This window comes from Miscanthus floridulus, chromosome 19 (assembly GCF_019320115.1).
Source record: "Miscanthus floridulus cultivar M001 chromosome 19, ASM1932011v1, whole genome shotgun sequence".
NCBI lineage: Eukaryota > Viridiplantae > Streptophyta > Magnoliopsida > Poales > Poaceae > Miscanthus > Miscanthus floridulus.
The window spans coordinates 42,045,731-42,117,819 of record NC_089598.1 but is presented as its reverse complement, the minus strand read 5'-3'; the positions used below and the strand labels follow the sequence as shown (position 1 = coordinate 42,117,819).

At 45.2% G+C, this 72,089-nt stretch overlaps 1 protein-coding gene and 2 pseudogenes across 1 annotated transcript; 2 read left to right on the top strand and 1 right to left on the bottom strand.

Annotated features, from left to right (window-relative positions):
* The first annotated feature begins 22,528 nt into the window (after positions 1 to 22,528).
* On the top strand, positions 22,529 to 47,710 carry LOC136525933 (3-ketoacyl-CoA synthase 6-like; annotated as a pseudogene).
* LOC136528247 (uncharacterized) lies at positions 44,446 to 45,442 on the bottom strand (annotated as a pseudogene).
* A 6,388-nt stretch (positions 47,711 to 54,098) lies between the features above and the next one.
* Positions 54,099 to 55,637, top strand: LOC136528872 (3-ketoacyl-CoA synthase 6-like). Its single transcript, XM_066521869.1, has one exon. It carries the CDS (start codon positions 54,120 to 54,122, stop codon positions 55,563 to 55,565), a length of 1,446 nt encoding a protein of 481 aa, XP_066377966.1. The 5' UTR covers positions 54,099 to 54,119; the 3' UTR covers positions 55,566 to 55,637.
* Positions 55,638 to 72,089: the final 16,452 nt, after the last annotated feature.

Genomic DNA, 72,089 nt, shown 5'->3' with positions numbered 1-72,089 from the left:
GCAACCTTGCCACCTCAGTGTACTCACTGATGCGGGAGTGGACACTCGGGTTCGTGTATGCCTCGGGTGGGTCCTATAGGTTGAAGGAGACGTCGGACGTCGCCTTGCCCTTGTGGGCCATACACCATGCCTGGAAGTCCGAGCAAGCCTGGCCACTATGTGACGCCGACTGGGAGAAAGACAGCACGATGATTAGAAATAGGCAGAACTGAGCGTCACAATGGATAAATGAATTCGCGTACCCATGCTTGTTTGTATCCGGCGAGGTTGCGGCTACCTTGATGGCATGCTAGACCTTGCATCTACAAATGACGGTCCTAGGGCATCCCTGTGCATCTTGAGGTACTCCTCCGTGAACCACCTGTCCACCATCATCGCCTATCACTCGGGATACGCTTGGCACCACCAGGGAATCATCTACACGTCATCAAGTATTGGACATATAAGAAGATCAAATTAAAGCAACTTAATCTCAAAACGAATCAATATTGATGTTCTTCATTTACCTCAAGGTACTGCTCCTGGGTTAGCTGCATCTCTCTTGCGTCTTTCTTGGTTTTCCTCTCTCTAAGCTTCGGCCCGTAGTAGGTTACGATGGCCTGGATGCGCACCTCGTGATGCATGTCGGAGACAAGTTTTTTACAGGCTTTGGTAGTCACCTGCTCCGCCCTGGCCTCAAATCCCTCCTCGCATCTGTAATAAGTCTGCATACAAAAGCAATGTATCCATTCATTATTTCAAGAAATGTCTGCAAATGTTGTGCGAGGGAGACTTACCCAAAGCTTTGCCTTCACCCGCGCCTCCTTGTTGGGGTACTCTGCATCGGTGGCGACGGCGTAGTGGTCAAACAAGTAGGCCAGCTCCATCTTCGATGCATACGTGACAATGCCGAGGAAGTGTTGCCTGCACAGAAGACCTAGGATGCTGTTGACTAGCCGTGCGTTACCACCCGACACAACCACCTAGTTCCTGCACAAGTGATTAAGAAAAATTATTAGTTTTTTTTCATCATATCATATGAAGTAGTGGTGATAACATATAAAGTTACTTACTTTTGCCCTTCGGGGCGAATCACTGGGCGTTGGTGAGGAAGCGGAACATGTGGAAGGCTCGTAGGACCTCGCAAGTAGACACTCGAAGAGGAGTCGAAGGAAGCGGAACCCTGTGCCTGCCTGCCTCCAACTCAGTCGTCCTCATGCGGCCCCTCCTCCTCATCCGTCTGCCGAACCAGCTCATCGTCCGACTCGTCCACGAGCGCCACCTCCTCCTCCGGCTCCTCCTCACGCGGCGTGGGAGGAGATGGCCCCCTCCTGCATCTGGCAGTCCTCCTCCTCCTCCTGTCCGATCCCTCCACCGCCCCCTCTGCCTCCTCCTGTTAGCCGGCGTTGTCTTTGGTATATCGAGTTCACGGACCTATGACGGTCGCCCGCCATCTTTGTTCAATCACCTGCAACAAAAAAGAAAAACAAGACGTAATTAGAAATAGGTGAAAAAATGAACAAAACATAATTACAAAAAACATAGTAATACATGTATTAGAAATATTTGCAAAAATGAACAAAACATAATTACAAAAAACATAGTATTACATGTATTAGAAATAATCTTCATGATTGAGATTAGTTGGATCATAGGTCTCGTCATCACTATCAACATTGTCCAACTCATCAACACTATCCGAAGGAGGAATGTTGTCTTCATTGTCATTGCCTAAACGTAATCGCTCAAGCATTTGTATGTCCCTCAGATTTCGCACCTCTCTCCAGCGTCCTTGTCATCATCCCTTTCATTGTCTACTTCCATTCCTATCTCTTCAGTTAAGTCTATGTCAAACCTTCCTTGTAGTACCTCTTCTTGATAGAACTCTCCATCATATGTGTTTGGGTTGAAGTTGTAATCTTCATCGTTTGTGACAGGTAGTTTTTCGTGTGGTGATACCTTGTGCACAATAGACCAACCCTTAAGATGCTCGGCATCTTTGTACGCGTATGATGTATAATAAACCTGGATGGCCTGTTGAGCCACAATGTAGATATCTTTTCCTAGATAGACGGAATCCTGTTGAATCTCGACTAGCCCAAGCTTAGGGGTCCATCTCGTTACTCCAGGATGAAACCAGTGGCATTTGAATATGACAGGAGTAAGAGGTTTGGAACCATAGAATGATAGTTCATAGATTTCTTCAATTCTTCCATAATAGTCGAGTCCATCAGTGCCGGACGTAACAACTCCGTTGTTTGTGGTTTTTCGATTACACCGACTCTGCTCATAGCTTGCTGTGTGAAAACAATATCCATTCACGTCATAACCAGTAAATGACTTAACCCTAATGGCATAGCCATTTGCAACCTGTCTTAGCTCGTCACTTATAGACGCATCAGTTTGGGCTTTCTGTTTGAACCAACAAATGAAATCGGGGCTCCCCTGGTCCCGCACCCCATGAAAGAAGGGTATCATTTTCTTGCGGGGTAGGTTGCCTTGATCCATGCCAGGATTGACGAAGAAATTCCCTGTACCAATGAGAAACAAGGGGGTTGGACAAAGAAACAAGGACATACGCGAAATGAAACAAGTTCGTTCAGAACTTACCCAATGAACGGTTGCACCTCGACAAGGTTGGTCAACACATATAGCATGATACTACGCCACTCTTCATTTTTCAATGGCTTAGTGGTCGATGCACTTGCGCTTCCGAGTTGCCCTTGGAAAAGGCTGAGGTTCGATTCATTTTTGCCAGCATTGTAACGAGGGGGTGGATTATAAACGCTAGGAAGTTTCTCAGTGTAGTATTTCTCTGTGAAGTTCAACGCCTTTTCTAGAATGTATGCCTCTACAATGGAAGCCTCAATTTTGGCTTTATTTCTACATTTTTTGCAAAGAGTCTTCAGACATCTCTCGATTGGATAGCACCAACGGTTCTGCATGGGCCCCCCCATCCGTCCCTCATATGGGAGGTGCACAATCAAATGCTGCATCGGCAAGAAGAAGCCGGGTGGAAAGATCTTCTCCAACTTACAAAGCAACACGGGTGCCACTTTTTCCAAGTCATCAATGACGGTCCGAGAGAGCTCCTTGGCACAAAGCTAGCGGAATAAGTAGCTCAACTCTGCCAGCACTTGCCAGACATGCTCCGGGACATAGCCTCAAACCATCGCCGGAAGAAGCCGCTCAATCCATATGTGGTAGTCATGACTCTTCATCCCATTTACTCGCAGAGTGCCTAAGTTCACTCCCCTCTTTAGATTCGCTGCATACCCATCAGGGAACATTAGTGTCTTGATCCATTCAAGTACTTCCCTCCTTTGGTCCCTTTTCAAGACGAAATCGGCCTTATGCCTTCTCTAGGTCTTACCATGACTAGGAGGCTGCATCTCTTGATTTGGTCTATCGCATAATGTTGCCAGGTCCACTCTAGCCTTAGGGTTGTCCTTAGACTTTTTAGTGTCCATGAGTGTTGCCCAAAGTGCCTCGGCGACATTCTTTTCAGTGTGCATTACATCAATGTTATGTGGCAGAAGAAGATCATCGAAATAGGGGAGCCTCGTCATGCCTGAGATATGAGTCCACATATGTTGCTCACTGTCGACGAAATATGGTTGGCAGTCCACCTAGGGGTATGCCCAAGGTAGTAGATTGTCGGCAGACAGATGCGCAAGCCCCAAACAAGACGGTGACGCAAGACAGACACGAGGTTTTATCTAGGTTCGGCCGCCAAGAAGGCGTAATACCTACGTCCTGCGTCTGATTTGTATTGCTGTATGTCAATGAGAGATGTTTTTAGAGGGGTCCCCTGCCCGCCTTATATAGTCCGGGGGGCAGGGTTACAGATCTAGAAACTAATCCTAGCCAGTTACAATTGCCATATGTGGCCGGATAAGGATTCCTATTCTAACCGACCAGGATCTTGCTTGATCGCCTAATCCGCCTTGACTCCTTGCGCGGGACTCCGATCAGGTTGGCCGGGCCACACGTCGTCTTTTAGTGGACCGGACCCACCGATCTGGGCCGGCCCAAGCTTAGCCATAAGGGTATAGGTGTTAATACCCCCACAGCTAGTCCCCGAGCACCATGTATTATGCTGCGACACGCCATTTTAACCTTCTCCGACAAGTAAGGCTTGAGTCCTCGACATCTCTGACCACCGTTGTCGCCGGAGAAGTAGGTTGTCCGAAGAATGTATGGTGCTCTTAAGAAAAAAGAAAAAGATTTCCGTCCTGGGAAGTGTGCCCACTTGGGTTTCTGTGAAGAAACGTAAGGGTGTCTTGAAGCGTAGCGTCTTTGATCATCAGAGGTGTAGTGGTCGAAAAACAAGCACATTCACCGCAAGGTGAAGTGTGCCCACTTAGTCCCCGAGCCTGGTAGTAGGTGACGTAGGCACGTGGTGCTAGGGTCTAAAAAGAATTCCCAGTTAAGTTGAGAATCCAATCGTCATACAGGTGATACGAGATGCACCGACAGGTGCATCGTACCAATATAGTCCCCGAGCTTGCTGGAAGGCGAGGTATGAGCCTTGTAGCAAGGTCTAAGTGAGAAAAAATATCCCAACTGTATGCGAGTCGCCAGTCGCATGTAGTCGAGACGCAAAGTCCCCGAGCCGTGGTCGGAGAGTGGTCGAGGCAGTCCCCGAGCACAGGTCGAGGAGCGAGCGATGAAGTCTCCGAGCTATGGTCGGAGAGTGATCAAGGCAGTCCCCGAGAGTAGGTCGAGAAGCGAGCAACGAAGTCCCCGAGCTGTGGTCGGAGAGTGATCGAGGCAGTCCCTAGGCGTAGGTCGAGAAGCGAGCGACGAAGACCCCGAGCATAGCTTAAAATTCCTGTAGTATAAATATGTAGAATGGTAGTACATGATGTACAAAATAATAAATTATGGAGAAAAAATCAGCGGTGAAGAAATAGCGCTCAGCAGTCACTTGTAAATGAGCATGATGTGATAAAGCAGTTGGTGCTTTGTAAACATCAGTGTTAATGTGAAGTTTGTGTTTATACTTAATATAAACTGCCCGACCAGTTAGTATGTAGCTGAGTCTCCAGCCCTAGCTAGCCCATTAATCATAACGCGGGGCGCAGAGCCCGTGCACGTGTAGGAAGAACAAAGCGTCGCTAAGGAGCCGCTGCCGACCACCCATAACGCAGAGGGCAGACGCTCGTGCACGTGTAGGGAGGAGCCTGAGACAGGGCCTTTTCTGGAGACAATGAGCGTCAACATGACCGGTCGAGGATTTGCATTAAGTATAGTTGTATGTTATCTTTAAGATGGTATACATGGACAAACGTTATTTGAAGAATAATCATGACGAGGACGTTTGTGGAGAAACGTCGTAATGAAAAATTATATTAAGTATAAATATTAGAAGTGTACTTATCTTTGGATAGAAATCTGGTCGGCGGTGATGAAGTTGTCCGGTCCTCGAGCTTTCCGACCTGTCGTCATGACGGTGGTTGATGAGTACAGGCCCGATCTTCCGAGAGGTAGCCGGTAAGTTCAATTTGTGGAGATCTCGACGTTGGCGATCCGGCTTCAAATCAGACACGATTCGAACCCTGCAACCGTTACACCACTGCTCCGTTGGTTATCAACCAAGCACAACTTGATTGACCTCGCCAAGAAGGCTTTTCCTGCAAGCGAATCGAAGAGCACAAGCAAGAAGGTAAAACACGCAATCTGAAATTGCAAATATGAATGACGCAGATATCAATAGAGGATTCAAGAACTCGGTTCCAAAGGACTAATCGACACAGTGGAGGAGATCAAGAATGGGGGCCCTGGATCACTGTAAAAGGATTTGTCACCACAGTTACAATGAACGATTCAGTTTCTTGATGGAAAACTAAACTCTAAACAAAACCCAATTGTGTAGCAGCGGTGGCGGCTGTGTTTATAGTCTAAGACTCGACCTAGGGTTGGGGACGGCCAGGGGTTGGACGCCCACAACTTGGGCTTAAGGCCCGACACGATACATGGCCAAGTTGGCCCAAATAGGTGATGCAACACCTTGCCATGGTCACACAGAATGATCCACGGACCTTTTGGAGCTGGGACCAGATCCAAAATGACGGCGTCGTCGTCCCCTTTCCAACGCATCTAAGAACGGCCCATTTCGATGTCGTATGAGGAAGTTATGACCAAAACAGTGACGACGTGTCTGCTGAATCCGAGGGTGACGTGGCAGCTGAGTTGGGAACGAATTGGAACTTGGGGAAGACCATGGCGTTGGTGTGTCCAGCGTTGCGATGTCCTCATCAGTGGTCACGGTTGTCGTAGCGCCGTTCTTCGCGGCGATCATCATTGCGATGTGGTCTGGTGGTCAACGTGGTCGGAGCTCGGCAGAGCCGCTCGGGACGTGGTCGACGTGGTCCGTGGTTGATGTGGTCGGAGCTCAGCAGAGCCGCTTGGGACGTGGTCGGCGTGAGCTCGGATGGCTTTCATGTGGCTCGCTTGACGATGTAGCTCGCATGATGACTCGGACGGTTCGCTTAGCGGCTGGAAAGTGCCGCTCGGCTCACTCGGCGACTGTACCACGGGCACGGTACTCGGCCTTATGCTCCTGTGTCCATGCACTACTTCCTTAAAGCTCCGGCGGCGGGCGTGTGTCTAGGGTGCATGCATCTTCCTGTCCATGTACGCAATTAGCTTGCTGATGATGTAGCACAACAAAAGATCCTCATCGTGATCTTGCATCTTGCATGTTGCTGTACGTAGATCTTCCTATTTGCCAAAATTCCAAAGCGTCCTTGTTTTTTATACGTCGAGACGAGTGCTTGATTTTGGTAGTTGTACGTTGCTGCCGGATTTGGTTTCGTCGTAGTCGCGATAGCAGCCCTGTCTCCCGGGTTGATTCATGTGCACAACAAATCGATCGATTCTGCTCAGCAGTGCAACATGTGGCTTCATGTGGGCTTAACGCCGAGTAGCCAATCCGATCCAATCTGATCAGAACTTGACTCTGCTTTCGACTTAACGCCAAGTAGCCGATTATTCACCACGGAACAGGAAAACACATGGGAGAGAAGACTCCGTGCCGTAGATTGATCCCAGCGGGAATACGATGTTGATTTTGATGAAGGGTGCTGCCACGGTCAGCCGATAGCAGGTCGGGTTGACAAAGGGTGCTGCCACGGTCGTCAGCGAACGCTGTCATAGATGGATTCCACCGCGAGCAGGTTTCTCAGGATGAGGTCACGATAAACACGTCGGCCCTCGATGGAGGTCGCCTAGTTGCTGCCGTAGCAGATTGATTTCATCGCCCAGAAGAATCTCGATAAAATAAATTCCATCGGGGGAGTACACACATCTGGCTCGCTAGAGAATCAGCATGCACAACCCCTAAAAGGGGACCCCTACCTGGCGCGCCACTGTCGACGAAATATGGTCGGTAGTCTACCTAGGGGTATGCCCAAGGTAGTAGATTGTCGGCAGACAGATGCGCAAGCCCCAAACAAGACGGTGACGCAAGACAGACATGAGGTTTTATCTAGGTTCGGCCGCCAAGAAGGCGTAATACCTACGTCCTGCGTCTGATTTGTATTGTTGTATGTCAATGAGAGATGTTTTTAGAGGGGTCCCCTGCCCACCTTATATAGTCCGGGGGGCAAGGTTACAGATCTGGAAACTAATCCTAGCCAGTTACAATTGCCATATGTGGCTGGATAAGGATTCCTATTCTAACCGACCAGGATCTTGCTTGATCGCCAAATCCGCCTTGACTCCTTACGCGGGACTCCGATCAGGTTGGCCGGTCCGCACGTCGTCTTTTGGTGGACCGAACCCACCGATCCAGGCCGGCCCAAGCTTAGCCGTAAGGGTATAGGGGTTAATACCCCCACACTCACCATATCCCACAAAACCACATTCATTAGGCACGAGAGCATCTATCTAAGCATGAACCGCAGCACCAGTCATCATCCGTGGTGCAGGGTTTGTCACTTTGACACCTTTCGTAAAGTTCTTGATGTCTTGTCTGAATGGATGGTCACGAGGTAGGAATTGACGATGTCTATCGAACGACGAATACTTGCCACCCATCTGCAACCAAATGAACCTCACACCTTCCTTGCATATTGGGCATGGGGACTTCCTGTGAACACACCAGGCGTAGAATATCCCATATGCCAGGAAGTCATGCAGGGAGTAGTGGTACCAAACGTGCATTTTGAAGGTTGTCTTTGTAGCTCGATCGTATGTCCATACCCCTTCGTCCCAAGCACGGACCAATTCATCAAACACAGGCTCCATGAACACACCCATATTACTCCCTAGGTGTCCAAGAATTATCAACGACAAGAATACGTTATGTCGTTGAAAGGACACACCGGGGGGAGATTAAGGGGGATAACGAAGATGGGCCAACATGTGTATGGGACAGCCATCATTCCATAAGGATTGAAGCCATCTATTGCCAGTGTGACTCGTACATTACGAGCCTCATCTGTTTTGTCACGATGTTTGTCATTAAAGCGGATCTAAGCTTCACCATCGGATGGATGTACCATCTTGTCAGGATTGTATCGTTTGCCATTTTTGTGCCATGTCATCTGTTTCATGGATTCCTCGGTCATGTATAGCCGTTGGATCCTCGGTAGGAACAGAAGGTACCGTAGGATTTTCACGGGGATCGTAAGTTGCCTCTTCTAGCCATCATCAGAGTCTACCTCTAGGTACCTAGAGGATTTACACTTGGGACAGAACTTTGCATGCTCATGTTCTTTCCTAAATAGGACGCACCCCTTCGGACAAGCATGTATCTGCTCATACGGCATCTTAAGTGCTCGAAGGAGTTTCTGTGACTCGTACATGCTCTTTGGCAGAATGTGGCCCTCCGGAAGTAGGGTGCCAATCATGGCCAACATCTTATCGAAGCAAGGTCGACTCAAGTTTAACTCAGACTTCAACCCCGTTAAGCGTCCAATGGCATCTAGTTGAGACACCGTTGACCGATCGTGAAGGGGTTTCTATGCCGAGTCCATCATGTCGTAGAACACCTATGCCACTGCCTCCATCTCCTCCTTCTCATGTCCCTCATCGAACTGTCCTTGGTGAAAGTCATCTAACATGTCTGGTACCCCGGCATCAGCATCAAAAGCCTCCACTCGTGGTCTCACCACCTCCTCTCTCATACGATGGGCTTCACCATGGTGGACCCACCAGGTGTAGTCCGGTGTAAATCCATTCTTCACAAGATGTTTACCCATTTCCACCTTGTTTACTCTCCTCCTGTTTCCACATTTGCTGCAGGGACACAAAACTAGGCAATGTCCTTTAGCAACCTTGCCAAATGCATTATTCAAGAAAGCAATGGTCTTGTTCATCCATTCCGTGGTGTAATCACTCTGACTTCTCTAGCCTGTGTACATCCACTCACGGTCATCCATCCTCTAACATATGTATCAATGAGTAATGTAACCATCAATTGCATCTACATGGTGTTCCTACTATCTAATAGGTGAGGATAGGTCCTAATCCCACCCGCGGATGCGTAGATGAGGTTAGTTTCCATGCTCTACTCCTATCCGAGACAGAATTTTGGTAGCACCTCCCCGCTGTTCTCCAGATACACATCCTGCCAAAGAAGAGTCTATATCCGGAGAACCATAGGGAGGTGATGCCGAAACTCTATCTCAGACCAGAGCAGACCATGGAAACTAACCCATCTACGCATCCGCGGGCTGTCCAAAAAACATGGACAATCCGAAACATATACGGTCATAGATATGCAAAGATCTGCATACCTCCAACCGTATCTCTTTCGAACAGGAGACGCCTAACTAGGTTATGCGATCTACAACCATGATACGGAAAGAGGGGTTATACCTAGGGTGGCGGCGGAGTCAGGCTAGCGGGGCCATGGCGGGTCAGTGCAGTGGCGAGGCGGCGCGGTGCAGGCAGACCGGCATGGCGACGGGAACTCCAACTCGGCTTCCGACGGGCTCTTCTCTACAAAAATGGAACAAAATACTGTCATTTAAAAAAAATTCGGCAGAACCTCCCCTGCACGGTGAGGTTTCGAAAACCTACAAAAAATAGCGGCACGATGGCCGACAAGCACATATGTCTCAAGAGAAGCCATGTAATTTGGATATCAATCCATGCAGAAGAATATATTCAAGTAGTACCACTACTTCTACTACTACTTCCACTATTGCTACTACTACTACCACTATTTCTACTACTACAACAACTAATTTCTACTACTACTACTACCACTAGTTGTACTACTACTACCACTACTTCTAATACTACTACTACCACTAGCACTACTAGTACAACTAATACTACTACAACTATCACTACCACGACAACAACAAGAGAGAAGGCATACCTGACGGGCGTCGGGGGTAGGGGTGGGCGGCGTCGGGGTTGGAGTCGGGGAGTCGGGTCGGGAACGGGGCCGGGGGTAGGGCCGGCTGGGGGGTAGGGCCGGGCTGGGGCGGCCGGGGGCAGGGCGTGGTCAGGGACAGGGCGTGGGCGGCACGGGCGAGCGGGTGGCGCGGGTGGCGCGGGCGTGCGGGCGGTGGCGGTCTACGTGACAACGTGCACGAAATCTTCTGAAATTTTTATCATAGCCTCCACATATGATATCACGACATCTCAACAAGTTTCATGATTTCTGGACTTCGTTTGTTTTTTATAGAATTTAAAAACACTTCGCACGCAAGTTCGCGGTCATGTTTCATGAACAAGATGTCCGAAATTTCTGGGTCCGTTCTTGGATGCGGCCTCACACTACACTCAGTAACATGACTATCATTTTTTGAATCATTAAATTCCATTATTCGTACCACGTGCAGTTCAAAATTATATTTTTCGAAAAAAATCAAGTAAATGAAATAAAGTAACTAAATATATCAAAAAAACATAAAAAATCCCCAAATTCTAACTAGGAGTTCCTGGTGCTTTAAAAGGTCTGCAGAAAAAAATTGAAGGCAAAAAACAAAAAAAAAACTTTGCCGAGTGTCGTGCCAGGGGCACTCGGCAAAGTATTTTTCAAAAAAAAAATTTGCCGAGTGCCAGATCTGGGACACTCGGCAAAGAAATTTAAAAAAAATAAATCATTGCCGAGTGCCTGATCTGGGACACTCGGCAAAGAAATTTTTTAAAAATAAATAAAAATATTTGTCGAGTGCCTAACAGTAGGCACTCGGCAAAGAAGGATGTGGCCGAACACCGTTACGTGGGTCATCCTATGCCGAGTGCCGCGCTTTTGCCGAGAGTCTGGCACTCGACAAAGAAGTCCTTTGCCGAGTGCATTTTTTGCCGAGTACAATTCTTTGCCGAGTGCAGCACTCGGCAAAGAAGGTCTTTGTCGAGTGCCGGATTTTTGACACTCGGCAAAGAATTTTGCACTCGGCAAAGTCTCTGTTTCCAGTAGTGCAAGGTCAGATCAGGAACAAGGGCATTGGAACTCATGAATTGGAGCTTTGCTCGCCGGTCACGGAAACAACAGAGGCAGCCAGTACACCAAGATTATCAGCTCAACGAGACAACGGAGGCAGAGTGGTAAGGCATAGCATGGCCGTCAGTTGTGCACCCTGCGCGTGCATAGAACATGAACAGACACGGCGAGGACAGGGGGAAAGAACCACGTGCTACAAAGAAAAATTCGAACCAGATCGCCAGCTTCGCAAGAAAAAGATGAGCAGTCGATCAACTTGTACAGAGACGACAGAGACTAGGCATTGCAGTAGCTAAACGTTGGATGTCCGTACAGCTAAGCCTGAAGAGTGGTAAACGTCGCATGCACACACTGAAAACTTCACGTGAGCCACTGCGCTTTTGTACGGCGGACGACACGTCAATTATCGCAGCAGCAAGACGACAGACGGAGCAAGGCAAAACGTGGCCAGCGCAGTACGTAGCGTGGCATTGCGTGTGTTTTGCCATTTACTTGCTAGAATCGTTATCGGATACTCCTAAAATATTTCTATGCCCTGCGTAAAGTAACTTGAGTATTTATTTACTCCACAAAACTAAGTCACACAGGATTCGCTTATCGCCTCAAGTGCGTTTAGATTAAAAATTCTGAGAAACTCGTTACATAAATTTTTCTTAGGCCTAAATCACGGTGCTAAATAAGATCGTAACACCGGGGTGTTACACAGACCCCACCCTAGAGCAGCCCCATTTCGAACACCATGGGCTGGCAGAGGTTCCAAAACCACCATGGTGAGCTTCGCCTCGTCGGACGACATGCACCGTACCAGCCCATGCTACTAGGGAGCCCATAGGCTGGCCAAACACTGTTCGTGTCACCGACATGGCCGCGCACCATGGCGCCGCCATGCTAGAGGCGTTCCTCCAATTCTGGCTGCCTCACGAGGCAAGGAAGGGCCAACGACATCTGCTGCACCTTTACGAGCAAGCCGTGTAGCTGGTTTGCCCTAGGACCTACCCTACCCTTGTAATCGCCGGAGCGGTGAGCTCGTCGGAGCTCCGCCGCATCTGCCACCATGGTGCTGACTCCGTTGTGGACTTTGGTCACCGGTGCCTGCCCTAGTGACCCACCCGTGACCTTAATTGCATGAAAGGAAGCCGCATTCAGCTTCGTGCATGCAGGCTGGTGTGCCACGCGTCCATCATCACTATAGCTAGCCATGATGAGCCAAAAGGCCCACCTATGTGCCTCGCCATGGATGCCTAGTCTCAAGGAAGCCCTAGAAGGCCATAGCAGCCCCGTCAAGTAACCATAGAAGCGCCACTAGGTCAGCCATGACACCAGCGATCCACGCAGTGCACGCACCCCACCTAGGTGCTGCTCCATGCGCGCTGTCCACCGTGAGCCGAAGGGAGAAGAGGAGAGGGTGCGCGCTGTCCACCGTAGATTAGCCTATGGTCCATAGATCCAAGCGTGCAGTCCACCATGAGCCGTAGCCCATGGACAAAGGCTTGTTAGAAGCCAAATAGCACCACGTGGGTAGCCTGTGCATAGCTGACATGTGTCTAGGCCAGGTCCATATCCGGCCCATGACCTGACCTGCCAACCCTAGTCTAGGCCCGATCAACGTTGACCATTGACAAGAGATCAGTTGCCCATTGACTGGCCCCACCTGTTAGCCACTGCGAGCCTATGACCCATCTGTCAGTGACTATAGACGCCTCATCCAACCAGAATCGCCACGTGTCAAGCCCAGGATTAATCTGTCCTTTTCTTTTTTAGAAAATAGGTTAAACTTAGGAAATTCATAGAAAATTCATCTGACCTCAGAAAATATGAAACCAATGTCCAAATTTTTCTAAAATTAAGCTCTACGTCATAGGCTTATGTTTGAGTGCTTTTGGATCTTTTAGTTTTCCATTTCTTCTTTATGAATGTCTATGGGAGTCACTTATCGTGGCTATATGTCTTGTTTGGAGACCCGAAGGACCTTCAGGCTGAGGAGGACGACCTCGACTACACTAAGGAGCTTGGAGATGATCTGATCATAGGTGCCACATCCCACCCAACCTCATAGAATCCCACTAGACATGCAATGATGTAGCTACTAGTGCTTTACTTTCAAACAAATGTTGTGAAATTGGTTGCAAGGTAGAATTGCTTGAAGACATTACCTTGACGCAACCTTTACCCCTGCACACCCGCTAATAGGCTAGACACTCGCTTACTGCTTACTTCAACTATGCATTACATCTATGATGTTATGCTTGGTGGAGGACTGTTTGTGAGTGGCTAAGGCACATGGTGCCGATAATGTGGTAAGAACTTGGGGATATCTTGGCTTGTGTTTTGGTTGAGAGTTGAGTCGACTGGAAAAGATTCTATGATGAGTCTTTGGACGAGTCTTGCCACAGGGGTGTGACCTAAGCATCCCCTATGTGAGGTACTTTTGGCAGGTACATGTGAGAGGAGTATGTCCTGAGGAGGTGACTCTTCATGGGGCAAGTCCTCGAGATGGAGGTGCCATTGAAGCACGGGGTGTTGGTTATTCCCACTGAGAAGATGTGTTGTCTGGTCCCCCTAAGGACTAGTATGTCAAGAGAACCAGATCATAGGATGGTATGTAAAGAGAACCGTATCATAGGACCCTTCATGCACGCCACTCGTCCCTAATGGGTGAGGAACGGATGTTAACCTGCTAAGGTGGTACCACTACTACTAGGTTGATAGCGGATAGTGTAGGGATGTACATGCATATGGCTCACACCCTCCTAAGATAGCCTAGTGACCTTGAGGGCCTGGTATTGTGTCTCATAGTCTCAGCGTGCCGATGGACTCTGAGGTGACTCAGGGATGAGTGGTAGGGTGGCATCACACTGGTTTGGAAGGTAGCCTAGCATCAGCCTAGATGATGATTAGCATCGATGATGGTTATCTTGTGGTTCTAGGTGTACACGCTCTACAGAGTTGATCAAACTATACGTATAGCCTTGTCCATGCATATGAACATTCCTATGACCTATGCTTCCCTTGATTAGTGAGAGGAGTCCTTTCTTCTCCTTTCCCCTGGGTATGTTGTTGGATTATGGCTGTGGCCATTGAGGCAAGGCACTGAGAGGGAGTTGTCCTTGCTGTCTAGAGAGTGACAGTGTGGTGAGATTTGTGTGATGGGATGGGTGAATGTGTGGATGAGATGGGTTAAAACTTGATGAATTATTATAAAACTTTGATTACACTCGCATAGGAAACTACATCCATAAATAGGTCTTTTGCTCTACCCTTGCATTCCACTTTCCACAAAGCAAACACAAAGCATAGGGTGGGAGCCACTGACCAGTACAAATCATACTGATAATTGTTTGGTAGGTCACGAGTGTGAGTATGACTTCTAGAGAGATGATTGGGAGAATTAGAGGTCTTGTCCTTCGCTCAAGTTTGGTTGAGAAGATGAAGTCTGCACTTGTTGTCGTTCTCTCTGATGCTATTCCAGATGATGTGTGCTCTATGTGATTCATCTAAGTGGTGATGTAATAGTTAGTAAACCTTTCTATTGTACTATGTAAGACATGTATTCGATGTTTGACTACGATATCGACTGTTATTCGATAATGTGATAGAATGATCTTCTAGGACTTTCACATTATGGTTCAAATCTCTAGATTTCCCTTCGCGAAAATCAGGATCATTTCATAGAGACACCCGCCACATCGCTGGAGCAGGCGGTGATACCCTAGAAGGCAGCGTCTGCTTTTCTAGTAAGGTCATCGTTGTCGCTGGCACCTTCATCCCTTGCCAAGTACTCAAGTTTGGGAGCTTGGCCTACATCGCTGACTGCTATAGCGAGCTTTGTCACCTCAAGGAGACCGCGCCAGTGGACAACGAGTCCCCAACATCATGTCCCCTGATAGGACTTCTAGGAGCAGACCTCGAAGTCCTCACCCGATAGATCTAGCTCGGGCTAGGGCCGAACCCCTACCATGTCAGAACGCCGCCAAATGTTCTACATGCTAGTGAACATCCACTACCAAATCGCCACATGTGACGCTCGACCGCATCTAGTACTACCTACTAGACCTGTTGTATGGAATCCAGAATGTGGCGATGTTGTTCTAGCTTGAATTGGCACACCTCGTCAGTCAGGAGGCATCGCATGGTGTCATCCTCTCTAGCACAACAGGGACTGATGTCTCCTCTCTACACAACTTACTCGAGGTCCTCTTGGCGTATGGCCTAGAGTATGCCTCCAATGATGCCAGCTACTTCTCCCCCCCCCACGTGTGCTTCTTCGTTGGTGATGGGGCCACCAACAATGATGCCCTAGAGCTCACGCCTCTAGGATCTGAGCCCCACAAGCCATTCAGCCTACCTCAAGGAGAAGGCTATGCGCCTCTAGTCCTAGCAAATGAATCTCGACACTACCAAAGCTAAGCTCGAGAGGTGGGAGGAGATGGACCAATAGCAAGCCACTCTTTGTGACAACAACAACTGTATGGGGGCACCAAGCACGCTATGCTTCGCTCATGCAGCCTACAACATGGCATTAGCAACCCACTCTTCATGACAATGACAATCGCATGGGGGCACCAAGCTCGCTATGCTTCATTCCTACAGTGTACAACATGGCAGCCGCCGTTGTCTCCTTAGAGACATCTCCAACATGTTGGATCCGAAGGCCAACAAGAAGCTCCATGAGGAAAGGCAACTCCTTCACATCGCCATCGAGTAGCAGGCGGAGAGCTCGACATCCCACCGCCATGATGATGCTTCCATGCCATCCTAGTCGATGCCAACCTTAGATAAGGGTCGCTCTGATGCATGTGCCCTACCAACGGGAGGCAACAATAGTGACACCTCCATCGATAGCTCTGATCGCCCAAGAACTAGAGGTGCCAAGCCCTGACAAGAGTGGAGGGTCAAGCCCTCCGCCCATAGACCTCCCATGCCCAACTAGATTAGAGAAGAAATGGGATGTGTGTGACAAAGTATGGCCCCTAGGCATTCAGGGACAAAAGTGCTTGGGCTCAGAGGCCACCTAGATCTGAGCCACATCATCAAGTACAACGGGGAAACCAACCCCGACCACTGGCTCGAAGACTATCGGCTCACGATGAGGGCTGGAGGGTCAGGTGATGACTTCATGGTCCAGTACCTCCCCCTATGATGAGGACATCATGCCATCAAGTGCACGCCGAGAGGAGGACCAGTGTGGGTGTCCAACTCGTCTGCACCATGGCGGAGGCCTAGTCCAACTTGAGTTGGGGTCCATCTAGGGTTCTAGAAGCTATCCTAGGTAAAATCAATGCCTAGGGTGCATACGGACTCTGTTTTTGACGATCTAGATATGCTTGGAAAGATAACTTGATAATCTATCCAATTGCTTTGGTTTCACGTCAAAATTCTTCTTGAGTCAACAAGAATCATCAAAACAAATCAGCATCCAGAATCTGTCAGGGTGTTGCGACACTATCTTTTGGTCCATTGGACCGTGTATCACGTTTGAGCCCATTAGGGGGCGCGTCTAGGGGGGTTGACGCCCAAGATTCTATATTATGCTACTATCACTCTCATTAGGGTTGGGTTTTGTTGCGTTCTTGTTTTCCATGTGAAACAAATATTGTTTGCTGCAACTGTATCGCCAAGATCATTTGCTATGAAACTAGGGCCCCTCTTCTTGATCTTTCTCGCCTATGGTGATTAGTCCTTTCAAATAAAGACTTGAACTCCTTACAAGATTCATAAGCCCCATATTTATTTGCAATTTTAGATTGTATTTATCTGTTCTTGCTTGTGTTCTCGATTCGCTTGCAGGCAAGCCTTCTCGACGAGGTCAATCATGTTGCGCATGGTTGATAACCAACAGAGCAGTGGTATAATGGTTGCCTAGGGTTCGAATCAAACTTGGTTCGAAGCCTAGATCATGAACGTTGAGTCTCCACCAATCGATGCTATCAAACGTATCGAAAGATCTTGCAGGGGTCCGAATCAAACTTGGTTCGAAGCCTAGATCATGAACGTCGAGTCTCCACCAATCAACGCTATCAAACCTATCAAACGAACATGCCTAGTCTACATCACCCTGCTCCTATCAAGCTCGGCGAGGGCTTGGCTCGAACAGCTTGGCACTGGCAGCATTCGAAGCAGGGCCAACCTCCACTCAATCTTCATCAGACATTTCCAGGGAAGGTACACTCGAACCGATAACTCATGGGACCTACGTAACTACAGGCAAAGGTCGAATGAGACCCTCTGAGAGTACATTCAGCACTTCTCCAAGAAGGAAAATGAGCATCCCAATGTCATGAACACCGATGTCATCAACGCCTTCACCTGTGGCACTACTTACGAGGTGCTCGTCCATGCGCTTAGACGCGAGGCCCCACGAACAACATGGGAGCTTTTGGATGTCGCCACCAAGTATGCCATAGGGGAGGAAGGCTATCTTGGCCAAGTTTAGCGGCAAAGGTAAGGATAGAACCCAAATTTAGGTGCTCCTAAACATGAAGAACACATCACTATTGGATGTAGGGCCTCGATAGCTCGAGCCAGGATAAACCATCTTGCCTCTCTTGTGTTTTTGAGCGTGGCCGAGCCACCGGAGACCCAAACTTCTAACATCCAATGAACAACCATGATGCTTGTCATGGTTACTAACCCACGACAGCCAATTTCATCGGGGTGGGGTGCAGCAGCCCAGCAGGGCGTGACTAGCAGTGTAGGAACTGGCCTAGAAGGTTACGGAGGCCGGCTAGGCCGGTTTGGCAGAGAAGGGCGCCATCTCCTCTCCCTTTGCTTCTTGAAGCCCAATGTGATGATCCAAAATATCTTCTAGGATCCTCTCTTTGTTTTTAACATATTTGGAAAGCTCTTGAGCCATTTTTTATCGTCAACATATACCCCTATTTTTAGGTAAAGCTTTAGATGAACCTGGAACTATAAACAACAAAATAGCAATGATGTCCAACTCATTGGCTATCTAGTTACTAAGGGCGATGTATACATCAGCCATATTTGTTCTAAGGGCAATACATGTATCATCCATTGTTTGGACAACACTTTAGGATTCTTCCCAAACACTTGGAAAGTATTTTTTTTCAAATACCTTCCATTAATTGCTCTAGGGAGACGCTCACCTTGCAACGTCTCTAGCATATATGAATTTCCAAACACCACTTTGATCACTTTCAATGGACCTTCCCAGCTAGAAAACCACTTGCCAAACTTGTTGCTCTTCGTCCCAAGAGGTAGGATAGTATTCCACACTAAATATCCAACTTGGGAAGATTTGGTTTTCACTTTCTTGTTATAGGCCCTTGCAACTCTAGCTTTATCCTTCTCAATCTCCTTTAAAGCATGTAATCTCTTATTAGTCACCTCAATGATATCATCCATCATGATAGCATGATACATAACAATGGATAAATCATTTTACTTTGCAAGTCTACATGCATCCAAATTTACTTCAACGGGTAACACGGCCTCTTGACCATAAACAAGCTCAAAGGGAGTAATTTTACTAGCACCATGCCTAGAGATACGATGAGCCCACAAAGCCTTAGACAAGACCTCATGCCATCTCCTAGGATTGTCCTCAATCTTTTTCTTAATTAACTTGATCAAAGTCTTATTGCTTGATTCAGCTTGAGCATAATATAGAGATGAACTGAGCAACTTAATCTTATATAATTTGGCAGAATCCTTCACTTCCTTTGACATAAAAGACGAGGCGGTTCACATTCCCTGACACATTCATCCTTATCTTTAACAAGATTTAATGAAGCGCAATGACCGGTGGACCAAAGGTCATGCACGTGTGCTTAGATACCTAAAGAGTCAGCATACCTTCACAGAGATTCAATCAAGGGAATACCCTTGGTACCTAAGAGGTGTTCAACACATGAAGGAATCGACTGCCTGGAGACCCTCGGTACCAGAGGAGTAATCGTCGTGAGAGGAACAAGCTACTCGAGTGCCCTAGGCACCCAAAGGATGTTCACCTTCAAATTTCCTACAAACCTCTGTACCTGAGGGATGCTAATCGGGAGCCCCTGGCACTCGAGGACTACATAAGATTGTAGTACCTGAAGGATGAGAGTCAATCGACTGGCTCGTCACTAAGTCCTACGGGGGCTATAATCGAATATATGGGATTGAGATATCTCACCGCCTATATTTCGGCCCAAGCCCTGATGACAGGGCCAAAGACGACGAGGAATGAGGGCCCACATGCACCAGGCGAAGCAACAAATGTGATGATCAAGTTATCAAGCGTAGATAGCTGGCATTCCAATATCCATGGGATATGATCGAATGATCTGTTGTACTTTTCATGTAATGAACTGGGAAACACATCTGTTAACCGACCGGATCCTCTGTAACCCTACCCCAAAACTATATAAGGAGGGGTAGGGACCCCCGGATCAGCACCCCTATAACCGAGCATAGCTCACATCAGCACCCCTATAACCGAGCATACGAACAAAGGAGACATCTACTTCCAAACCGGACGTAGGATACCATGTACCTGAACCAGTGTAGAGTATGTGTCTCGTGTGCTACCCATCTGAATCCCTGTGCATGAATACGCTGGTCCGTATTACCGGAGTAAATACTTCCGATACATAGCCTACTATCTATATGTGCTTTTAAGACACTGCTTCCCATGGTCGCTGGTTTCAGAAATAATTTTTCTGTTATCACTTATAAGTTCCATTTCACTTTGTAGTGATCAATCTTGCCCCTATAAATATTGATTGAACATCACTGTTCTTATTTCAATAAAATTATTGCCAAGCAAATTGTTTGCCAACCCGTTGATAAGTGTCCTAATTTGCATTTATACCATACAAGTTGCTTTTTTCAGCTAGGATAGCTCTGTTAAGCCCACGGCAACGCGGGGGTTCAGCTAGTTTCTAAGATTGTTCTAGCCCGTGTAAAAGCAGGAGCACAGGTTGCTCTACTAGTTGTCCCAACTAAAGTGAACAAGAAAACTCATTTTGTTAACGTAATAGTAAAGTACAACTAGGTGATTACCTCGCAGGCTCTAAGAATTTGGAAGTAATTTCAAATGATTTCTTTCGTCATGAAGTCACAAGATGTAGAAGCGATCTAATTTGCATTGTGTGGTGTAGTGATTTCAACTAGTCGGTTGTACATCCATCCATTTCCCATAGAAGTGGCACTCATCAGTGGTAATTAAGGTGTGGCTTGATAGGTGAGTACGTGGAGATTCAAATTAACTAGCGGATACATTTGACAAGGGGCAGTGGTCCAATGACCGTAAGATTTAGATGGTGTGATGACATAGGCCTATTTGGTTGAGCTCGCTTTTAAAAATTTTGATGTGAGCTGTGGGCTTTATGTAGGCTGCGAGAAAGCTCAAATTCGTTTGGTTGAACAGCTATGGTTTTTGAAAAAAACTGCTGTGAGCTGGTACCACATGTCATCTGACCCCACCTGTCAATCTCTTCTCTCTCGCTCGTCTTCTCCACCGTGCTCCCGACCGTCGTCTGTGGTCCGAGGGAGCATCGCCGCTGGCCCCAGGGAGCTCCGCCGCCGTCCCAAGGGAGCCCTGCCACTTGCCAAGAGCTCCCACTACTACGTAAACTTTTTCTGGAGACGGTCAAAATGGATATACCTAGGCAGGCAGCCAATCCGTCTACGATCTAACGATATGTTAATGGATATTAACACAGGCGGTGCAACGTCCGTCTGCGTAAGTATAAAAGAAAAAAAAGAAAAAAAACATATACGAGCCCAACACCGAGCCCATACAGGACCCGCGTCGAGCCCAACCACCGCCGTTCTGGCCGTGCCTGCGCGGCCGCTGCGCACGTGGCAACCCAACAATGGGTATCGCTCTATCCAATGAAGACAGTATCCTGAATGGTGACACAAAAACAATGTGCGTACATGAATTGCATGCGACGAAGCAATGACGCGTAGCACAATTCCTTGGTACACAAATGGGTGGCAAGTAACTGAAGCAAATTCATAACCGTTGTTGGTTATTAGTTGGTTGTCAGTTGCATATACACGTGACCAGGTAGCTCAGGGGATCTCCACTTTTAAATTCGGACCGCGCACAGGGACCCCTCCTCCCCATCTTCACTGTACCTCTACACACACTACTGCACGTGAAACGCCTACTATATACCACCGCAAACAGTTCATCACCAATTGGCAAGTACCTCAAAACAGTCTTCGCAAAGATATTAGACAATTTCCTCTTGACAATCGCTGTGCCATTCGCCACTGCAGCTGTCATCGTGGGAGCAAGCAGGTCTGAATAAGGACGGCAACGGGACGGTTTCGGGTCGGATATCCGCGGGTTTTAAGTCTTACAGGTTCGAGTTCGGGGATGATTTTTCACCCACGGTTTTCGGGTTCGGGGCACCAAAACCAATCGGGTTCGATTTCGGGTTTAGTTTTTCACCCATGGATATCCAATGGATATCCGAAATAAATCATTTGGAATTAAAACTCATATTTTATAATATACTAATAATAACTTGTTTACTTATATTATTAAATTTATTTTAAGTTGACTCATGAAAATATTTATTATTTGTTGCCTCTTGTTTATACATGTGAATATGTGTATATATATCAAGCATATGTTTATAGAAAGTCCTTGTTTCTCTTACTATGCTGTCATACAAAGCGGGTTTCGGGTATCCATTCGGGTTTCGGGTATCCGCGGGTTCGGTTTTGGGGACGGATTATCACCCGAATCGGTGTTCGGTGCGGTTTTAGATTTCGATTTCGGGTTTCGGGTTTGGGTGCACAGAGACTCCACCCGATCCGAATCCGCCCCGTTGCCATCCCAGGGTCTGATGAGGCCTTGTTTAGTTGGGCGAAATTTGGGAATTTGGCTACTGTAGCACTTTCGTTTTTATTTGGCAATTAGTATTCAATCATGGACTAATTAGGCTCAAAACGTTCGTCTCGTGATTTCCAACCAAACTGTGCAATTAGTTTTTTTCGTCTACATTTAATGCTTCATGCACGTATTACAAGATTCGATGTGATGAATATTGTAGCACTTTTTGGGAAAACTTTTTGAAACTAAATAAGGCCTGAGCTCAGCACTCTGCTTCGTTCTGTCAGGAACACGGACGTGCTCACAATTGGGTTCTCCTCTTGGGCACAGCACTGATCGTACTCGTCATGCGTCGCCCACGGGCGGTGTATCTCATTGACTACGCTTGCTTCCGTCCCCCAAATACCCACCGTGTTCCTGCCGCAGCCTTTGTCGAGCACGTCCAACAAGTCAGCCACTGGACTGAACGCAGTGTACGTTTCCTGACACGTCTTTACGAGCGTTCAGGCCTTGGTGAGGAAACAGCCGTGCCAGTAGTAGGCCACTACATTGACCCGTACAAATACAGCAAGTTTGAGGACGGCCGCGAGGAGGCAGAGATGGCTGTTTTCTCGGCCATTGATGAACTGTTCTCGAAGACAAGCATTGCATCGCAAGTCGTTTGGGCTTATTTGACTGATAAGCTTGGCTAAAAGTACTATTGACTGATTTGGTGTGAGAGAAAAGTATTATTCGTTAGGTTGAAAAAATACGATTTATAAGTCAAACAAGCCCAAACGAACAGGGCGATTCTCGTCACAAACTGCAGCGAGTTCAATCCAACACCAACTTTCTCTCACATGATTATAAACCGGTACAAAATGCGCAGCGACATCCACCATATCCACCAGTCCAGTATGGGGTGCAGCGCAGGACTAATCTCGGTAGAGCTTGTGAAAAACCTCCTGCAAGCTGCGCCATTCGGTGCAAATGCTTTAGTTGTTTCAACGGAGACCCTGAGTGCCAATCCCTACCCGGGAAACGAGCGAGCTATGCTGCTTCCGTTTTGCCTCTTTCGCATGGGCGGAGCTGCAGTACTGCTGTCAACTTCCCCAAGCATGGCCAGATTCCGACTTAGGTGCATCATGCGTACACTCACCGCTGCAAGTGACCAGTCATACCAATGCATCTGCAAAGAGGAAGATGACAAGGTTGATAGAATATTATAGGATCAACTAGCTATAGATCTAGCATGTGTACTTACTTTTAAAATAAATAACGAGTCCTAGAACATGTACTGGTACGGGATTAACAGATAGTGAGAGAGAGATTGAGGAGATGCAAACCATCGACTGCCTTCGTAGAAGATGAGCTAGCCATGGGGTTGCTTGACGGTGGCGCGGTGAAGCCCGGCGGTGAAGGCACTGTCGCGGTGGCGGCGGTGTAGAGGCGGCGGTGACTGGTGGCGGAGCTTCCCGTCGCTGGCAACGCCCCTCTCTAGATCATCAAGGGTTTAGGGACTGTAGCACTACCCCAGATCTGGATATCACTGTCGGTTCAAAAACCCCCTTCACTGTCGGATTTTGAACCGACAGTGGCATACCAGCAGTGATGTGGGGTTGACATCACTGTCGGTTCTTAAAAACCGACACTGATCTACAGACAATAGTGTCGGTTCGTGGCTCCACCCGACAGTGTCTAGTTGAATAACACTGCCGGTTTGTAGTCCCCACCGACAGTGACATTTGCTTCAAGAGTGTCGGTTCTTGCCCAAACCGGTAGTGTAGATCAAGCCAACACTGTCGGATTATGGCTCAAGCCGGCAGTGTTGATCAAGATAACACTGTCGGTTCTTGACCCAAGCCGGCAGCGTTGAGCAAACCAACACTGTCGGTTGATGGCTGAAGTAGGCAGTGTTGATCAAGACAACACTGTCGGTTCATGGCTCAAACCGGCAGTGCGGAGCAAGAGAACACTGTCGGTTCATGGCTCAAGCCGGCAGTGTTGAGCAGTCCAACACTGTTGGTTCATGGCTCAAGCCGGCAGTGTCGAGCAAGATAATATTGTCGGTTCATGGCTCAAGCCGGCAGTGTTGAGCAGTCCAACACTGTTGGTTCATGGCTCTAACCGGCAGTGATGGTTACGACAACACTGTCGGTTTGTTACTAACCGGCGATGATGGCCCATTCGCATTTTATTGTTTTATAATTTATTTTAATTTATATTTTTTTGTGGGATCGGGTTTCGCTTTATATACGCTACGTAGACGATAGGTCCATAAATATTAAACATTACAAATGTTACAGTTACAGTTCAAATGTTATATCTAGATCTCGATCCTTCAAAACAAAAAAGAAATGTTCTCAGACTTCTTACAATAATCTGGCGAGCTGCTCTGGGCCATACTGGTCCTTGTACTTCACGGATTGTGCAATAGAAAATAGTCCATCTTTTTCCAATACCTCGGCTAAGATGAATTTTGACAGCTCCGGTTGTAGTACGACGATCTCCATCTCTAGCAGCCTTTCGTGCTTAAATTTCTTGCGCTGTCGTTCAAAAAAGATGATATCCAAAGAGGAACAATAAATCATTTTGTTGAATTATTAACGGACATAAATGAAATGGGGATTATACACACCAACTTATCGGCTTCTTCCGATTTCCCGCCGATGTAGCGAAGCATTGCCCACATTACATAAAACCCGCATTCATTGTTTCCCGCCGGCTGTGATAGGTACTTCCCCTCCATTTCGACAACCATGAATAGGGACCGGCTTCCCACCGATATGGCTTCTTCGGACACTGAGCAACATTAAAAGGAGAAACATTAGAAAGCGGGTATGTGTGATTAGAAAATAATATGTTATTAGGAATCGCTTACTAATTCAGCACTGACACCAGTGCATCCAGATGATGAAATGGTTTTTTCTTCGAGTCCCACACCTCGAGTAGATTTTTGGCAAGATTAACACAAATGAAGACGAAATGGTTGCTGCAATCACATAATCCTAATTATCGAATAATCTTAACGAAAAAAGAAGCATAAAATTAAAAGCCGAGAACACATACTCGCAGTTGTAGGCTAGAAGTATGTGGGTTTTCTTCTTCATCGTGAATTCGTCGAAAACAACAATCAATCTCTGTTTTAGGTCTTCCACATCACATCCATAGAGGCCTAGACATGTCCTCTCATTGACTCGCATGGGGTCCAAGAAGCCTATGTAATCCCATTTGCTTTTTAGAATGCAAAATTTTGCTATACACCTACATAAAATCATGGGAAGTGCTCAAAAGTTAACAATTTGTGTATCGAGAGAGTAGTTAATTGTAATATCGTGTGTGTAGGGTACTTACATAGTCCACAGCGTCAACAGTTGAACATCAAGATCGCGTTTCTGGTATAGCTGGAACAAGCACTCCCACTCGACATTGAACTTCTCTTCTTCAGGATAATTGAAAACATGTGGCGAATAGATAATAACCTCAAAACCAAAGTTGTCCGTCTCTGTTGCTTGAGCCATGTAATATTCATGTAAATGGCGCATATATGTTGTCAGATTTTTATACTCATGATCGTGAACCAAAAAATTGCCCCTTACATACTTCATTGCTGGTGTTGTCGTCCCTTGTACATCATAATAGATGGTCGTGGCCTCTTCCATGGTTAATCCTGGGTTGTCTTCGACGTACTTCTGTATGTTCCTTAAATCTTTATTGTGTATTTCTTCGTCTCTTGTTGTAGCGTATTTATTTTGTGTTTGCCTTTCAAATTCAGACTTCAACATAAACGAAGGCAGTGAGGCACAGAGATTGAAGAAACTAATACAATCTTCCTTCTTGACGTGTGCTGTAAATTTTTCTTCCATCAAGGAGGTAACGCTGCCAATGAACGGCCTTTTTCTTTTCTATTGGTCCACTTTGGGAGCATTAGCGACCGAATCCAAGGACCTTTTCTGCGACTGCGAGGATATCCTTGATCTTGTTTTGGGCTGAGGTGGTGGAGGAGGAGGATGATGACGAGAATTCTATTTTCCCGGCGTTGATGAAGATGGAGTTGGACGAGGAGGAGGAGGAGGAGGAGGAGGAGGAGTCTCTTTTCTTGGGGCTGATGAAGATGGAGTCAGACGAGGAGGAATAGAAGGAGACCTCTATCTTCTCGGGGGTGATGGCTCCGGATGAGGAGGGGAGTGATCTCTGTTGGGAGATGGTGAGTTATCATCGTAGGTGGGCGAAGACTCGTAGTCATCCTCATCATCAGAGGACAATTGGTGGTCAAGCTTAATGAAGCACTTGCGCCAGGCCACTTGAGAGCCCTTGTTATGACCAAGTTTCGGCGTGTCTTCCGCTACGGGCTACTCAATGGGTATCTTGTTATACTTCTTATCAAGTATTCTGTCAATGGTGACGCGAGCGTACCCCAGTGGAATTGGGCGGCCATTAATTGTCCCGTCTCCCATAGGCCAGGCCTGGCCGAGCGCCACCTTGTCCTTTGTCCATTCTTGACGAATGTACAACCTGACATTGACGGGTTCAGGTGATGTCATCCACCGGATGAGGCACATTCACCTCTTCTTCGTCTGAGCAGGGTCGATCCACAGCTGCTGCGACTCCTAAACTGTGGGCTAAAGGCAGTAGGAGTAGGGTTTTGTGGTACTGCTGACCCCTTGGACAGTAAAGTTTGCTCAACTCGTGCTTCAACGGTCGCCTCAATCCGTAGCTTCCATTCTGTCTTCCATCTCTTTTAGTCTCCTCAAATACTCTGCCTCATGTTCCTCTCTACCCCTCGAGCGGCTCCGGTAAGTGTTAGATTCTTGGGGGAATGCTAGTTTCTAAGGAACAACACCAGGTTCCTCTAGTGCGACCAGGGTGCTCCTTGGTTCCGAGTGCTTAGGGTGAGCATGTCTTTCTCCCTATTAGAAGTGCGAGTCCCTTGCCTCACCTCCTCAGTTACCTAGGGAGATCCTCTGGATGAGTTGGCTCATGGGTACATTTGAGGAGCTAAAGCTCCCATCCTCGGCGTGCCGTACATTCCTCCTCATACAGTATATTACCGATCTGGGCTCCCAATCGGCGGTCTCAACCTGAACGCCTTCCTCAGCAAGGCGATCCATCTTTTGAAGTTCTGCTTCAAATTCTGGTATCTTTTTGGCATAGCCACGAGAGTCGAGGTGATGAGGATTCGTCGCTTTCTGCGAATTCTCCTTATTCTTCCTGCTCAGTTCTAAGTAGTCCTCGGATAACCTGTATTCCTTGAAAGCCTGCCAGAAGTCCTTCTGCTTGCTAAACTGTCCACCATCGAAATCTGGCTCTTTATTTTGGAGGACAAAATTCTTGTACAATGTCCCCTTGAAATTCTTGAAGCATGTTCCCATGATTTCTTTTGCTTTTTTCTTGACTAACTCCCTGTCATACTCGGCTAGGGAAAGTGAAATACTCTAGGATCTTGACATCCCATATGTAATCCTTCTCGCTTTCGGGAACCCTCCACCGGTCATCATCTTTCCCAATCCACTTCCTATACTTAATCGGGATGAAGTCCCTAACAAGTAACCCGAGGATGGTCTTGTATTTGGTCAAAGCTATAGGCGGTGAGAGTGGATCCCCGAATTCATCGAACTCAGTAATGTGCCAGTGTGCATTCCTACCAACAGGAACCTTTGACACGCCTCGCTTGGATCTGGCCTTCCTGCTACCCGAACCCTCTGGCTCCTCAGGCCGGTGGATGCTCCTGCTAGAGACACCAAGTAAGCTATGACCCTCTCAATTGATTAGCGTGTGTGGCTACATAGTGACATGATACCAAAGTTACCTGGCCATCTTGGTCATTTTGACCCAGATCGAGCAGGCCGGACGGGGTCCATGGCTGCTCATTCTCACTGACCTGATTGACACCAGTCACCGTTTATCGGATCATGCGGCTCTCCCATCCCAGCGATATCTACCGCTTCTTGTTGCCGATCAGTTCTTCGGCGACGGGGTAATAGGCGACGATGAGTCATGGCTATGACACGATCGTGGTTAGTTTTGGCCACGGACAACTACTAATAGCATATGTTCATATATATATATAATATGTTTAATACAAAGTCTAATAATAAGTCCACATACAACAAAGTCAAATAATAGCATATGTTCACCTAGAACAAATTCATTGTTTGATTGACCACATACAACAAAGTCCACCTACTCTTCTATGAAACTAAGCCTACATCAACTTCCAAATAAGAAAAGTGATGACCATAGCCATAAATAAAAGCATGACATCTTTCCAAGACCAATGAGCAATTCTCCTAATCTTCACACCTCCGGCGGGTGGCTTCTCTTAGATATCCAGTGCCAGCGGATGGCCATGGTTTGCATTCATTGGACCATAGTAGGCCGGTTGCCCATGGTTTGCAAGGTAGGCCGGATGACTATAGTAGGCCCTCAAAGCTTCAGCTTCTGTGTTGTATTTTTTGTGCAAATTACTAGGGTAGCGATTGACTTGAGCATAGCAATCTTCCCAGGTTCGATAAATCCCAGGCATGTGACCAACATGCACTACATACCATGCCATGGTTGCCTATACATTTAAGTAAATTAGGCACGCGGTAAGTGGTAATGGTAACTCACTGAACAAGAGTTATTATTCAAGTTATATGGCCAAACTAATTCTATTTAATGTTCTTTATCCTTGACATGATAAAAAATTACCTCAATAATTGGACTGTTTATTATTCAGAGATCAATGTGGTTTAGTAATCATACTCTGCTGCTGCTGCCGAGCCAATTTTAAAAGTTGTTTTTAACTTTTTTTTTCTAGAACAAACATCTATAGATGCTTTTTTAAGCATGCTATACATTCCCCCTAAGATTGAATCCCCAAACAATCAAATATTGCTATAGTGTAATTTGGCGGTCTAGGACTATGACAACAGGTCTCTGAAAATAGCATTATTTTTAAAATATACTAAAACTTATACAAGAAATAAATAATTTATTGTAGTATATATAAGAAAATATTAGATGAAAGGTCAAAGCAAAACATCTACAATAGAAAGGAAATAGGCAAGTCATTGTAATTAACCAACATGACCAGTCAAATAAAGTAGGACCCTATCAAAATATTAGAGTTGCATACATTCTTCATCTTTAAAACTATTTTAAAAAAATTAGTTCTATAGGTCTAAAATATATATACTCCATCCTCACATCCAAAAACATTGAGCATCAGTGGCACTACAGACTAGACATTCATGATCAAACTGTATGCTAGCATTGCAATAAAGTAGCAGTAACATAAATTATGGCAAGTAAATTATCATATCAAACAATAAGTTGTAGTACTTGGTAAATGAAAAGCCTCTACTGATTCAAGTAAGCAGTTGTGGGACAAATCAGCCAGAAATTCTTATCTAACTCTTACACAAACAGAACACTTAGCTGGCATTTCATCTAACACTTAGCGGGCAGTGAGCCACGCACTCACCATGTGGGTGGTAAAGCAGCTGTCCGCGGGTGCTCCTGAAGGCCTCGGCGGTGCTCCGGCGTCGGGCGGTGGATGGCGTGGGGAGTGCTCCGGCGTGGGGCGGTGCACGAGCAGTCGGCGTCGAAGAAGAGGAGCGCGGGGCTAGGAACGGCGGCGCGGAGAGCGGTGGACGGTTGCTCCGGCATGGGGCGGTGCACGGGCCTCGGCGTCGAAGAAGAGGAGCGCGGGGCTAGGAATGGCGGCGCGGGGGGCGGTGGACTGGATGCTCCGATGTGGGGCGGTGCACGGGCAGTCAGGCGTCGAAGAAGAGGAGCGCGGGGAACGGTTGGTGCGAGGTTGAAATTTGGATAATTTCAACCCGCGACGGCCTTTTATACCAGATCTCATCACTGCCGGTTCTAACTAGAACCGGCAGTGATGTACCCCCATCACTGCCGGTTCTAACGAGGAACTGACAGTGTTATGGGTACATCACTGCTGGGCCATTCTTTAAACCGGCAGTGATGCAGGAATATAAATTGAAAGAAAATGCAAAAAAATTGTGTTGCATCCCTGATTCGAACTGAAGCCTACAAGTTCTAGAGCAGCGGACAAACCATTGAGTTATTACCTGATTTCAGAGAGTTTGAAGGAATTTATTCCTTTGAGTGATTATCTGTCCCTGCTTTGCGCGTAGGCCCTTCAACTCCCTGGCCACACTGGTCGCGCGGTTCCCATGAAGATTGAAGAGCCGCTATTTACCGAGGAGTCCCCACGAAGAGACGCCATCCTTGGATTGGTCGCGGCCCTTCAGTTCCCCACGAAGAGACGCCGCGTTTACTCCCCGGCCACGCTGCTCGCGCCGGTTCCCAAACGCAGGCGCGCGCGCTCCGTCTTCCCAACGCATGTGCAATGGCGGTTCAATGGCGTTCCCAACGCAGGCGCGCTCCAGTCTTCCGAGGGGTGGGAGTTATGGCACCAGTGATCAGTTCCACCCATAGACACGCCTATATAAGCCAGGCCACCATTCACACAGTCGGCCGCCATTGCACCACCGCGCGTCAAGAAAGCGAAGCACACCCTTCCCACGCACACCTCGCTCCGGCCCTCGACGACCACCCGCTGCCACAATGCCTCGCTGCTTGAAGACAAACATGGGTGATGCTGAACCCGTCGTCCTCACGTCGCCCCCCGACGCCTCCACTGACGCCGTCATCCGAATCGGACCTCAAGGTGAACCTCGAGGACGATCCGGACCGTGAGACCGCATCGGAGGAGGAACCAGAACCTCTTCTGGTGGAGGAGGTCGTCTTCAACTCGTTGGAGATGGCTCGGAAGGAGGAGGAGGACCAGCACCTCTGCGCCATCACATAGAAGGAGACCGACGACTGCATCCTGAAGCGCGTCGTCGAGATCTCCAAGGAGGAGGAGCGCCGCCGCGAGGAGGAGGAGCGCCACCGCCAGGAGGAGGAGGAGCACCGCCACCGCCAGGAGGAGGAGACCGAGCGGCGTCACGCGATGGATGTGGAACAGCGCCGGTGCAGGGTTGAGCGAAAGAAGCACGAAGAGGAGCACCGGCGGCGGGGGGACGACGACGTAGGCAGCACCGGCAATAATTAGTAGCACTAGTGATTAATCTATGTCTTAGGACAATGTAACAATTTACTGGTGCTCAAAAAACCGTGTCGTCGAATCCTTTATTTGATCATCTTCACCTTGGTGCTGAGAAATACCGTGTTGCAGCATGTCTGTGTTCTTGCAGTGATGGGGGTACATCACTGCCGGGCCATTCTTTAAACCGGCAGTGATTTCAGTGTAGCGGTTACAGCATAAGTAAATTATATTTTCATCTCCTTTCGAATACCTCCTACTGGCACAACGGTTAAGACCCTGCAACTTAGCCCCCGATACCCGTGTTCGAATCCCGGGCACCCCAATTTTTTGGATATAATTTTATTATTTATTAAGCGGTGTAAAGGTCAAAAGACAAAATAAATAAACCAGACACACATCCTATACTATCGTAGCGGTTAAGTGTCTGAACTCTGTAGTCCGAGACCCGAGCTCAAACCCGAGGGCTGGCACAAATATTTTTTAATTTTTTATGTATCACTACTGGTATTCAAAATCAACCGACAGTGATAACAAGCATCACTGTCGGTTTTTTCCCATCACTGTCGGTTTATTGAAACCGACAGTGATGTTTATATATATTAAAAAAATTATTTTACATACTGAATAAATAGAAGCATATGTATTTCTATGTCAAAATGGCTTGAAATTTTTTTGGCATGCTTGTACACCCAAATTAAGACCCCACACAGGATCTTAGGTTTTTATGATCATTTTTTTATTTATTATATTTTTCTCTGTGCCCAATGAGACAAAAGAGGGTGAATTTCATCTTGGACCCAATAGATTTTTTCATTCCACCTGCATAAAATTCTTATCCCTAGGGCACATTAGAGCCTGTGTAAAAGTTTGGCACCATTCTGGATCTTTTCGTGGGTAGACTCAGTTCAACCTATAATTAAACGGTCTCGTCACGTGGAAATTCAATTAAACCTCAGAAAGTAGCAAACCATCTTCGGAAAATCCAAAACTTGGTGTTTCCTTCACACATGGCACGTGCAAGCCTGAGAAAAAGTTTGAGACTAATACGACACTGGAATACATATGAACCACAGAAACCTTGATAACCTATGTGTATAGTCATGGTTCGATGAAAGGGCACATGTACCTCCGTGAAGCATGTATACACCACCTATGTCGAAATGGCATGAAATTTTTTTGGCAAGCTTGTACACCCAAATTAAGACCCCACACAGGATCTTAGGTTTTTATGATCATTTTTTAATTTATTATATTTTTCTCTGTGCCCAATAAGACAAAAGAGGGTGAATTTCGTCTTGGACCCAATAGATTTTTTCATCCACCCCCACAAAATTCTTATCCCTAGAGCACATTAGAGCCTGTGTAAAAGTTTGGCACCATTCAGGATTTTTTCATGGGTAGACTCAGTTCAACCTATAATTAAACGGTCTCGTCGCACGGAAATTCAATTAAACCTCAGAAAGTAGCAAACCATCTCCGGAAAATCTAAAACTTGGTGTTTCCTTCACATGTGGCACGTGCAAGCTTGAGAAAAAGTTTGAGACCAATACGACACCGGAATGCATATAAACCACAGAAACCTTGATAACCTATTTGTATGGCCATGGTTCGATGAAAGGGCACATGTACCTCCGTGAAGCATGTATACACCGCCTATTTCGAAATGGCTTGAAATTTTTTTGGCAAGCTTGTACACCAAAATTAAGACCCCATACAGGATCTTAGGTTTTTCTGATCATTTTTTATTTATTATATTTTTCTTTGTGCCCAATGAGACAAAAGAGGGTGAATTTCATCTTGGACCCAATAGATTTTTTCATCCACCTCCACAAAATTCTTATCCCTAGGGAATATTAGAGCCTGTGTAAAAGTTTGGCACCATTCTAGATTTTTTCGTGGGTAGACTTAGTTCAACCTATAATTAAACGGTCTCGTCGCATGGAAATTCAATTAAACCTCAGAAAGTAGCAAACCATCTCCGGAAAATCCAAAACTTGGTGTTTCCTTCACACGTGGCACGTGCAAGCCTGAGAAAAAGTTTGAGACCAATACGACACCGGAATGCATATGAACCACAGAAACCTTGATAACCTATGTGTATGGTCATGGTTCGATGAAAGGGCACATGTACCTCCGTGAAGCATGTATACACTACCTATTTCGAAATGGCTTCAAATTTTTTTGGCAAGCTTGTACACCCAAATTAAGACCCCAGACAGGATCTTAGGTTTTTCTGATCATTTTTTATTTATTATATTTTTCTCTGTGCCCAATGAGACAAAAGAGGGTGAATTTCATCTTGGACCCAATAGATTTTTTCATCCACCCCCACAAATTCTTATCCCTAGGGCCTATTAGAGACTGTGTAAAAGTTTGGCACCATTCCGGATCTTTTCGTGGGTAGACTCAGTTTAACTTATAATTAAACGGTCTCATCGCGCGAAAATTTAATTAAACCTTAGAAAGTAGCAAACCATCTCTGGAAAATCCCAAACTTGGTGTTTACTTCACACATGGCACATGCAAGCCTGAGAATTTTTTGAGATAAATATGACATCGGAATGTATATTTCTAGTTGCCCAACAAATGTTACACGAATTACATGCATGACAATAATTAAACACACAAAGCCGTACATATTAAAATTAGAATCCAATTAAACTACGACCTTGAAAACCTACTAAATAAACATTAATTACCATCAGAATCACTGCCGGGATCGATCGGGCCACGCACACTAACATGCTTCTATAGCCATATATGGTAATTGATGTCACAGATTATGTATCCGCTTGTATCGATGAAGTCCAATGCCCGTATGAGTGCACTCTCTCGTGCCTCACAATACTGAAAGAATGGTCGGCCATAGATGTAACCTACTGAACGACCACTGCCCCTGTTAGTAATCCTTATCCAGTACTGGCGTCCTTCTGTAGTGAGCTGGCCGAGGTTTCCATTGCAGAACTCCCAATCGTACCCGAGTTGCTCCGTAGCTTGGTCTAGAACGGCCCACAAGCCACATGCAGCATAGGTAAGGTCCTGTAGCGCTATCTGCATATGGAGAAAAAGAAAAAAATAGAGAATGTTATTACAATATTAAACAACAAATAACCACGACTCAGGTATAAGTGACCATTTTACCGCATCTGCATGGTTGTAGCTCGCAAACCATTCGCTTGCTTGCGGGACGGGGATATCACCAGCATTCAAAGCAAGTGCCTTGAAGTGCGAGAAATCAGGCACATCATAGCAAATACGTCAAAGTGCCTCTAAACAAATGCGCACGGTAGTTAATTGGGCGCTTATCATGTCCAAGCTCGGTATTCCGGTCCCGTGGATATGGTTCCGATGATTTGAACCCTCACATGGATGAAAAAACTAAGTTCACACGTCCATAGCCGACCACTTGCATTAGATGTCGTGTTCTCGATGATGTCCGAGATAAAGAACCAGCTAAGTGCTGTTCGCAGCCAATCTATTGGGGATATAGTCTGCGACATATATATGCAAGCAACAATGATATTAAACTAATTACAGTGATTTGTTAGCATCAAAAAACAAAAGATGTTGGAAAATATTTCATACAATAGCTGGAACAGGGAACCGTGGAATGGCCACGTTAGGAGCGAATGGCTCATCGCCAGGGTGGAAACCTGGTTCTTGTGGTGGGGGAGGTTCGTTGTTCATACCACCTGATCGATAAAATACAAAAAAAATATGAACTTAAAATATATGCACAAAAAATTCTTCCAAGTAAAATGTGGCAACATAATTAAATATAGGTCGAATGCAAGGAATAAGAATATATATAAATGTAGAATGCAAAGAAACATGAATATAAATATAGATCAAATGAATATAGATAGAATATTAGAGAAGACAACATATCAATACCATTGAAAAATGCAGGAGCCATGACCAAATCACGTAGAGAGAGAGAGAGTGGATGTCTTGAGAAGTGAGAGTGAAACGTGAGAAATGAGACTGAGAGAGTTCGTGGGTGGGTGGGATCGATGTATGTGGCCGGCAGTTTGTTTTATATAGGGGGGCATGGACATCACTGCCGGTTTTTAAATAGAACCGATAGTGAAGGTGTATATCACTACCAGTTTTTAAATAGAACCAACAGTGAAGGTGACTATCACTGCCGGTTTCTAAATAGAACCGGCAGTGAATGTGCATATAAGTAAATGATATATTTATTTAGATACTACAGTGGAAAAGTTTTAACAACAACGATATATTTATTTAGATAGTAATGAAATACATAAAAAAATTACAAAAAAATTAGAAATAAGTTACATATACGATAACAAAGACCTTACACTAAAATTCCATATACGATAACAAAGACCTATTTGCATACAAGTCAATGTTACCATCAATGTGTATCAACACATTATAATTTAACCGCCTCAGTAGCATTCTTCTAGCACCAACTAGTGTCAAACAATAGCACCGAGGTGGTCTATGAGCTATACCGGTTGGAGATGACAAGGTGGCATCGATGAATCCATGCCTCTGCTGTACATGGCCTTTTTCTCGGTACAGTCCAGAGCACATCGGATTCAGCTCGGCACCGCACCGATGAACCAATGCCGCTCCAGGATGGGAAATTGCCCAAAGCACACCAGGTCTCTCTAGACATACAGTCCAGAGCGCACCACAGCGGATGGCTCTGTGAACCTTGTGGCATCCCCAATCTTCGGTGTTGCTCTATCTTCAGTAGCATTCTTCTAGTACCTCATGTGGGCACCATTTTGGTGGACTACGATGCATAATGATATATGTGGTTTGTTGTGAGAGGAAAACATTGTATCATGGCTGATAAGGCATGGCTGAAACCAACATGCATGGAGAGGCTAGCTCCTAGCCGAGGGCCATTTTATAGGGGCTAGCTCCTAGCAGTGTTCCAACGGTTGTGGTCATCGGAGCACTGTTGGCATGTGAGGAGCATCTACACATCACGGTCGGTTTTAGTTTAAAAACTGACAGTGAATTGGGCCTTCTGTGTTGGTTTGAGCAACCGACTGTGATAGAAGATATCACTGCCGGTTTTGAACCCAAAACCGGCTGTGAAGGGCCCTGCGGCCAACTTTAGGTAAAAAAATATAAAAAAACAGTGTCGGTTTGGAGCCTGTCATCGCAACCTTTTGTAAAAAATATAAAAAAGTTTGGCCCGCCTAGGATTCGAGCGCGGGTCTCAGAGTACAGAGTGCGCGGCCTTAACCGCTGAGCTAGAATAGGGAGTTCACTTAGTTTACTTTTCTTTATTTATTTATTAATAGAAATAATGCAGTTAGTTTATATTCTAAAATAACACAAAAATTTGTGTCTTGATTATTTAATTCTATGATAATGAATTAATGGTCTATAATTATCAAATAATAGTGTTTGTGAACATCATCTTAATATTTGATTACATAGTCAATAATTAAATTGTAGAGATGCGCACAAAATATAAATTAAATATTCAGTGCGAATTACTGATACAACGTCTGCATAATGATTACATAGTTAACAATAATCTAACTATCTTTAGGTGCATCAACAATGAGGGCCTCATTGTGATCAATTCATATGTAAGCAGGTTTGTCACCCTCTTGAAGGATAGGTAGGAGTACGTTCGCCCCGAATGCAGGCATTTCCTGATAGCCCCTTAGTCTTCTTCGTCCATACTCCATCGACACCGACAATCTTCCTTTTCCCTTCTAGGACTACTTTTAGCCTTCCTTTTGTCTTGTTGTCCCTTGCATAGAAGACTTGCATAACATCTCTTGCAAGGACGAACGGGTCGTCTCTGTATGCGGTCTTAGTGAGATCAACGGTAGTAAACCCTTCGCTGTCAGTGTTGATTTCCTTGAGCCGAACTCACTGGTTGCAAAAAAGAGCTGCCTTCAACGGACCGTAGGCTAGCTCCCATATCTCCTCTATGAAACCATAGTATGTCGCCTGCACGTTGCCGTTTTCGTCATGAGCATCAAAACGAACACCACAATTTTGGTATGTGCTCTTTCCATCTTGTTTTTTGTGTAAAATGTGAATCCATTGATCTCATACCCTTGGTACTTAAGATATGTACTCGAAGGTCCCTTGGCTAAGGCATCTAGTTGATTACCCAACTTTATTCCAAGCAAGCGACGTCGCAACCAACTGACAAATTCCTCCTTATGTTTTTTATCCAGCCAAGCCTGTGACTTGCTCGGATACAAAGTTTGTAGTGATTGCCTGTGCTCGTCAATGTATGGCATCACACCCTCGGCTTGCTGGAGAACAGCGAACTGTGCCTGTCTGAAAGAAACAAAGTCGTCTACTATAACAGATTTCTCCCCGACCATTCCTTTGCCACGTAGTCTTCCCTCATGACGAGATTCTAGAACTCCAACCCTTTTGATGTCCAGATAATATGTGCAGAACTCAATGGCCTCCTCCGTTGACCATCCTTCAACCATGCCCCCTTCTAGCCTGAATCTGTTCCTAACATATCTCCTGAAAACTTTCATCAATCTTTCGAAAAGGAACATCTGATGCAGGTACATTAGGCCAAGGGCTCTAATTTGGTCAACAAGATGAATGAGCAGATGCAATGAGATATCAAAGTAAGTCGGCGGGAAATGCATCTCAAGCCTAACGAGAGTTTCAGCTATGTCCTGCTGCAGCTGCTCTAGCGTGGACACATCAATGACCTTTTTTGAGATCGCATTGAAGAACGAGCAAAGCTTTATGATTGGGGCGCGGACCTTTGGGGGGAGGATACCATGTAGGGCAACAGGGAGAAGCTGAGTCATAATGACATGACAGTCATGGGCCTTCATAGGGCCATAGTTGAACTTGGGTTCTCTCATGTTCACTAGCCTCTTTGGGTTCGCACAGTAGCCCGTCGGGACTTTGAGTTCATTGAAGAAAGAAATAAGCGCACGCTTTTCTTCCTTCTTTAATGTCCATGACGAAACCAGAAGTTCGAACTGGCCATTCTCTAGCTCCACAGGATGCAGCTCCTTCCTGATTCCCAAGTGTTGCATGTCCAGATGTGTGGCTAGTGAATCCTTTGATGTCCCCCCTGGTGTCCATCAAGGTGTTAAGAGTGTTAGCGCACACGTTTTTAGTGATGTGCATGGGATCAAGACAGTGGCGTACACTCAAAAATGGCCAGTAAGGTAGTTTCCAGAAAACTAATTTTATCTTCCAAACTGCTCCCATCAGGCGCTGCTACTAGCATTGTCCCCCTTCCCAAGGACAACCTCTAGTTTGTTGAGTTCTCGAAGTATCGCAGACCCATCTTCGATATTTTAGAGCTAAGCATTTCTCAATAGTACCATTGAAATCTTTTCTGTTCCTGCGGTAAGGGTGATCATTAGGTAGGAACCTACGGTGTCCCATATAAACTATCTTTGAGTTATTTGGCAGATTTACTGCATCGGTGTCGTCCAAGCACTCGACACATCCAATATAGCCTTTTTTCTTCTATCCGGACAACGAACCTCGACCTAGTAGGTCAGTGATTGTAGCGATAAGTACTCCCTTGATCGTGACATGTTCCTTTTTGTACTCGTCCCAAACATCCGGCACACCCTTTTCAAACATCTCCACTAGTTCATCGATCACTGGTTCCAGAAACACATCGATGTCCATTCCCAGGCTGTCTTGGCCCTTGGATCAGCAGTGGCATCTGGATGTACGACCGCTTCATACAGACCCAAGGTGGAAGGTTGTATATATAGAGCGTCAGTGGCTAGGTGCTATGATTGCTTCTAACCTGGTCGAAAGGATTCATCCCATCTGTGCTCAAAGCAAACCAAAGGTGCCTTACCTCTCCATCGATGTCCTTATAGAACATAGTATTGACAGTCCTCCAGTCATACCCATCGGCGGGGTGCCTCATCATTGTATCTTTCTTATGCTCTTCGCCATGCCAGCGCAACAGCTTGGCTGACTTTGCACATGCAAATAGCCTATGCACCCGTGGAGCTATAGGGAAATACCAAACGATCTTTATGGGACCTCCTCTGGTCTTGGTACCCTCATCTGACGGCCCTTCCTTATACCGTGGAGTTTCACACTTGGGGCACTTGTCCAAGTCTTTGTATTTTTCTCCATGGTACAATATGCAATCATTGGAACACGTGTGGATTTTTTCAACCTCAAGGCCGATGGGGCAGATCATTTGCTTGGCCAAGTATGTCTTTTCTGGCAACTCATTTTTTCTAGGAGCATTTTCCTTACTATAGCTAACAACTGATCGAAGCCTTTATCGCTCAATCCGTTTGTCGATTTGAACTCTAACAGCATGATGTTGGCTTCCAGTTTGCTTATTGGATAATTCCTATACAATGGTGTTTTGCCATCTTGTCTCATTTTCTCTAGCTTTCTCAGCTGTCTTTCACTAAGACATCCGGTCTCTACATTACGTAGCAGCTGAGAAATGCCATCGTTATCCTCGGTGTCGTCAGCTAGCGTGTTCCTAAACACATTATTAACTGTGGGCCATAGGTTCCATGTTGACACTAGGTTCCTCGTCAGCATCGTGGATGGCTACGTCAGGCATGTCCACATCATCATCGTTTTCCCACAGAACATTCACACCAACCTCGCCATGCATAGTCCAGTATCGTATAGTTTGGCATGAACCCCCTGGTAATCAAGTGTGATCGTATAGACTCAATTTGATGAAAGTTCCTATGATTCTTGCAATCTTTGCATGGGCAGAAGACAGGGTTCCCATTCCCAGCATGGGCTTTGGCATCAGTGATAAACTAGCTGACGCCATGCATGTACCGCTTGTCCGTCCGGGACTAGATGCATCCACTCTCGATCCTATCTCCGCACAAAAAAATACTGATACAGTAATTACAAAGAATTAATAAGAAATCGAGCTTCATGAACAACAATTGTAGCTCGAAAGTACCATTTTTGGAAAACATTATTGTACACTAATTATTGAAAAATTGAAATTGGTAGCCCCTGGCCCTGTAAATTGAAAATCATAGTAAAAACAATTATTGCACAATATTGAAGAACAACTATTCTACTCTACTTCTAAGAACTAAATATAGCATCACATACTAACAATGATGATCTTGACCACCATGGAATAATTAGCTAGGAATTTAAATATGTTCATAGACACCAACCTTTTGGATGATGGATTCACCACAATTTGAGCCTTGCACAAATGTCCAATTGCAAAAGTGCTCTCTAGAATGGAGAAAGAACTAGAATGAGAATCAAGCAATGTAGCCATCAAAACGAAGCTAATTAAGCAACAAAATCAAAGGAGTGGATGTTTGTTACTAACCTTAAAGCAAAAAGATCAAGCCATTCTTCAAAATCCAAGCACTAGCTTCATGGTGAAGAGCAGCCGCAACAATGGAGGGAAGGGCCCAAAAGCGCGCCTCTGTTCTCGGGATGGAAGAGGGGAGGAAGAAGAGGACGGCTACAGCCTTTTTGTGTTGTAGGCTTATCACCATCGGCTCTTGGCTAGAACCGACAGTGATAGTGCCTAATCACTGTTGGCTCTTGGTTTAAACCAGCAGTGATGAGTGCCCGCCAAAACATTGCCGGTTCAAGCCACAAACCGACAGTGATGTGATCCTTCACTGCCGGTTTTAGCCCAGCCCCAATCATTTTTTCATTTTCAAGCTCATAACCGGCAGTGATGAGGCTGGCAGTGATGTGCAAATCTGGCGTAGTGTAGGTGGGGTGTCTGGCAGGCTCAGGTGAACCTCGTGCCTTGTGCCCCGACCCCCACCTCCATTTTTATGGCGCTGTGCGATGGGGTCCACCAACCATGGAATGGTTGGGCGCCCAAGATCAGGACACGGATCTAAGGGCCTAATTGGTCATTGGGCTAACTGGTGGAGATCATCTAACATTCTCCTCCTTTATCTCACCTTATGACTTAAACTCAACTTACCTACTTTATCTTGTTTCCATTCCATCATAGACCAGTGCATAGAGCGTGTCTCATCGTCACTGGTCAGTTGCCATTAGATTAAACAGCTACAATGCACCTCTCTATTTTGAAATAGATTCTCAACTAGGCCCTTATTTTCTAGGAATCATAGACTTTCCCTTAAACCCATGCCGGCTAAGTGTTCTCTGAACACTGCTGGGTGGTAAGCCTTTTGTAAGCGGATCCACGAGCATCTTTTCCGTTCTTATATGCTCAAGACTAATTATATGATCCCGGACTTTATATTTCACAACATCATACTTTATGTTAATGTGTTTGGCAGCACCACTTGGCTTATTGTTGTGAGCATAACATACTGCTGGATTATTATCGCAGTATAACTTAAGTGGCTTATGTATGTCGTCTACCACTTTCAACCCGAGCATGAATTTCTTCAGCCAATTCACCTGCCCTGTGGCCTCATAACATGCTACAAATTCAGCATACATTGTGGACTGATGTAGTGATAGTTTGCTTTGAGCTTTTCCATGATATAGTTCGTCCTGCGAGAGTGAATATATATCCTGACATTTATTTTCTATCATCTCTCACATAATCAGAATCTAATATACCCATCTATGTGCAGGGAATCAGATCTTCTGTACGTTAGCATGAGACCCTTCGTACCTTGCAAGTAACGCAAAACTTTCTTTACTAATTTCTAGTGTTCTATTCCTGGATTATCTGATATCTGCCAAGTAACTCAGTAACAAATGCTAAGTCAGGACGAGTACACACTTGAGCATACTGTAAACTTTCGACAAGCTGAACTATATGGAACCGCTTTCATTTGATCGATCTCATATTGGTTCCTAGGATATTGAAATTCCCCATATCTGTCGCCCTTGACTATGGGAGCAGGTGAAGACTTACAATTTTACATACTGTATTTCTTTAGAACCTTTTCTAAGTATGCCTTTTATGATAATCCTAAAACCCCTTTTCTCTATCTCGGTGAATTTCTATTCCTAGGACGAATGAAGCTTCACCGAGATCCATCATATGAAACTTCAAGGACAAGAACTTCTTTGTTTCTAGTAGTTGATAAACATCACTGCTAGCGAGCAAGATGTCATCCACATACAAGATTAGGAAAATGTATTTCGCATTCTTGAACTATGCATAAACGCAATTGTCCTCTATATTTTCTAGAAACCCAAACTTTCTTATTGTACTATCAAACTTCAAATACCACTGTCTTGAAGCTTGTTTTAATCCGTAAATGGATTTCTTCAAGCGGCATCCTATACGTTCTTTTCCTTCCACAACAAAATCTTTTGGTTGTGCCATGTAAACATTTTCCTCCAGATCCCCGTTTAGGAACGTCGTCTTTACATCTATCTGATGTAATTCTAAATCATAATGTGCCACAAGTGCCATTATGATTCTAAAAGAATCCTTACATAAGACTAGAGAAAATATCTCATTGTAATCTAATGCCTTCTCTTTGCGTGAAACCTTTCGCCACAAGTCAGCGCTTTAAACCTTTCTATATTCCCTTTGGAGTCATGTTTAGTTTTGTAAACCCATTTACAGCCTACTGTCTTGACTCCTTTAGGAATTGTTTCTAAGTCCCAAACACCGTTGGTTTTCATTGATTTCATTTCATCTTCCATGGCTTCAAGCCACTTGGATGATTGAGCGCTTCTCATGGCTTCTTCAAATGAGGTAGGATCACCCTCCATTTAAAATTTCTCACATTCATAAACTTCGTAGTCATTAGGAATGGCTGATCTCCTGACTCTTTGAGACCTTTCAGGGGCCTCATTAGATGACGCTTGTTCTATATGAGGCTGTTGTTGCTCCCCCTCATGTGTGACAACTGGTTCTAGGGGATCCTAAAGGATAGGTTCCTCATGTTCATTCATTGTTGTCATAGGAGAACTAACAACAGGTGCTGTTACTACAGTGTCTTGCACTATTGGTACAGCAACAACATGTAGCGTGAAGAATGGCTCCTGAACCATAGGAGTCAGAACATATACCCGCTTCTCTTCAAAACTAATTTCTCACGCTACCATGCTCCCCTTGATCATATCATCCTCCAAGAAGACATCATATCTTGTTTCTACAAACTTCATTTGTCTGTTAGGACAATAGAAGCGATAACCTTTTGACTTTTCTAGATAGCCAATGAAATGGCAACTGACTATCTGGAAGTCTAGCTTCCCTATGTTTGGGTTAAAAACTTTTGCCTCAGCTGGACAACCCCACACACGTAAATAGTTAAGTGAGGGTTCATTTCCTATCCACAACTCATACGACGTTTTGGGCACCGACTTGCTTGGCACTCGATTAAGAATATGAATGGCGGTTTTTAACTGCCTCCATTCATAAACTTATCAGTAAGGTAGAGTAACTTATCATGCTTCTCACCATATCCATTAAGGTACGGTTGCATCTTTTAGCTACTCCATTCTGCTGAGACTCGCCTCGGTGTAGAATACTGGGCTACTATGCCATTTTCCTGTAAGAACCTTGCAAAGGGTCCAGGAACTTGGCCATATGGGGTGTGTCGACTGTAGTACTCTCCCCCACGATCGGACCTTACTACTTTAATCTTTAAGTTGTGCTGATTTTCTACTTCAGCCTTGAATATCTTAAATTTATCCAATGCTTCCGATCTTTCCTTAACTGGATAAATATAGCCAAAACAAGAATAGTTATCTGTGAATGTTATAAATGAATCATAACCATCCACATTCTTCACAGGAAAAGGACCACAGATGTCTGTGTAAACTATTTCTAAAATTCCTGTGCTTCGTTTGGCATCTTTCTTTATTTTCTTAACGTACTTTCCTTTTATGCAATCAATGCATTGCTCTAAATCTAAAAATTCTAAAGGTGGAAGAATTGATTTCTTAATCAATCGCTCTATTCTCCCCTTCGAAATATGGTCTAAACGACAGTGCCATAATTTTGATGATACAACATGAAGTCTCTTCCGCTTATTACTTGCATTCATAGACGAAGAGGCATTCTCATTCTCAATACTTACATCATTCACATTCTCAGAAAGTGATAACAAATAAAGCTTGTCTTGTTGGAAGGCAAGACCAACACATTTATTATTATAAACAATCTAACATTTGCCATTACCAAAATGGCAATCATATCCATCATCATCTAAACATGAAACACCTATTAAGTTTCTTCGCAAAGAGGGTACATATAGAACATCTGAAAGCTTAAGTACAAAACCATCAACTAATTCTAGAGAGAGATCTCCAATGGCTTCAACTTCAACTTTAACTCCATTTGCTACTTTAATTCTTCTTTCTCCTCTTTGCAGGGTCCTCCTCGTATGGAATCCCTGTAATGAATTTGTAACATGAATAGTTGCATCTGAGTCAATCCACCAAGAAGATTTTGAATAACTTAAATACAAGGACTCATCTATGAATGTAATAATATCCTCACCTTTCTTCAAAAGGTTCTTCAAGAACTCTGGACAGTCCTTCTGGTAATGTCCACGCTTCTTGCACCATTTGCACTGATCCTTGTCAACTTGTACATTGTTGTTCTTCTGTTGGTGATCAATCTGAGGGGCTTTCCCATGAGGTTGGGCATTAAAATTATTCCTTTTATTGTTCTTCACAAGGTTTGTAGAATCACCCTATGAGCTTTTAAGCCTCTCCTCCTCTTGCACACACATTGCAATGAGCTTCTCAATGTCCCACTTATCAGGCTGCATGTTGTAAGTTAACAACAAAAGTTTCATACTCTTTCGGCAAGGAAGCAAAAACCAAATGAATCAGGAACTCATCTTTGAGCCCCAAATCCATTGGCTTAAGCTTCGATGTCGTGTTGCTCATCTTCAATATATGTTCTTTTATACCTCCAACAGAGTATTTCTCATTGAATAATTTCTTTATCAAGGTACTGGCATAAGCCTTTGAAGAGCCAGTGAACTGACTCTCCACCTTCTTAAGATACTTTGCGGCGGTATCACAATCTGGGATAGACCCTCTTATTGCATCTGAAATTGTGGACTTAGCCACCATCAAGCACTTGCGGTTTGAAATGTCCCATTTCTTACGTTCGAGATCATACTTCATCCGCACTTCTCCATGATCTCGCTGCCGAGCAGTGAAATCAGCATCAGTCTCACTATCTTCCCTCATCGGGTCCACTGGCTCAGTCGGACATGGGGAGGTAAGCGCTAGGTCATTTTCAGACAGCAGCAAGTGCTAGTTCATACTTCTCTCGCCATACCTTGTAGTTGACCCCTTCAAGAGGCGGTATGTGCGAGATAAAAGCCATTGGGTTGAGTCCTGAAAAACAACGTCAGAGATAGTTAGAAAATATGTCATCATAATTGCATGCTTTAATTTAACGTTGGTCAAAATTAAAATATACAACATTCTTATACACTAATTCTATATCACCGTTGAGCAGAAATAGAATTAATACATGGAAAACTTATGAATAAACATTATAATATTGTTATCATCAACGTTGGTCAGAAAAATAATAATATGATAATTTAACTTAAGCAAATATGACTACTCCTCCAATTAAAATTTTCCCGTTTGTTCAAAAATTAATCAGAGGATAAACTGATCATTGCAGCGGAAAACTCATACTTAATTGGTGAATTTTACCTACAGGAAAATTCTCTTTACTAATTTTATTTGAGCCATTAATCAAATACCAGGAAAAGAATAAATTCTCTAGAATTTAGAAAATGAAAAAGGGCTCAAAGCATCACTGTTTACTCGGCCCAAGCAGCAAAACGGCCCAACCTACCTTGCGCGCGCGCCCGCAGCTCCCTCCCAGGCCGCAACCTAGGCCTAGGCCGGGAAAGCGGCCTACCGCTCGCGCCCGCCTAGGCCAAAACTCGGCCCGCTCGCTCTGCATCGTCCATCTCAGATCGATGGTCGAGCGCGCTCCTCGGTGGAACAAAACAGCGCGCGGTGCCTCTCCCCCCAAAACCCTAGCCACTTCTCTCTCCCCCTTCTCTCTCTGCCCCAGCAGCACTGAACGAGTGAGCGAGAGCGTAGAGAGATGATGGCGCCATCGCCATTGCACGCGCTCCCCAAGTGGGTGAGCGCGCCACCAGTCGAGCGGCCTAGCGGCGGCGCCCATGGCCAGAGCTCGCACGCACCTGACGAGCAATGGCTCGGCCTTCTTCTCGCACGTCGGTGAAGCGGCAGCATGGTGTAGCAGCAAGGTAAGTCATCTCCCAAGCCCTTCCCCCTTTCGCCTTCTTCACTCTGATTGGATTTTCTTTCTCTTCTTCTCGGAACTTGTCCGATTTAGGGTTAGGGTTGAGTTAGGGTTAGGGTTTGGCTACTGTTCTTCTTCCCCGAGTTATCTATGCGGGTTAGGGTTAGGGTTTAAGTTCCTTTTCAAATCGAGACCCTTTCTTACTCCTTTTCTTCACCCGATTTGGGTTTAGGGTTCGTTGAACACTCTGCTTAGATCCGAATCGGATCTCTCACCTCCTTCTAATTGCTGCTACTCGGTTTTCTACCCCGATAAGCTAGATCTACGCCTTGTTAGGCGTCTGATACCATTGATAGAATATTACAGGATCAACTAGCCATAGATCTAGCATGTGTACTTACATTTAGAATAAATAGCGAGTCCTAGAACATGTACTGGTATGGGATTAACAGATAGAGTGAGAGAGAGAGAGAGATTGAGGAGGTGCAAAACATCAACCGCCTTCGGAGAAGACGAGCTGGCCATGGGGTTGCTTGACGGTGGCGCGGTGAGGCCCGGCGGTGAAGGCGCTGTCGCGGTGGCGGCGGTGGCCGGTGGCGGAGCTTCCCGTCACTGGCAACGCCCCTCTCTAGATCGGCTAGGGTTTAGGGACTGTAGGTGAAGGCGTCTGGTGGCTCAGGTGAACCTCATACCTTGTGCCCCTGGCTCCCACCTCCCTTTTTATGGCGCTGTGTGACGGGAGCCCACCAACCATGGAACTGGTTGGGCGCCCCCTGATCAGGGCACGCATCCAAGGGTCCAATTGACCGTTGGTGGAGATCATCTAATAAAGGGATTTACTGGTGTTAATCTCTCTACTGAACTGGTGGGCGTCGCTGCAAGAACTGTCAAAGCCAACATCACGTCCATTGCGCCTCTTGTACTCCCGCCCTCTTAAAAGCTTTTGTTTGCAGCATCCTTCGCCGCAAGGAAACTTCTCAATGGGCGGGTCAAGCTATATATCCCTGACTTCCTCTCTGTATTCCATCACGTGTGCATTCATGCAGCCAGGCGTGCAGTAATTGATGGTGTCCAACGCAACTTCAGCCTATCGGACGAGAAGATTGAGCCATCAAGGATGATGCTGCATCGATTTGGTAACACATCTAGCAGCTCAATTTTGTATGAACTGGCATATGTTGAGGCTAAGGGCTGCATGTGCAAGGGCAATCAAGGGTGGATGATTGGGTTTGGCTCTGGGTTTAAGTGCAACAGTGCAGTATGGGAGTGCATTCGACCTGTCCACGATGCACATGGACCATGGCTGACTGCATTGATCGTTATCCATTGCATATTCCCGGATACGCAAAAAGCATACCATAATAAATGGTGGATATGCAACAGCTAACATGCTGTTCCATCCACACGTAGCAGAGATAATGGACATGCATGTAACACATACCATGATATTACATCCACAAAGTTACCATAATGATGTATCATGTATGCATAAAAAGCAGGTTTGTTACAAACAACAAAACCTGCTGTAAACTTGGAATCAGGCCCATAAGCAAATACTTCTGCACCCAACAACTTATATGTATCAATACGTTGCGGATATGTGAAAATTAACAACAGTAACATGTGACTATTTTCAGAAAACATACGCAGACCCCCGACCCCCACTCGTGTGGCGACCCAGACGCCACCGCCAAACCCCACCACCGCTCCTCCTCCCTGGCCGCCGCCACCGCTCTCTGGATAGCTGTGGCGGCAGCCTGCTGTGGCGCCTAACAAGGCTACCCTACAGCATCCTCCACCTCCTCCCCTTCTCTCCTCATGATGACGTTTCAATTTTCGGCGACAAGGACGGCCGACGGTGAGCAAGAAGACCAATAGGGCACCGGATCCGCGTCCTCTAGCTCCGGATCTGGCGAGCCCTGCCCCGGATCCAGCTCCACCGGGCCGGCGGACGGAGACACGTTTCTGGCCGGCACATTTTTGGCAGACGGGCCGGACGCGGGCGTGGTGAGGCAGCGACCAAGGGTGCTAGCCACGGCGCTCAGACAGGCACTAGCGAGGCGAGCGTGGCGCAAGGCTAAGCGATGCGGAGGCCTGCAGCCAGGTCGAGGCGGGCTGCACGGCCATGGATCTCCTCCATGCCGCTGCTTGCGGTCGTGGGAACGCCGCACCGACTCGTGGCTCGGGATCTAACAGCACAGACGTCGCTCCGTCAAAGGGCTCCTTGTTTGGGTGGACTCGTTAACATCGCTCGACATGGTGTACAAGCTGAGGGAAGACACTACGTGCTTGGATTGGCTAGATCTGGGGGTGACCTCCGGCATCGCTGATCCACTCCGTCTCCTCGTTGTTGGTAAAGTTCTGCATGCCAAGTTGCGATTTGGCCTTGCTCACACAGGCATACGAAGCCTGGGTGAAAACCCTGCTTGGCTGTACCTCCAGGCCAGCGACGATGACGCCTATGGCGCCATATCCCCCCTGGAGGCATCACTGAAGATTTCAGTTCCTGCTATCGTGACAGCCCTTCCTAACTTGCGGCCATCCACTGGGCAAGTCCTAGGGCAAAATCCCTTCTGAGTCTGTTGCTCGGGACATCAATAGTGGCGCCCCTGGGCGTTGCTCCCCTTCCTGAAGGCATCGATACATCCATGCCCGCATCCGTTCTTGCTTCGGCTCATCCTTGAGCTCTTCCCGAATACTCTCACCCTCTCTTGGTATTGGTTTACCTACTGTCCTACCCATTGGCTTTTGCACACAGTCTTGATGACAGGTGCTCACTGTCAATGGCTTTCTCTGTCGTCCTCTATGTCACTAGAGTGCTCCGCCTTATCATATGCTAGGTTGCAGGGACCTTGATCTCCTCCTTTGGATCTCCTCGTTCTCCTCCTGATGGTGGTCCTCCCTTCTTTGAGTCTTCCTCCCCCAAAGAGCGTTGGTGTGCGTCGGTTGGTCCCCAGATAATCTTATAAGGCGATGTGACTCACAGCTGTTGCCTATTGGCTCTGACCCTATGCCTTCCAGTCTCCTGGCTGTTGTCTATCAGATCTGACTCAATACCTTATATCTACATGTGGATTAGAGCTCTTCAGAGTCTGTCATTGGTGGTGACACACGTCAGTGTCGTAGTGGTTGTACTCGCTCAAGTTGTAGGCTGAGCTGGTAGCTAAACCATGTTGTTTTGTTGTTGTTTCTTTTTGTGCTGTGATATATCTCTCCCACTTGTCTTGTAGTCCTTTGGCCTTCTAGGGTCGCCCCTGTATTAGGTGCTCTACACCCTCCATTCCCAACTTTGCTAGTATCAGTGGAAAACTATTCAGGTGGGAACTTTTCGTCCCTCCCAATGACATCTTAAAAAACAACAGTGACGTGTTTCTGGTCCTGTGAGAAACCAAGAGAGATAAATTGGATGCTTGATTGCAAATTTAAAATATAGGACTCAATTTAAACTATTACTAGACAAACTATAAACTACTACAGTGAGACAATACTACAATACCCATTTCTACAATTGGTCAAAGGGCAATAATAGAGGCGGGCAAGCCACCTGATATATGACTCCCTATGCTTTTCCTTGGGCCAGCCGCGCCACCACACCTCATGACTTGCACTCGACCATGCCTTGGCTAGCTGACCTGCACTCGCTGACGCGCTCAGGTTGTGCCTTGCCCTCGACCTACCACACTGCTACTCTTGGACCATGTATCATGCTTGACCACGCCCGGGTCACACTGCTAGGGTTAGGGCGGAGAGGATGGTGCTATTCGGTCGAGTGAAATAGGATGGATTGGAGTGCTTGAGTGGGCTAAGGTTGTCGTTATTATTGGCACGGGGTACCCTCACCACATGGAAAATAGTATAAATGGGACAGAGTGGGCTGAGCATACTAAACGGGTGGCCCAAACCGGATGGGGTACCTCAAGTAACTTGTTGTGGCATTGACTTGACAAACTTAGAAGCCAATCAATCTGTAAAGATTCATTCATATCCATCTCTTATTTCCTTGTAACAAATTAGAAAATTATTGGATATGATTAGGGTTACTCGATGTAAACACTACCCGCGAATTATATATAAGGAGGGGTAGGTTTCCCTGCTTTGTGAGACGAGCTCTTATAGCAATCAACCTTTAGAGCAACATCAGCACCCCTTTAGCCCAAACACATAGTGCATAGAGAAACAATATTATCCACTAATGTAGGGTGTCCCATGATGAAAAAGGGGATCCTGATTTTTTGTCGGGTGGAGGTAACTATCGATTTGATGGAGATGCGATGTACAAATCCGGCTTCATATCCAAAGACCCAAACCCTACAACCTTAGCACCACATCTCCTCTAGTTATCAAGCTTCTCACTCTACCATGTTGACCTCGTTGAGAAGGCTAATCTCTACCCACGAATCGAAGAAACCAATAACTTGAAAGAATGTAATCTGAATGAAGTGATAGTTGCAGATATATGATTAAGCACTAGAAGTTTGGGTCTCACAATCTGATAAACAACAACTATTCAATGATGATTAATCTAGAAAACCCAAACCCTAACATGGGCAGTAGGTACTAAATATATAGTACAAGGGACATCCAAGGACCGCTATTCGTGTCCCTAACGACCTAAAGACGGTGATGCAAGGATGTTCACTTGTTTCAATGATTCTAAAGGAAATTTGATGTTGGACTAGTGCGAATGGAAATTTTATCTTCTTAGCTTTACATGCATAGGTAGAACATCTAAATTGGAGTCCATATGTGATCTGGACGTCCGTTTTAGTGCGCGCTACTCCTGCCATCCGAGATGGACTCGAACTTGATATGGATTGGGCCTCCAACTTGTCCTAGACACCCATGCTGGTCTTCTAAGGTGGTTTCCATGGATGAGGATGTCCTTGGGCATCCTTGGGCTGTTCTCCACATGGTTGGTGCAAGCTCCCAACCTACTTGGGCAAGTGTCCCAAGGCTGATTAACAGGCCATGATGATGTTGTAGCACCCGATAGAAACAACAACAGCTTGTTATGATGATATTGAGGTGGGATTAGATCTATTTCAAAACTTATCAAACAAGTTTTTCATCAAGTGCTCATTGACCTCAATCGCCCTCTGGATGAATGAGTTATGGTCTATCTAGTGAAGCACCGTCGTACTACCGACGAATCGAATGTTGGGCTGTGATGAGCTTGGAATCCAAGATCAGTCTTATGCATTGTGTATCCATGTCCCATGTGCTATAGAGGCCATAGGAAGTGCCTTTCCAAATCATCATCATCATTGTTCCTAAGTATATTGAAAGTATTGACATTAGGTAGCATCATTCTTATTTATATCATTATACAAATATAGAAACGAGTTCACCTTGTATTCAATGGTTGTATTTGTCTTGTCCTCATCACCCCGTACCTAAACTAGTATAAATCTGTCTCTTGTGCTACGCCTCTAATTTCCTATAAGCAAAACATTGATCTTGTTGGACGCTAAATCGAGCAATAGTTTTTGTGACAGGTAGGGTAAATTTGTGCGTAGATTCATTTTTGGGTTTCAGATAATGGGCATCATCTTCAACATTCACAACCTCGATGCTTCACTCTTGGCACATCATGATCTCCTTCGGCAGCTTAGACTTTGTCGCAAACCAACTTGGCGACAACTAGTGTACAATCTCTTGGTGTGCGCAAGCACAGATAGCATGGAGGTATGCAAACCTCAATAAACACTAGGACTAAATCTGGAGGAAGCACTAAACTGACCTCTAACTGGACTAAGCACTTTGCAAAAGATTCTTGCTGATTGCATAATATGTCCTTAAGCACTTTTGGTGCTACATCACTAATTGATGAGCCTCAACTCACTAGCAACTTCCCTTAGATCTAACACACTTCATTTGGCCGATTGGGGGGCTAGCCATTAGCTTTGGACTGCACAAAACCAGTGAGTGCTGGAGAGCTCCAGTGACCCCAATCGGAGAGTTGCAGTGCTTGCCATGTAGACTAGTTGTTAGCCAACCTTTGGAGAGCCTAAGCTTTGGTGCACCATAAGAGAGTTGTGGTGAATGTATCACCTCCACTGTGTCTCCAACACCTCTTTGTAACTATACTTCAATACACTCTAATCTTCATTTCTTTGTGTCTTTTCGTGTGGGCTTCTTCCACTTGGTCTATTGGACTTCTTGCTTGTTTTCTAGGTTATTCAATGTTGATCACATGAAGACTACTGTAGCATTGTACAAATCCATCCTTGGATCCATAGGACTAAAACCTTGTATACTAGCAAACAATGTTAGTCCAATGGATCATGTTATTACTCAATCACCAAAATCACTAAATGGCCCTAGGTAGGTGCATGCCATTGTCCTCACTATCGCCCTCTTTTTGTGATTGATGACAACACAACTAAAGAAAGCAAAAAAATAATACCAAAATTGAGACTACCTACTTACTTCGATGTAATGTACATATGAGCAATATCATAAGAAATCAATTGAAATGCAAAAAAAAACCAATTTGAACTACCTTACCTTGCTCTTACCAATTATATTTGTCCCCCCTTTATCTGACATTATAGGCATAAGCTTCCCCTTGCTCCATAATCCACTTCTCCCTTTCTAGAACCAATCTCCCTCATCTTACTTGTAATCATCAGAAAAATATGAAAATCTATGATTTTTCGTGCTTTTGGTATTTACTATTTTATGTGCTTGATTTGGTTCGCAAATTCTTCACCATTGGAATCAAATACCAAAAGAGCAAGGCATTTGTAGTACAAGGGAGCAATTATTATGATCCTTTGATTTTGAGTGGAGTGGATCACAGTACTTGACTCTGACATTACCTAGGTTAAGCCCCCCCCCTAAGTGTATGCATACATATAGTGAAAGCCAAAACATATGTATTACTGAGACTCCCGCCAAACAATTTGATTATTATTTCAGCTTATGCTGACGCCGGCTTCATAACTTTGAAACTAGAAAAATCAAGAATAAAAAAAAATCCACATGGTATGATGATTATAATTGAGGAGTCTGCTATATGGGGAAACACAATTAAGCAAGACCGCTAGAAAATCTTTATTAGTTTGGTTATTATAAAAAATTCAAACATGATACAAAATTGTGAAATATAAAGAATCACAGAGCTGTGAAAGAATATGTTCCAAGGATAAAAAGAAAAGAAATAGAAACAGAAAACGGAATGAAAGGAGAATAAAACAGAAAATAAAAAAAAACATAAAGGAGGAACATGGATTATGATTGGGGCACTCGACATTACCACGCAGGCTGTGCGTGGCATACCCGCTCATGCGTAGGCGACGTAAGGACAACATATAGGTTCGATTTAGAGGAAGGATTTTAGCGTGCCGTCTCTGCTTTATCTCGATCATGTCAGAGCCATATTCTTCGGCAGCCTCCATAAATAACTGTATTAGCAGTTTGCAACTTAACTGATTGCTAACACACTAGTGACACTACGCGATTTAATTATACTGACCATCTATCAACTTCCAACCATAATTTACTTAATGCATCATTGCGCACATGAACTGTGGACAGTACTATGGAACAACAGTTAATGCTAGCACACTACCAGTCTATCAACATGACAAGGAAAAGAAAAGTACAGAAAATCAATCCTTAAGTATGGTTGGCAAGTAAGAGCAAATTCAGTGTTGGTGTCCACTCTGATAAACAGTCACATCTGTTTTGCCGTTTTAAACTCTCTCGCCCTCTGGCCAGTCCTCTCGATTCTCACCACCGTCACATTGCTCCACCTACAAGCTGCAGCATGAGTCCATCGATTGATATGTGCCTCAAAATCGTCTACGAAAAGATTGTAGACAATTTCCTCCTGGTAGTCGCTGTACCACTCACCATTGCCGCAGCTACTATTGCGATGGCAAGACTCAAGCCTAACGAGTCCACAGATCGAATTCAATCCTTCAGTCATCCACAGATCTTGTCAATTTTGTTGTTCTTGGCTATCGCAGTGATCGCATATTACATGCAGCGCCCACGCATGGTGTACCTCGTCGACTATGCTTGCTTCCGCACCACATATAACTACCGTGTTCCCTATGCCGCTTTTGTTGAGCATGTCCGCCAAGTCAGCCATTTCAGTGAGCGTAGCGTCCGTTTCCTGACACGCCTACTCGAGCGATCAGGCCTTGGAGAGGAGACATGCCTTCCTACAGTGGGCCAGTACATTAAACCCTATAAGTACTGCACGTTGGAGGCTGCTCGCGAGGAAGCTCAGCTCGTCGTCTTCTCAGCCATTGACGATCTATTTGCCAAAACGAACATTTCTCCTCTCGCCATTGACATTCTGGTCGTAAACTGCAGTGGATTTAGTCCGACACCAGGTTTCCCCGACATGATCATGAACAAGTACAAGATGCGTAGTGACATCCGCAACGTCCATCTATCTGGAATGGGGTGCAGCGCGGGTTTAGCCTCCGTAGACCTCGCCAAGAACCTTCTGCAGGCCATGCCGCGAGGGGCACGGGCGTTGGTCGTGTCAACAGAAACTCTCACACCCAACTACTATTTTGGGAACGAGAGAGCTATGCTGCTTCCATATTGCTTGTTCCGCATGGGCGGAGCTGCAGTGCTGCTTTCAACATCACCCTCAAAGGCCCGTTTTCGACTCAAGTATGTCGTTCGGACACACACTGCAGCAGACGACAAGTCATACCAGTGCATCTATCAGAAAGAGGATGACATGGGAAACAAAGGGGTGGATCTCTCCACGGATCTCATGGCCGTTGCTGCCAGGACGCTCAAAGCCAACATCACCACCATTGCGCCGCTCGTCCTTCCAGCCTCCGAGAAACTCTTGTTTGCAATGTCCTTCGTATCTACGAAGCTTCTCAGAATGCGGACCAAGTTGTACGTGCCTAACTTCCTCACAGCGTTCGAGCATATTTGCATCCATGCAGGTGGGCGTGCAGTGATTGATGAGATCCAGCGCAGCCTAGGCCTGTCAGACGAGCATGTTGAGTCATCCAGGATGACACTGCATCGATTCGGCAACATATCTAGCAGCTGCTTATGGTATGAATTGGCATACATCGAGGCTAAGCGCCACATGCAAAAGGGTGATCGTGTATGGATGATTGGATTTGGTTCTGGATTCAAGTGCAACAGTGCAGTATGGGAGTGCATCGTTCCACAAAATAGTGAAGATGGGCCATGGGCTAGGTGCATCCATCGTTATCCAGTACATGATCCTTAATTATTAAGATCCACAAAACCTGTTGTACTAATTAATAAGTATGGATAATTAAATGCTCCTGATTTCTACCAATCCCCCTGCAACATAATTAAGACTTCCCCTCTTTCTCCTCTTTCTACCTTTTTCAAAGCTCTACTTGCGCACTTGATGATTATACTAAATCCATCAGTAGCTATTTGGTATCCAGCATATTTCCACTAGCTATTTAGCTGGAGATGAGGATACTTATATTAGTGGTCTTGGTTTGTTGGTGCACAAAGCTTCAAAAAGCAGATATGGTTGTTTCTCTCCCCCTATATTATATTTATTTGGATCATGTCAAAATTATGGAACAAGCCAAGAAAGGATGACTACACAAGTTGCAATTTTAAGATTTTGAATTTATGTATGACTTATTTTTGTTGTTGTTTTTCTTTGGTACATCCGACTCTATGATGATTTATTTATATGTTTCATTGTTGGGATATGTGCTAGTACATTGTAATAATTTTAGCCTGATGTATCTTTATCAGAAGATGTCTGAAGCCGAAAATGCTCTATTATCTTAAAAAAACAAGGTTGAAGGTGTAATGTAGAGCTAAAAATTTCCAGCACAAGGAATGCACCAACCGCTGAATTTCATATTTCAATTAAAGGTGGTACCATAAAAGGCGCACCTAAGTATCAGCTTGTTAGAACTAAAGAACCTACAAGAACTAACAAACCTAATGGTGATGAAATCTAAGACATATGTTTGGATCTCATTCTCATAGTGAGGATCTAGATTCTAGATAGTGAATGTAGAATATGGATCCAGTACTAAAAAATGAGGGGTGTTTGAATCTCATTTGATTATTGCCTATGCATAGTAAAAATTTCCAAAAAGTAGGTTTGAGGTAGATAATTGGATTCTACACTACTAAAAAAAACATTTTCGCAATAGCATTTTCACCAACACTTTAGTAAAAACTGTTTGTGATAATATTTCTCCACTAGTTTATAATAGAGCAACCATGAAAATCAGGAGTTTTTTCATCCAAAGGTTCGTATCACAAACCATTGGTGAAAATGTTTGCACTATATCTATCTCCATATATAGAAGCCCATTTGACCCATCTTGGCCCGCTAATATAGCCTCGAACTATATAATTTGAAAAACCCTAGGACCTCCCACAATCCCACCACATCTAGCCCCACCTCCCTCTGCGTCGCATCTCTCTTTCCTCACCATGTCTTGGCTCTGCTCCCTTCCCTCCGCCTCCAACTATGTTGGTATTTCTTATGCTTAAGTGAATAATTCCACAAGCGCACAGAATACTGTTGTAGCATTTCACTGGCCAAAGAATATCATATTTATCCTCAGGGAAACAATGGCCAAAAAATATTATAGCTAACCATGATGTATCTACTAACTAATTCTACCAACTAAACCAAAGTGGGGGTAACGATAATAATAAGGTAGTGTGATACACAAAAGTTACACTCAAGAAAGGTAAGGTGAAAGCATAACTAAGTGGGAGGACAAAGAGTGAGGTAGTTTCTTAACTAAGTTCTTCTTTATCACAAAGGTTCTTTCTTAACTATAACTTAGCAATATAACAACATAACAAGATTAATCATCACACACCAAGCACTTCAGAGCTCTGTTTTGGTCAAGCACAGCAAAAGATGACTTTTGTGCCATTGTAGCTTTGGGCCCTATGCTTTAAAAACTTGCACAAACACGTGGTGGACTATAGACACTAGATGGGGCTGTCACCACCCACTAGCTACCACACATCTAGGGGGCAAGCCGCAAACATGGGTAAACTTTAGTCTAAGCCCCATGCTTAAACTAATGAATACTACTCTAGTTTCCAATTGGAAGATCAAACTTGAGCACTAAATTAAGAGCGGTGAACCCATGCAAGGTGTGAACACTACTCTAATGATACTAAAGATATACTACTTAGACTATACTAAGGAAACCAAAAGTATTACTACAACAAAAGGAATAGTAAAACTTACACTAAGTAAGACATGTGAATAAACAAGATAATAATATATTGCATACATAAAGTCTAATAAGGAAGGTAAGATATAAGAGCCATCTCACCTTTCTAGAGACCAAGGCTAGCTCCACTCCACCTTTCCTAAGACTAAGGCATAGCTCCACTCACTCTAACTCCCACTAACACTAACACTAATACTACATCTTGAGAGAGTGGAGATCTTCTTCTTGTGGCGTGTTATAAGTGAGGTGAGGGGTTCTATTTATATCTTGGATTGAGGTGACTTGGGATAGTGGAGATGCTTGTTGGTATTTCTTAAAGTTTAAAGAAAGAATCCTCAAGCGTACGGAATTACCGTTGTAGCTTTCACCCAAAATTATTCAGGGTATCGTATTTTCCACAGGGAACAGAGGTATTTCTTCTAGATAATCCGTCCAAGGACAATACAAGGATAGCTGATGAGGGTAGAGATGGATTTCTATGGCTTTAAGGTCTATGGATAGATAAACTCTACTTCTACTTGCTTACTTTGCGCACCGGTGAACACCTGGTCTGCCAAGCGTTGCCGGCCTATGGCTCTACGTTGAACCTGAACGTGGGGGATTACAAGGGATGGATAGGGCTGTCACCACCTGCCGCCTACCCCTCAACTATGGGAAACGAGACAAACGAAGGTAGCCTCTAACCTAGACACCATGTCTATGTTATCGATACTACTCTAGTGTCCACGTAGGGTTATCCGTCTTTATCAGGGCCCTCTACTAGAGTATTAGCTACGAGAGCGGATGATGAACCCGCAAACAAGTAAAAGTATAGCTTAACTAATTAATAGATGTCACACCCAATTTTAAGGATAAAATTGAATGCACCAAACTCATGTGTGCCCAGGGATTAGTCACACACACAAGTTGACAAATTATATAAAGTATCATAACAGTGTATCTTACATCACGATTAATAACATCACATTGTCTTACACAACACAGTGGAAAGTAAAAAGATAGCTCTCTCGTGGAAGCTCCAACACAGGGACGGTCGACTGGTTGACCATAAGCCTAATAGTCCTCAGAAAACTCCTCATACACGTTGTCATATGTTACCCATCTGGGATTTTTATCCAAATATTGTAAGTAAACAAGCATAAGTACTTCCTGTACTTAACAAGATAACATGGGGTTATGAAAGCTCAAAAAGGATGACTCTGGTTTACTGCAGTTAGCACTTTTAGTGAGTCAAGATTTTATCATCTACTATTATCAAGTTATGCTTAAGCTCCCGTTTAAACCCACATAATCGGGTATCAAAATCATTTGGATCATATTATCATCGTATACCATCATAAATGAACCTCAATAATTAACCAGTTATTCTGTGAGTTTTCTGGGCTGGTCGTGACCGTGAGCACGGCTGTTATAACAATTTGTAACCCTCTGTAGAGGTTGTGCACATTCACCGTGAGTCGTGATTCTCTTATGCCCGGGTTAATTACTCCCATATCACTGCCAAGGTGAGCGGGCGGGGTATACTATGAAGCCATTTCATAGGTTTCTCTAACAAGTTAGGGCCGCTAGGTTTCCTCGGTAGGTAGATGTAGGAACCCCCCTTTCCTATGGCACAAATACTTCACGGCTATACACATAAGAACAGGGGCAGTCCTATACCCAACGTGGCAAGCCCCTTTTGCGCCATAAAGGTAACCTCTAACAAGCTAGAAAAGGTCCTATTACTGAGCTAAAGTCAGAGCCATGTGACTCTCATGGTTGCACTGCCAGTCCCAGCTTTTGCCGACAGATAAGTCCTTATTGAGGGCCGAGAGCAACATGATCGAAAGTCATTTGCTCCTTCGCCCTATAATTCAATTGTTTAAAAGTCAATTTTACCTTTTTATTTCGTAGAACCATTATTTCATTATGTAGATTATGTATAGTTACATTGAGCGCTAGCAAACTACCCATATGCATATAACCCGTAGGAGAATCAAGGAACAGGATAATCAATCACTAGGATGTCCTTACGGGTATCAAAATTAGACACATGCAAATGAGTAATTAATAAATGGTGAGTAGGCATCAAGGTAGATCCCATGCTATACTTGCCTTGGTTAGCAAACTCCTGCTGGTCCTGCTGGTCATCGAAGAATTCTTGGTCTCCAACGTTCTCCTCACCGTCTGAACGCGACCAACACGGCAACACACAACATTCCAAAGGCATTCATGCAAAGCAAACAATCCTATAATTAGAACAGTACACCAGCAGTATAGAAAATAAGATAAAATGTTTATGAAAAGAATCTATGTCTCGCTACGATCACGTCAACGCAAAGTTCACGAAAATCGGAGCTAAAACGCGAAAGTTATGAATTAAACGGGGTTTCCTATAGCAATTTATTTAATTAAACCTAACCATGAAATTTAAAAGTTGCAAACATGGTTAACAGTGGTACTAACATGTAGAGAACTTTATTACGAATCTAACGCAATTTGAACGGGTTGATTCGGAGCTAAAACGACGATTTTATAAGCAAAACAGTGCAATGGCATTTCTGTAAATACTAAAAACGTATTTTGGACTAAAACAATATATTTTACGTTTTCAAAAGGAGAAAGCGTACTCAGGAAATGTGTTATGGACTACGGGTTAGGATTTAGAAAAGCTCAGGGACTCCTTAGCAAAACTGCCACGCGAAGGGGTACCGGCTTATGTGAGCCGTTGGATCATGGATAGGTGGTTCATATTAGATGGGAGGGAGAGAAAAGGGTGGACGCCGGCCGGGAATAGTGCGGCCGCGGCGGCTCAGCCATGGCCGGCGGCAAGGACTCGCCGGCGCGATTGGTACGGAGGCTACGGGCCACAGTTTGCCCATCCGAGAGCACCGGGGGAGAGCGGGGGTTCATGTGACCTCGGTCAGGCCGAGAAGGCGGCCAGAGGAGAGGGCCGAGGTGGCGGTCGCCATGGCCGGTGGCCGGAAGCTCGTCGACGCATGCGGTTAGGGCTCTAGAAGCCATGAAAATCGAAAGTAACGGCACGGAGAGAAAGAGGGAGGCAAGGGGATTCTCACTGCGGGGAAAATAGAGGCAGAGGTGGCTCGGGGATGGCTGTCCGCGCGAAGGGGTGGACGGTGGACCTTGGCGCCCTTCGGCATGGTAGTTGTGGCTTCCTTGGGCACGGCGAGCGCAAAAAAGGAGCGGGGGAAAGCAGCAGGGGGAGCGGGGAAGCCTCGGCTTGCTTTTTGTAGAGGCCGGTGCGGGGAAGGACGCTCCCACGTCTGGAAGGGGCGCGGCGGCGGTTGCGCTTGACCGAGCACGGCGGTTGCGGGAGGTGGGGAAAGGCACTGACGGGCGTGGCCGGGTCGTAAGCGGCTGAGAGGGAAGGAGGGCACGGTGGCGGTTGCCCGCGTGGTGCTGGGCTGGCGCGGCGGCGGTTGCTGGGCCGGCCCAGGAAGGAAAAGCAGGAGAAGGGGAAAGGAGGGGGCGCGCGGGTCGGCGGGAGAAAGGGCCTGCGGGCCAAAAACTGGAGAAGGGAAGGGAAAAAGTATTTCCTTTTCTTTTTATTTTCCAATTCCATTTCCAAATGATTTTTGGATCCTTTTGAATTTAAATCAAAATCACTCCACATATTAAATACAATGCTCCAGCATGAGTGCTTCAACATGTATATATCCTTATGATTGATTTTTATTTCCCAAAAATTGTTAATTTCCTATATTTGAATGCACACATAATTGCATAAATAAATCAGATTTATCTATTTTGAAATAATGCCAATTTTAGGGTGTTATAATTCTACCCCCCTTAAGATGAATCTCGTCCTTAATAGTAAGTTCTTCTGAAGGAATTTGCTCTTCTGGTACTCGCAAACACTTCTTTAATTGAGAAACATGAAACACATCGTACACACCTGACAAACTCTCAAGCAGTTCTAACTAATAGACTACTTCTCCACGTCTCTCTAGGATCTTAAAAGGTCCAATATACCTCGGTGCCAACTTTCCCTTCATATTGAATCTTTTCACACTTCTCATTGGTGACACCTTCAGGTACACATAATCTCCAACTTCGAAAGTCAGCTCTCTTCTGCGAGTATTAGCATAACTCTTATATCAGGACTGAGCCACCCTCAAGTTGTCCCTAATCATTCTCACTTGTTCTTCTACGTCTCTAAGGACATCGGATCCAAACACTTGAGTTTCACCAGTCTGATTCTAGAATAAAGGCGTTCTACATTTACGCCCATACAGCGCCTCAAAAGGTGCCATCTTGAGACTCTTCTGGTAACTGTTGTTGTATGAGAATTCCGCATATGGCAGACTCTTATCTCAACTATTACCATACTGCAGTGCACAAGCTCTCAACATATCTTCCAAAATCTGGTTGATCCTTTCAGTCTGTCCATCAGTTTGCGGGTGGTAAGCAGAACTGAAATTCAACTTTGTCCCCAAAGATCTATGTACTTTCTGCTAGAATTACGATGTAAACTGAGTGCCTCTATCCGACACAATTTTCTTGGGAACACCATGTAAGCACACTATCCTTTCCATGTACAACTCTGCTAGCCTTGCACCTATATAGGTAGTCTTGACTAGTAAAAAGTGAGCAACCTTGGTGAGTCAATCCACTATTACCCATATTGAATCATAACCTCTTTGAGTGTGGGGCAAACCTACGATAAAATCCATACCAACTTCTTCCCATTTCCATTCAAGAATCTTCATTGGTTGTAGCAACCCTGTAGGTCTTTAATGCTCAGCTTTCACTCTTTGACAAGTGTCACACAAGGCCACATACTCTGCCACATCTCTCTTCAAACCATACCACCAATACTTCTCTTTGAGATCCAAATACATCTTGGTACTTCTAGGATGTATAGAATAAGCAGACTCATGTGCCTCTTGTAGAATTGCATCACGGATAGCCTTCACTTCAGGTACACATATCCTTTTTCCGAACCAAAGAGTACCATTCTCATCCATCCTGAATCCTGGTGCCTTTCCAAGCACTATATTCTTCGCTATCTCCTTAAGTTTTTCATCCTCCAATTGACCTTTGCGTATTTCTTGTTCCAAAGTAGGCTCTATCTCCAATTCCATTGCATTAGTGATGAAGCTCAAGTTGAGATGCTCCATTTCAGCACACAACTCTACCGACATAAATGTCATCCGAAGTCCCATTGGCATAACTCTTCCTGCTAAGTGCATCAGCTATGACATTTGCTTTTCCTGGATGATAATGCACTTCCAAATCATAGTCTTTGATCAATTCCAACCAACAACGTTGTCTCAGATTCAGATCTGAATTGGGTAAAGATATACTTCAAACTCTTATGGTCTGTATAGATATCACTCTTATGCCCAATTAGATAATGTCTCTAGATTTTTAAAGCATGAACTACAGCTGCCAATTCCAAGTCATGAGTAGGGTAGTTCAACTCATGCTTCCTCAATTGTCTAGATGCATATGCCACCACTCTTCCTTCTTGCATAAGAACACATCCAAGGCCCAAACGAGATGCATCACAATATATAGAGAAGTTCTTGCTTAAATCTGGCAAAATCAACACTGGAGCTGTAGTCAATCTCTTCTTTAGCTCATCAAAGTTTGCCTGGCATTTATCAGACCATATAAATTTAGCATTCTTTTCCAACTAGAGCTGTCATAGGCTTAGCAAGCTTGGAAAAACCTTCAATGAACCTCCTGTAGTATCCAGCCAATCCCAAAAAGCTACGAATCTCACTTACATTGGTTGGTGGTTTCCAATTCAACTACATCTTGCACTTTGCCTGGATCCACTGCTATTCCACCATTGGAGACAACATGACCCTAGAAAAAGAGACCTCCTTCAACCAAAACTCACACTTGCTCCGCTTAGCGTACAACTTATGTTCTCTAAGCTTTTGCAAGACCAACCTTATATGTTCAGCATGTTCTTCTTCGGTCTTGGAGAATATCAGTATGTCATCAATGAATACCACCATAAATTTATCAAGAAACTCCATGAACACCTTATTCATCAAATACATAAAGTATGCAGGTGCATTGGTCAATCCAAAAGACATAATGGTATACTCATATAAGCCATACCGTGTTAGTGAATGCTGTCCTTGGGTATGTCCGAGTTTCGAATCTTTAGCTGATGGTAACCTGAGCGGAGATCAATCTTGGAGAACACATAGGCTCCTCTCAACTGATCAAACAAATCATCAATCCTAGGCAAAGGGTATTTATTCTTGATAGTAACCTCATTAAGTGAATGGTAATCCACACACATCCAGTTGGCTACCATCCTTCTTATCCACAAAGATCACAGGTGCTCCCCATGGGGAAGAACTGGGGCGTATGAAACCTTTTTCTTGCAACTCTTTTAGTTGTTTCTTAAGCTCTTCTAATTCATTAACCCCCATTCTATATGGACATTTAGCTATTGGTGCAGTTCTAGGTAATAATTCAATAATGAATTCAATGTCATGGTCAGGTGGCATACCTGGCAAGTCATCGGGGAAAGACATCTGAGAACTCCTCCACAACTACGATCTTGTTTATTGGCATCACCATCCAGCTGATTCACAGTGGCATGTTGGCTGAGCTTGCACTACCACTTCTACTATAGATTCTATCTCCATTGGGTGATGTCACAACAACAGATCTCTTCCTGACACTTGAATCACTGCTCGGTGTTGTTTCATCCAATCCATTCCCTAGAATAAGATCAATTCCTCGCTGTTCTCAACACAATAGGTTTCACTTTGAAGTCTACCCCCCTTAAGGAAATACTAGCTGAGGGACTCCAATAAGAAGCTGGCATGCTACCCTCCTAGTGAATTTACTAGTATGGGGTTTTTCATGGCACATATAGGTATGCTATGCATTCTAACAAAAGCTTGGGAAATAAATGAATGCGAAGCACTGGAATCAAAAAGTACTAGTAGCAGAGATAGAGTTGACACTGAACGTACCCAACATGACCTCAGGCGTCTCCTGAGCTGCATCAGATGACACATAGTTCACCTTCGTAGTGTGAGGTGGTCGGGCGTTGAACTTCTGAATTGCCATTCTGGTTCTAGGAGCTTGCTGGTTCTGCTTCTTTGGACACTGATGAGCATAGTGACCTACTTCTCCATAGTGGTAGCATGCATTGGGGTTATTGGGTGCACCACTCTTCATAGGAGCATTGTTGGGCATTCCCTAGCGTGTTGCTGGATTGCCAGTCTGTTGCGGGGGACGCTGATTACAAATACTGTTGCTGGTACTAAGGGCGTTGCTAGGAACTGGTTACGCTGAGGATACTGACCACGGTTTCCCTGGTTAGATGGTCCTTGATTCCTCTACTGAAAACCCTACTGGTGATAGGCACGCGGGCGAGTGTTGCTTCCAGAAGCTTGCCCTTGAAGTCTCCTCTTCTTGGCTTCCATCTCTTTGCGCTTATCGTCAATCACAATAGCGCGGTTCACCAAGGACTGAAAGTTAGGGTATGTGTTGGACATCAGCTGGAGCTGCAGTCCATCATAAAGTCCCTTAAGGAAGCGACATTGCTTCTCCTTGTCCTTAGCTACATCATTTGGAGCATAGCGTGATAGTTGAGCAAACTTGTCATCGATACTCCGCCATAGACATGGATCCTTGCTTAAGTGACCTGAATTCCTCTGCTTCAATTCCACTAGTCCATTCGGGGATATGATATGACCAGAAATTGTCCTTGAATTCCTGCCAAGTGATAGCAGGAGCATTGTTGGGGTGTCCATACTAGAAAGAATCCCACCAATCCTAAGCTACTCCCTAGGAGTTGACCAGAAGCATACAACACCTTCTCAAGATCATTGCATTGTGCTATGTTAAGTTGCTTTTCCACAGCACGCAACCAATCATCTGCCTCCAAAGGGTCTGAGGCATGGGTGAACACCAGTGGGCGACCCTTCATGAATTCTCCACGCTTGTCTCTGACCTAAACAGGTGGTGGTCCTCTTGCAGGTTCATTATCCAAGCGTTGCATCATGGCTTGCATCAACTGCGCTTGCATTCCCATCAATTGTTCCATAGTCACTGGTGGCGGTGGTGGTGGATTTATGAGAGCATCACGATCCACGACCACGGCCTCTGCCTCTTCCTCCTCTTGCGGCCATCTGCTTTCCAATAAATGCGCAAAATTTTAGAGATTTCCAAATTATAGAGAGCTTATAAAGATAAGAAACAATGCTGAGAATTTTCTGGACAAGATTCAAATACAGCAGTTCAGTAAATCTGTCATAACTCGAGTTTCAGAGATCCAACAGAGGTGTACCAAGAATGGTTAGAAAGCTTAGGAGATCAGCTACAACTTTTATTTAGATCACTTTTACAGATTCTGACATACACATGGTCAAAAACAGCGCTAAACCGAATCTGTTCTGGGTTCCAGTCTGCGCAGAAACATCAACTTGTGACAGCTAGATCTCACAAACCTGAATAGATATTGATGTGATTCTAGAGACATTTGAAAGATACAGAAGTCTAGATATCTCCACAAAAATTTCAGAATTTTTGGCAGCCCAGATTTCGAGATACAAGATAAAGAACACAGGCTGCTCCAGAAATCAGCACAGCAGAGATAAGATAAAACGACCCATCTGCATTAAGACCTCATCTAAACTTAAGGTTCAAGTCTATGGAATTTGTGGACATGCCCACAACTTCAGCAATCAAACAAACTCCAAATCATCCAAGTTCATAATTAAAAACATCTAATCACTAAGTTCACAAGACACAATAAGACTAGACATGACACACGAACTAACAACGTCGTAAACTTTAAACAAGGCACCTAACACCTATGGGGCGGTGTCAATCATGGTGAACGACCGGCGCTTCTTCTTGTAGATCGGTGGCAGCCCAAGTTGAGCACGCAATTCATCAACTTGCTTCTGGAGACGCCTCTCGGCCCTCTGTGATGCACGCAGCTCTCCCTTGACCTCTTCATCTACCCCTTGCATGGCATGGACATGTTGCACTATTGCTTCTAGAGTTGGGTCACTTTCTGGTGGTGCCAGGACCTGCCAATTACCCTCATGATCATTGCGAGGAAGGAACCTAAAACGATCCTCCTTCATGGCCTCAAAACGACGACCATGGTAGTAGATGTAGGCGTCCTGCGCTGCATCTTCCATGCCATCCAATGCGTGAGCTCGTCTGGCAGGGGCACGATGGACAGTCTCCACCTCATGTCCATTCTTTATGTCATTCAAGGCGGTGACAACTAGCTCTACCTTCCAAAAGGTTGCCTCCAAGGGATGCATGGTACTCTGCACAGTGATAGTTGATGGAGGCGTGCAGATCAGGGTAGTAGTCATCCAGCACATGAGTAAGGAGGGTGTGGTAGTAGGCCATCTCTAGGGCTGGCTTGAAGTAGTATTTGCACTTCTAGCCTATCTCCTCATCCACCACAGGGACAGCTGGGGATGGCACAGGCGTAGGTGAAGTAGCTGATGACTCTGTTGGGGTAGCTACAGCAGCATAGACAGGTGGAACAGCTGGAGTAGGAGCAGGTGCAGGTGTCGGGGTAGCCATCCACTCCTCATCATCCTCGATCAAGGGTTCCACCTCATCATCAGAGATGATCACAATCTCCTTCTCCGCCTAGTGGAGCACGGGGGGTGAACATGGCACGGTAGCCTGCAGTGCTGAGGCGGGCGGTCTTCGGGTTACGAGACATCTATAGATTTAGAGTAAGATAGAATTAGAATCAACAATTTTATATAATAGATTAAGGTATGAATAGCATAAATACTTTTAATAAAATAACAAGAATGAGACAGTAAGCAAGGAAACCAGTGGAGCAAAGATACTAAAACGACCATCTCTAACTAGGCTTGCGTCCTACAGTCAACATGGCTCTGATACCAATTTGTCACACCCAATTTTAAGGATAAAATTGAATGCACCAAACTCATGTGTGCCCAGGGATCAGTCACACACACAAGTTGACAAATTATATAAAGTATCATCACGGTGTATCTTACATCACGATTAATAACATCACATAGTCTTACACAACACAGCGGAAAAATAAAAAGATAACTCTCTCGTGGTAAGCTCCACACAGGGACGGTCAACTGGTTGACCACAAGCCTAATAGTCCTTCAGGAAACTCCTCATACACGTTGTCATCTGTTACCCATCCGGGATTTTATCCAAATATAGAAAGTAAACAAGCGTAAGTACTTCCCGTACTTAACAAGATAACATGGGGTTATGAAAGCTCAAAAAGGTTGACACTGGTTTACTGCTAGTTAGCACTTTTAGTAGGTCAAGATTTTATCATCACTATTATCAAGTTATGCTTAAGCTCCCATTTAAACCCACATAATCAGATATCAGAATCATTTAGATCATATTATCATCGTATAACATCATAAATGAACAACAATAAGTAACCAGTTATTCTGTGAGTTTTTTGGGCCAGCTCGTGACCGTGAGCACGGCTGTTATAACAGTTTGTAACCCTCTACAGAGGTTGTGCACATTCACCGCGAGTCAGTGATTCCCATATGCCCGGGTTAATTACTCCCATATCACTGCCAAGGTGAGCGGGCGGGTACACTATGAAGCCATTTCATAGGTTTCTCTAACAAGTTAGGGCCGCTAGGTTTCCTCGGCAGGCAGATGTAGGAACCCCCCTTTCCTATGGCACATATCCATTGCGGCTATACACATAGGAACAGAGGGCAGTCCTATACCCAACGTGGCAAGCCCCTTTTGCGCCATAAAGGTAACCTCTAACAAGCTAGAAAAGGTCCTATTACTGAGCTAAAGTCAGAGCCATGTGACCTCTCACGGTTGCACTGTCAGTCCCTAGCTTTTGCCGACAGATAAGTCCTTATGGAGGGCCGAGAGCATACATGATCGAAAGTCATTTGCTCCTTCGCCCTATAATTCAGTTGTTTAAAAGTCAATTTTACCTTTTCTTTCCATAGAACCATTATTTCATTATGTAGATCATGTATAGTTACATTGAGCGCTAGCAAACTACCCATATGCATATAACCCATAGGAGAATCAAGGAACAGGATAATCAATCACTAGGATGTCCTTACGGGTATCGAAATTAGACACATGCAAATGAGTAATTAATAAATGGTGAATAGGACATCAAGGTAGATCCCATGCTATACTTGCCTTGGTTAGCAAACTCCTGCTGGTCCTGCTGGTCATCGAAGAACTCTTGGTCTCCAACGTTCTCCTCACCGTCTGAACTGCGACCAACACGGCAACATACAACATTTCCAAGGCATTCATGCAAAGCAAACAATCCTATAATTAGAACAGTACACCAGCAGTATAGAAAACAAGATAAAATGTTTATGAAAAGAATCTATGTCTCGCTACGATCACGTCAACGCGAAGTTCACGAAAATCGAAGCTAAAACGCGAAAGTTATGAATTAAACAGGGGTTTCCTATAGCAATTTATTTAATTAAACCTAACCATGAAATTTAAAAGTTGCAAACATGGTTAACAGTGGTACTAACATAGTAGAGAACTTTATTACGAATCTAACAGCAATTTGAACGGGTCGAATTCGGAGCTAAAACGACGAATTTATAAGCAAAACAGTGCAGTGGCATTCTGTAAATACTGAAAACGTATTTTGGACTAAAACAATATATTTTATGTTTTCAAAAGGAGAAAGCGTACTCAGGAAATGTGTTATGGACTGCGGGTTAGGATTTAGAAAAGCTCAGGGACTCCTTAGCAAAACTGCCACGTGAAGGGGTACCGGCTTATGTGAGCCATTGGATCATGGATGGGTGGTTTAGATTAGAGGGAGGGAGAGAAAAGGGTGGACGTCGGCCGGGAATAGTGCAGCCATGGCGGCTCAGCCATGGCCGGCGTCAAGGACTCGCCGGCGCAATCGGTATGGAGGCTACGGGCCATGGTTGCCCATCCGAGAGCACCGGGGGATAGCATGGGTTCATGCGACCTCGGCCAGGCCGAGAAGGCGGCCGAAGGAGAGGGCCGAGGCGGCGGTCGCCATGGCCAACGGTCGGAAGCTCGTCGGCGCATGCGGCTAGGGCTCTTGAAGCCATGAAAATTGAAAGTAACGGCACAGAGAGAAAGAGGGAGGCAAGGGGATTCTCACCGCGGGGAAATGGAGGCGGAGGCGGCTTGGGGACGGCTATCCGCGTGGAGGGGTGGACGGCAGACCTTGGCGCCCTTCGGCACGGCAGTTGCGGCTTCCTCAGGCTCAGCGAGAGTGAAAAGGAGGAGTGGGGGAAAGCAGCAGGGGAGCGGGGAAGGCTCGGCTCGCTTTTTGTAGAGGCCGGGCATGGGGAAGGACGCTCCCACGTCTAGAAGGGGCGCGGCAGCGGTTGCGCTTGACCGAGCGTGGCGGTTGTGGGAGGTGGGGGAAGGCACTAACGGGCGGGGCCGGGTCGTCAGCGGCTGAGAGGGAAGGAGGGCACGACGGCGGTTGACCGTGTGGTGTTGTGCTGGCGCAGCGGCGGTTGCTGGACCGGCCTAGGAAGGAAAAGCAGGTGAGGGGAAAGGAGGGGGCGCACGGGCCGGCGGGAGAAATGGCCTGTGGGCCGAAAACTGGAGAAGGGAAGGGAAAAAGTATTTCCTTTTTCTTTTTATTTTCTAATTCCATTTCCAAATGATTTTTGGATCCTTTTGAATTTAAATCAAAACCACTCCACATATTAAATACAATGCTCCAGCATGAGTGCTTCAACATGTATATATCCTTATGATTGATTTTAATTTCCCAAAAATTGTTAATTTCCTATATTTGAATGCACACATAATTGCATAAATAAATCAGATTTATCTATTTTGAAAGAATGCCAATTTTAGGGTGTTACAATAGACTTTTATAAACAAAGGAACCATGAACACTTACTAAGATACCCATTGAGGTACAAAGCCAGGGTTCGTCGAGGTACAAGCGGGGAGACACTGACAAGTCCAGCTCTTCCCCGAACTCTCCCTCACATCTCTCCCTATTTCTTTGCTAGAGCTATCTACCTAGGGCCTAAGCCCATTGGAGTGGTGTTGCTCTTGCTCTTCCCTCTTGTGTGTTGTTGAACGAGAGCTCTTTGTTTCTACTTATACTAGTGTGAGGTCGGTTTGGTGTGCTATAGATGGAAACCCCTATGTAACCGACCTCCTCTAACATTAATGGCACCGCCTCAGCAACGTGGGCCCGAGAGGTGGTGGTGGGCATGCGGCCACACCCAGGGTGCGCCCGCACCCTGGCTGGTGCGCCTGGCCACCGCCCTTCTCTGGTTGGTGGCTGGGTGGGCCTAGGCCGCGTCTATGCCGGTGGTTGGCCCAGAATTGGTAGTTGGATGGGCCTTCTTCTCCTTCTTTGCAAATGTTCTCCTTTGTGCTTTGATGGATGGCGTATATTGACTATAATTCCCTTGTATTTAAGTATGAGTTCTGCAAAATAGTAAATCTCCAATACGAGTGGAACTATATCAATAATAAAGGCATATGTGTATAAGTTTGCTGAATTTCTCCTATTTTGATCTTATATTGGCAGTTGGATATGGTCGTTAAGGACCACCAACAAACTCCCCCACACTTAGCCCTTTGCTCGTCCTCGAGTAAAGCCTCGAGATAAAAGTAGTCATGAGCATAATATCCTAAGATATATGGCTTATAGAGAAAGTTATTCCATCACATTCTTTATACAAGTGGGATATGTGGCGTTAGCTAACATGTTTCCTTGGGTTGTTGAAAAGTGGAACAACTCTCGGAACAAAGTCATCTTCCTAATTTCACATCTTAGCACTTGGAGTTTTTGAAAGTTTTCTAAAAAAAAGCATAGTTCACTGTTGGTATTTATTAACTTGTCACTTGTTTAGTAGCCTCCTATTATAAACCTATATCTCCTAACATTACTTTACTAGGTTGTCTTCCCTATTGATGATGCCAGAGATGCTTGTTGGTACTACATAGCATTACTACTAGAATAATACTAAGTAGTTCTTTATTAATTTATGTGACTAGGAAGAACATATAAATATATGAATGAAAAGGATCTGCAAGCGCACATATAATTATACCATTGTAGCCCTTCACTCGAGAGTACTCTAGGTATCGTTATTTATATTTTTACCACATCAAAGGTCTAGCATGGACATGTATTGATAACTTATACTATTGATGGGGAAGTAAACCATAACCAATATTCTACTCATAACAGGGGTAAGTCATAGGATAAGATATATATGATAAGTATTGATCATCAATAATGATAAATCACTCTGAGTACTCCTTTCTATGGCATTAGCATGGTCAGATAGAATATTAGAGAAATAATTCCTAAGTCATTCTTAATTAGAAGTCAAAGCATACATTATTAGTGCAATTACACCTAGTGGTCATGGCTAAGGTTATCTTTATATCTACACATAAGGGATTTTACTAAGGAAGATTAAGAACATAGCTTGTTCTTCCTTCATAACCGGACCCTACTTGCACCTAGATTCGGGGAGTGGACTACAAAGGACTCAACTAGAATGTCACATCCGCGATCTACCACATGACCTAGAATATAGGGTGTATCCGCAAGGTAAACAACG

Coding starts and splice junctions, on each gene's coding strand:
- LOC136528872 (XM_066521869.1), top strand. CDS start 54,120: ATGAGTCCATCGATTGATATGTGCCTCAAAATCGTCTACGAAAAGATT.